The sequence below is a fragment of the Triticum dicoccoides genome, chromosome 1A, assembly GCF_002162155.2.
Source record: "Triticum dicoccoides isolate Atlit2015 ecotype Zavitan chromosome 1A, WEW_v2.0, whole genome shotgun sequence".
In the NCBI taxonomy this organism is placed as follows: domain Eukaryota; kingdom Viridiplantae; phylum Streptophyta; class Magnoliopsida; order Poales; family Poaceae; genus Triticum; species Triticum dicoccoides.
In genome coordinates, this window is record NC_041380.1 from 160,098,856 (window position 1) to 160,170,944 (window position 72,089).

A 72,089-nucleotide genomic window follows, 5' to 3' on the forward strand; every position below is an offset into this window, starting at 1 on the left:
AGCTTAGACCTCGCTTGTCCTCAAGCGAAAAGCCGATAACAATAAATATGTCCTCATGTTTAGAGGCAGAGACGTCGATAAAAATAAAATACGGACATGAAGGCATCATGATTATTCTCATAACAACAACATATATAGATTTTGTCATATGATTACTTATGTTCAAGTGATGATCTATTCACAATGCAAAAGTATAAATCATAAACCTTATTGGGCTCCGACAAACTATAATCTTAGTCATTGAAGCAATTGCAATTTATTATAACATCGGAAAGAGTCTATGTCAGAGCTAAAAAGCAAGTCCACATACTCAACTATCATTTAGTCCTTCATAATTGCTGACACTCACGCGATACTTGTGGTTACGGAGTTTTAATCGGACACAGAGAAAGATAGGAGCTTATAGTTTTGCCCCACAACCTTTTACCTCAAGGGTAATGTCAACAATAATGGTTCATGCTCCCCTACATCCAATTAGATATATATATATATATATATATATATATATATATATATATATATATATATATATATCATGTTCTTTCCAACATGCTGAGCTTGCCAAAGGATAAAATGAAAAAGGAAAGGTGAAGATCACCATGACTCTTGCATAAGGTAGAAGATAATAATAAAGGATAGGCCCTTCGCAGAGGGAAGCAGAGGTTGCCATGCGCTTTTATGGTTGGATGCACAAAATCTCAATGCGAAAGAACGTCACTTTACATTGCCCCTTGTGATATGAACCTTTATTATGCAGTCCGTCGCTTTTATTACTTCCACATCACAAGATCGTATAAAGCTTATTTCTCCCACACCAATCAATCATACATATTTAGAGCAATTTTTATTGCTTTGCACCGATGACAGCTTACTTGAAGGATCTTACTCAATCCATAGGTAGATATGGTGGACTCTCATGGCAAAACTGGTTTAAGGGTATTTGGAAGCACAAGTAGTATTTCTACTTGGTGCTGAGAATTTGGCTAGCATGAGGGGGAAAGGCAAGCTCAACAAGTTAGAGGATCCATGACAACATACTTTATCTCAGATATAAGAAAGACATAACTCATTACGTTGTCTTCCTTGTCCAACATCAACTCTTTAGCATGTCATATTTTAATGAGTGCTCTCAATCATAAAAGATGTCAATGATAATATATCTATATGTGAAACCTCTCTTTCCTTATTACTTCCTATTAATTGCAACAATGACCAAAGCTATGTCTGCCAACTCCCAACAACTTTTAGTCATCATACTCTTTCTATGTGAAGTCATCACTCTCAATAAGATCAATATGAACTTTTTGTTTCTTTTTATTCTTTTCTTTTATTCATCCAAGATCATGGCAAAATAATCAAGCCCTTGACTCAACACTAATCTTTATTATATGTAGCTCACGGACTCGATTACAAAGAGGGATCATAAAGCAAAACTCAAAACTAGATCATGCCACAAACTTTATTCTACTAGATCAAGATACTACTAATAGGATCGAACTAAGAAAAAACAGTAAAGATAGGAGTTGTGATTGTGATACGATACCAGGGCACCTCCCCCAAGCTTGGCAGTTTCCAAGGGGAGTGCCCATACCCATGTGATTATATCTCCTTTGTTGGTGAAGGTGGAGGTGACGGATAATCGCACATCGAGCGTAATAGGTCCTCCAGCTTGCGAATAATGCCCTTGAGCGCAACAATATGCTCCTTCAACAAAATATTCTCTTGTGTGAGATACTTGTTTTGTATACGAGCTAACTTAATCATCTTGAAAGCTTCGATCTCAGTTGGGGTGAGAAGATTATGATCAAGTTGGAGGGTGTCTTTTACTGCTGGAGCTTGATCCTCCGTGGCCTTCTTGATCCTTTCATCCTTGTTGACCCTCGCGGGTTCTTCCCTCTTCAGATCTATCTTCATTAGCCAAGCATCGTTGTCACCATTGTTGGAGGAGGGAGACGACATGATGCCTAACCTGAAAAACCCTGACAGAAAACAACTCGAAACAAGAACAGAGGAGGTTTGCGTGAAACGGGAGTCAAAACTTTCTGGAGAATATATAATGAATTTTTACCGACCAAAATATGTATCGTGCAAGAAAACGGAGTCCGGAGGGCACACGAGGTGCTCACGAGGTAGGGGGGCGCGCCCAGGGGGGTAGTGAAGGAAATATGCCCTAGAGGCAATAATAAAGTTATTATTTATTTCCTTATAATCATGATAAATGTTTATTATTCATGCTAGAATTGTATTTACCGGAAACATAATACATGTGTGAATACATAGACAAACAGAGTGTCACTAGTATGCCTCTACTTGACTAGCTCGTTAATCAAAGATGGTTATGTTTCCTAACCATGAACAATGAGTTGTTATTTGATTAACGAGGTCACATCATTAGTAGAATGATCTGATTGACATGACCCATTCCATTAGCTTAGCACCCGATCGTTTAGTATGTTGCTATTGCTTTCTTCATGACTTATACATGTTCCCTTGACTATGAGATTATGCAACTCCCGTTTACCGGAGGAACACTTTGGGTACTACCAAACGTCACAACGTAACTGGGTGATTATAAAGGAGTACTACAGGTGTCTCCAATGGTCGATGTTGGGTTGGCGTATTTCGAGATTAGGATTTGTCACTCCGATTGTCGGAGAGGTATCTCTGGGCCCTCTCGGTAATACACATCACATAAGCCTTGCAAGCATTACAACTAATATGTTAGTTGTGAGATGATGTATTACGGAACGAGTAAAGAGACTTGCCGGTAACGAGATTGAACTAGGTATTGGATACCGACGATCGAATCTCGGGCAAGTAACGTACCGATGACAAAGGGAACAACGTATGTTGTTATGCGGTCTGACCGATAAAGATCTTCGTAGAATATGTAGGAGCCAATATGGGCATCCAGGTCCCGCTATTGGTTATTGACCAGAGACGTGTCTCGGTCATGTCTACATTGTTCTCGAACCCGTAGGGTCCGCACGCTTAAGGTTACGATGACAGTTATATTATGAGTTTATGCATTTTGATGTACCGAAGGTTGTTCGGAGTCCCGGATGTGATCACGGACATGACGAGGAGTCTCAAAATGGTCGAGACATAAAGATTGATATATTGGAAGTCTATGTTTGGACATCGGAAGTGTTCCGGGTGAAATCGGGATTTTACCGGGTTACCGGGAGGTTACCGGAACCCCCCGGGAGCCATATGGGCCATCATGGGCCTTAGTGGAAAGGAGAAAGGGGCAGCCCAAGGGGGCTGCGCGCCTCCCCCCTTCCCCTAGTCCTAGTAGGACTAGGAGAGGTGGCCGGCCACCCCTCTCCCTCTTTCCCCCTTGGGAATCCTAGTTGGAATAGGATTGGGGGGGGGAGTCCTACTCCCGGTAGGAGTAGGACTCCTCCTGCGCCACCTCCTCCTGGCCGGCGCCTCCTCCCCCCTTGGCTCCTTTATATACGGAGGCAGTGGCACCTCTAAACACACAAGTTGACACAAGTTGATCCATGTGATCGATTCCTTAGCCGTGTGCGGTGCCCCCTGCCACCATATTCCTCGATAATACTGTAGCGGAGTTTAGGCGAAGCCCTGCTGCTGTAGTTCATCAAGATCGTCACCACGCCGTTGTGCTGACGAAACTCTTCCCCGACACTTTGCTGGATCGGAGTCCGGGGATCGTCATTGAGCTGAACGTGTGCTCGAACTCGGAGGTGCCGTAGTTTCAGTGCTTGATCGGTTGGATCGTGAAGACGTACAACTACTTCCTCTACGTCGTGTCATCGCTTCCGCAGTCGGTCTGCGTTGGGTACGTAGACAACACTCTCCTCTCGTTGCTATGCATCACATGATCCTGTGTGCGCGTAGGAAATTTTTTGAAATTACTACGAAACCCAACAGTGGCATCCGAGCCTGGTTATTGATGTTGATGTTATATGCACGAGTAGAACACAAGTGAGTTGTGGACGATACAAGTCATACTGCCTACCAGCATGTCATATTTTGGTTCGGCGGTATTGTTGGACGAGACGACCCAGACCAACCTTACGCGTACGCTTACGCGAGACCGGTTCCCTCGACGTGCTTTGCACAGAGATGGCTTGCGGGCGACTGTCTCTCCAACTTTAGTTGAACCAAGTATGGCTACGCCCGGTCCTTGCGAAGGTTAAAACGGAGTCTATTTGACAAACTATCGTTGTGGTTTTGATGCGTAGGTGAGATTGGTTCTTACTGAAGCCCGTAGCAGCCACGTAAAAAATTGCAACAACAAAGTAGAGGACGTCTAACTTGTTTTTGCAGGGCATGTTGTGATGTGATATGGTCAAGGCATGATGCTGATTTTTATTGTATGAGATGATCATGTTTTGTAACCAAGTTATCGGCAACTGGCAGGAGCCGTATGGTTGTCGCTTTATTGTATGCAATGCAATCGCGATGTAATGCTTAACTTTATTACTAAGCGGTAGTGATAGTCGTGAAAGCATAAGATTGGCGAGACGACAACGATGCTAAGATGGAGATCAAGGTGTCGCGCCGGTGACGATGGTGATCATGACGGTGCTTCGGAGATGGAGATCACAAGCACGAGATGATGATGGCCATATCATATCACTTATATTGATTGCATGTGATGTTTATCTTTTTATGCATCTTATCTTGCTTTGATTAACGGTAGCATTATAAGATGATCTCTCATTAAATTATCAAGAAGTGTTCTCCCTGAGTATGCACCGTTGCCAAAGTTCGTCGTGCCCAGACACCACGTGATGATCGGGTGTGATAAGCTCTACGTCCATCTACAACGGGTGCAAGCCAGTTTTTGCACACGCAGAATACTCAGGTTAAACTTGACGAGCCTAGCATATGCAGATATGGCCTCGGAACACGGAGACCGAAAGGTCGAGCGTGAATCATATAGTAGATATGATCAACATAACGATGTTCACCATTGAAAACTACTCCATCTCACGTGATGATCGGTTATGGTTTAGTTGATTTGGATCACGTAATCACTTAGAGGATTAGAGGGATGTCTATCTAAGTGGGAGTTCTTAAGTAATATGATTAATTGAACTTAAATTTATCATGAACTTAGTACCTGATAGTATCTTGCTTGTTTATGTTGATTGTAGATCGATGGCTCGTGCTGTTGTTCCGTTGAATTTTAATGCATTCCTTGAGAAAGCAAAGTTGAAAGATGATGGTAGCAATTACACGGACTGGGTCCGTAACTTGAGGATTATCCTCATTGCTGCACAGAAGAATTACGTCCTGGAAGCACCGCTGGGTGCCAGGCCTGCTGCTGGAGCAACGCCAGATGTTATGAACGTCTGGCAGAGCAAAGCTGATGACTACTCGATAGTTCAGTGTGCCATGCTTTACGGCTTAGAATCGGGACTTCAACGACGTTTTGAACGTCATGGAGCATATGAGATGTTCCAGGAGTTGAAGTTAATATTTCAAGCAAATGCCCGGATTGAGAGATATGAAGTCTCCAATAAGTTCTATAGCTGCAAGATGGAGGAGAACAGTTCTGTCAGTGAGCATATACTCAAAATGTCTGGGTATAATAATCACTTGATTCAATTGGGAGTTAATCTTCCGGATGATTGCGTCATCGACAGAATTCTCCAATCACTGCCACCAAGCTACAAGAGCTTCGTAATGAACTATAATATGCAAGGGATGAACAAGACTATTCCCGAGCTCTTCGCAATGCTGAAAGCTGCGGAGGTAGAAATCAAGGAGCATCAAGTGTTGATGGTTAACAAGACCACTAGTTTCAAGAAAAAGGGCAAAGGGAAGAAAAAGGGGAACTTCAAGAAGAACGGCAAGCAAGTTGCTGCTCAAGAGAAGAAACCTAAGTCTGGACCTAAGCCTGAAACTGAGTGCTTCTACTGCAAGCAGACTGGTCACTGGAAGCGGAACTGCCCCAAGTATTTGGCGGATAAGAAGGATGGCAAGGTGAACAAAGGTATATGTGATATACATGTTATTGATGTGTACCTTACTAGAGCTCGCAGTAGCACCTGGGTATTTGATACTGGTTCTGTTGCTAATATTTGCAACTCGAAACAGGGACTACAGAATAAGCGGGCACTGGCAAAGGACGAGGTGACGATGCGCGTGGGAAACGGTTCCAAAGTCGATGTGATCGCAGTCGACACGCTACCTCTACATCTACCTTCGGGATTAATATTAGACCTAAGTAATTGTTATTTGGTGCCAGCGTTGAGCATGAACATTATATCTGGATCTTGTTTAATGCGAGACGGTTATTCATTTAAATCAGAGAATAATGGTTGTTCTATTTATATGAGTAATATCTTTTATGGTCATGCACCCTTGAAAAGTGGTCTATTTTTATTGAATCTCGATAGTAGTAATACACATATTCATAATGTTGAAGCCAAAAGATGCAGAGTTGATAATGAAAGTGCAACTTATTTGTGGCACTGTCGTTTAGGTCATATCGGTATAAAGCGCATGAAGAAACTCCATACCAATGGACTTTTGGAACCACTTGATTATGAATCACTTGGTACTTGCGAACCGTGCCTCTTGGGCAAGATGACTAAAACACCGTTCTCCGGTACTATGGAGAGAGCAACAGATTTGTTGGAAATCATACATACCGATGTATGTGGCCCGATGAATATTGAGGCTCGTGGCGGATATTGTTATCTTCTCACCTTCACAGATGATTTAAGCAGATATGGGTATATTTACTTAATGAAACATAAGTCTGAAACATTTGAAAAGTTCAAAGAATTTCAGAGTGAAGTTGAAAATCATCGTAACAAGAAAATAAAGTTTCTACGATCTGATCGTGGAGGAGAATATTTGAGTTACGAGTTTGGTGTACATTTGAAAAACTGTGGAATAGTTTCGCAACTCACGCCACCCGGAACACCACAGCGTAATGGTGTGTCCGAACGTCGTAATCGTACTTTACTAGATATGGTGCGATCTATGATGTCTCTTACTGATTTACCGCTATCATTTTGGGGATATGCTTTAGAGACGGCCGCATTCACGTTAAATAGGGCACCATCAAAATCCGTTGAGACGACGCCTTATGAACTGTGGTTTGGCAAGAAACCAAAGTTGTCGTTTCTTAAAGTTTGGGGCTGTGATGCTTATGTGAAAAAGCTTCAACCTGATAAGCTCGAACCCAAATCGGAAAAATGTGTTTTCATAGGATACCCAAAGGAAACTGTTGGGTACACCTTCTATCACAGATCCGAAGGAAAAACATTCGTTGCTAAGAATGGATCATTTCTAGAGAAGGAGTTTCTCTCGAAAGAAGTGAGTGGGAGGAAAGTAGAACTTGACGAGGTAACTGTACCTGCTCCCTTACTGGAAAGTAGTTCATCACAGAAAACTGTTTCAGTGACACCTACACCAGTTAGTGAGGAAGCCAATGATAATGATCATGAAACTTCAGATCAAGATACTACTGAACCGCGTAGATCAACCAGAGTAAGATCCGCACCAGAGTGGTACGGTAATCCTGTTCTGGAGGTCATGCTACTAGATCATGATGAACCTACGAACTATGAAGAAGCGATGGTGAGCCCAGATTCCGTAAAGTGGCTTGAAGCCATGAAATCTGAGATGGGATCCATGTATGAGAACAAAGTATGGACTTTGGTTGACTTGCCCGATGATCGGCAAGCAACTGAGAATAAATGGATTTTTAAGAAGAAGACTGACGCTGATGGTAATGTTACTGTCTACAAAGCTCGACTTGTCGCAAAAGGTTTTCGGCAAGTTCAAGGAATTGACTACGATGAGACCTTCTCACCCGTAGCGATGCTTAAGTCCGTCCGAATCATGTTAGCAATTGCCGCATTTTATGATTATGAAATTTGGCAAATGGATGTCAAAACTGCATTCCTGAATGGATTTCTGGAAGAAGAGTTGTATATGATGCAACCAGAAGGTTTTGTCGATCCAAAGGGAGCTAACAAAGTGTGCAAGCTCCAGCGATCCATTTATGGACTGGTGCAAGCCTCTCGGAGTTGGAATAAACGTTTTGATAGTGTGATCAAAGCATTTGGTTTTATACAGACTTTCGGAGAAGCCTGTATTTACAAGAAAGTGAGTGGGAGCTCTGTAGCATTTCTGATATTATATGTGGATGACATATTACTGATTGGAAATGATATAGAATTTTTGGATAGCATAAAGGGATACTTGAATAAAAGTTTTTCAATGAAAGACCTCGGTGAAGCTGCTTACATATTAGGCATTAAGATCTATAGAGATAGATCAAGACGCTTAATTGAACTTTCACAAAGCACATACCTTGACAAAATTTTGAAGAAGTTCAAAATGGATCAAGCAAAGAAAGGGTTCTTGCCTGTGTTACAAGGTGTGAAATTGAGTAAGACTCAATGCCCGACCACTGCAGAAGAAAGAGAGAATATGAAAGATGTTCCCTATGCATCAGCCATAGGCTCTATCATGTATGCAATGCTGTGTACCAGACCTGATGTGTGCCTTGCTATAAGTTTAGCAGGGAGGTACCAAAGTAATCCAGGAATGGATCACTGGACAGCGGTCAAAAACATCCTGAAATACCTGAAAAGGACTAAGGATATGTTTCTCGTATATGGAAGTGACAAAGAGCTCATCGTAAAAGGTTACGTTGATGCAAGCTTTGACACTGATCCGGATGATTCTAAATCGCAAACCGGATACGTGTTTACATTAAACGGTGGAGCTGTCAGTTGGTGCAGTTCTAAACAAAGCGTCGTAGCGGGATCTACATGTGAAGCGGAATACATAGCTGCTTCGGAAGCAGCAAATGAAGGAGTCTGGATGAAGGAGTTCATATCCGATCTAGGTGTCATACCTAGTGCATCGGGTCCAATGAAAATCTTTTGTGATAATACTGGTGCAATTGCCTTGGCAAAGGAATCCAGATTTCACAAAAGGACCAAACACATCAAGAGACGCTTCAACTCCATCCGGGATCTAGTCCAGGTGGGAGACATAGAGATTTGCAAGATACATACGGATCTGAATGTTGCAGACCCGTTGACTAAGCCTCTTCCACGAGCAAAACATGATCAGCACCAAAGCTCCATGGGTTTCTAGATTCATTACAGTGTAATCTAGATTATTGACTCTAGTGCAAGTGGGAGACTGAAGGAAATATGCCCTAGAGGCAATAATAAAGTTATTATTTATTTCCTTATAATCATGATAAATGTTTATTATTCATGCTAGAATTGTATTTACCGGAAACATAATACATGTGTGAATACATAGACAAACAGAGTGTCACTAGTATGCCTCTACTTGACTAGCTCGTTAATCAAAGATGGTTATGTTTCCTAACCATGAACAATGAGTTGTTATTTGATTAACGAGGTCACATCATTAGTAGAATGATCTGATTGACATGACCCATTCCATTAGCTTAGCACCCGATCGTTTAGTATGTTGCTATTGCTTTCTTCATGACTTATACATGTTCCCTTGACTATGAGATTATGCAACTCCCGTTTACCGGAGGAACACTTTGGGTACTACCAAACGTCACAACATAACTGGGTGATTATAAAGGAGTACTACAGGTGTCTCCAATGGTCGATGTTGGGTTGGCGTATTTCGAGATTAGGATTTGTCACTCCGATTGTCGGAGAGGTATCTCTGGGCCCTCTCGGTAATACACATCACATAAGCCTTGCAAGCATTACAACTAATATGTTAGTTGTGAGATGATGTATTACGGAACGAGTAAAGAGACTTGCCGGTAACGAGATTGAACTAGGTATTGGATACCGACGATCGAATCTCGGGCAAGTAACATACCGATGACAAAGGGAACAACGTATGTTGTTATGCGGTCTGACCGATAAAGATCTTCGTAGAATATGTAGGAGCCAATATGGGCATCCAGGTCCCGCTATTGGTTATTGACCGGAGACGTGTCTCGGTCATGTCTACATTGTTCTCGAACCCGTAAGGTCCGCACGCTTAAGGTTACGATGACAGTTATATTATGAGTTTATGCATTTTGATGTACCGAAGGTTGTTCGGAGTCCCGGATGTGATCACGGACATGACGAGGAGTCTCGAAATGGTCGAGACATAAAGATTGATATATTGGAAGTCTATGTTTGGACATCGGAAGTGTTCCGGGTGAAATCGGGATTTTACCGGGTTACCGGGAGGTTACCGGAACCCCCCGGGAGCCATATGGGCCATCATGGGCCTTAGTGGAAAGGAGAAAGGGGCAGCCCAAGGGGGCTGCGCGCCTCCCCCCTTCCCCTAGTCCTAGTAGGACTAGGAGAGGTGGCCGGCCACCCCTCTCCCTCTTTCCCCCTTGGGAATCCTAGTTGGAATAGGATTGGGGGGGGAGTCCTACTCCCGGTAGGAGTAGGACTCCTCCTGCGCCACCTCCTCCTGGCCGGCGCCTCCTCCCCCCTTGGCTCCTTTATATACGGAGGCAGTGGCACCTCTAAACACACAAGTTGACACAAGTTGATCCACGTGATCGATTCCTTAGCCGTGTGCGGTGCCCCCTGCCACCATATTCCTTGATAATACTGTAGCGGAGTTTAGGCGAAGCCCTGCTGCTGTAGTTCATCAAGATCGTCACCACGCCGTCGTGCTGACGAAACTCTTCCCCGACACTTTGCTGGATCGGAGTCCGGGGATCGTCATCGAGCTGAACGTGTGCTCGAACTCGGAGGTGCCGTAGTTTCAGTGCTTGATCGGTTGGATCGTGAAGACGTACGACTACTTCCTCTACGTCGTGTCATCGCTTCCGCAGTCGGTCTGCGTTGGGTACGTAGACAACACTCTCCTGTCGTTGCTATGCATCACATGATCCTGTGTGCGCGTAGGAAAATTTTTGAAATTACTTCGAAACCCAACAGGTAGGGCGCGCCCACCACCCTCGTGGGGCCCTTGTGTCCTTCCCGGACTGCTACTTATTTTTCTATTTTTCTAAATATTCCAAAATGGAGAAATATTGCCTTAAAAATTGTTTTGGAGTCGGTTTACTTACCGTACTACATACCTATTCCTTTTCGGGGTCTGAAACGCTCCGGAAAGTGTCCCTTATGTATTCCTCCGGGGTTACGGTTTCGATAATATTGGTTTCAACATTTATGGGATTACCTGAGATATAATGTTTGATTCTTTGATCGTTTACCACCTTCAGATTTGTGCCCTCGAAGTTGTTGATCTTTATGGCACCGGAACGATAGACCTCTTCGATAACATAGGGGCCTTCCCATTTAGAGAGAAGTTTTCCTGCAAAAAATCTTAAATGAGAATTGTATAGCAATACATAATCACCTACATTAAACTCACGCTTTTTTATCCTTTTGTCATGCCATCTTTTAACTTTTTCTTTAAACAACTTGGCATTTTCATAAGCTTGGGCTCTCCATTCATCAAGTGAGCTAATATCAAATAACCTCTTCTCACCGGCAAGTTTAAAATCATAGTTAATCTCTTTAATATCCCAATATGCCTTATGTTCTAGTTCGAGAGGTAAGTGACATGCTTTTCCATAAACCATTTTATACGGAGACATATCCATATGATTTTTGTATGCAGTTCTATAAGCCCACAATGCATCATCAAGTTTCTTGGACCAATTCTTTCTAGAACTATTAACCGTATTTTGAAAAATTAATTTGAGCTCTCTATTGCTCAACTCTACTTGACCACTAGACTGTGGGCGATAAGGAGATGCAATTCTATGATTAACATCATATTTAGCAAGCATTTTACGGAAAGCACCATGAATAAAGTGTGAACCACCATCAATCATTAAATATCTAGGGACTCCAAACCTTGGAAAAATAACTTCTTTAAGCATTTTAATAGAAGTGTTATGATCATCACTACTAGTTGGAATAGCTTCTACCCACTTAGTAACGTAATCAACAGCAACTAGAATATGTGTGTATCCATTAGAGGCAGGAAAAGGTCCCATATAATCAAAGCCCCAAACATCAAACGGTTCAATAACAAGTGAATAATTCATAGTCATTTCTTGACGTCTACTAATATTACCAATTCTTTGACATTCATCACAAGACAAGACAAACTTACGGGCATCCTTGAAGAGAGTAGGCCAATAAAAACCAGATTGCAATACCTTATGTGCAGTTCTATCTCCAGCGTGGTGTCTTCCATAAGCCTCGGAATGACACTTGCGTAGGATCTGTTCCTGTTCATGCTCAGGCACACAACGTCTAATAACACAATTTACTCCTTCTTTATAAAGATGTGGGTCATCCCAAAAGTAATGTCTCAAGTCATAGAAGAACTTTTTCTTTTGTTGGTATGTGAAGCTAGGTGGTATAAATTTAGCAACAATATAATTAGCATAATCAGCATACCATGGAGTACTACGAAGTACTTATAACATTTAATTGTTCATCAGAAAAGCTATCATTAATAGGTAGTGGGTCATCAAGAATATTTTCTAACCTAGACAAGTTGTCTGCAACGGGGTTCTCAGCTCCCTTTCTATCAACAATATGCAAATCAAATTCTTGTAGCAAGAGAACCCATCTAATAAGTCTAGGTTTAGCATCTTTCTTTTCCATAAGATATTTAATAGCAGCATAATCAGTTTGAATAGTTACTTTAGAATCAACAATATAAGATCTGAACTTGTCACAAGCAAATACAACTGCCAAAAGCTCTTTTTCAGTAGTAGCATAATTTCTTTGAGCATTGTCTAGAGTCTTACTAGCATAATGAATAACATTTAATTTCTTATCAACTCTTTGCCCTAGAACAACACCTACAGCATAATCACTAGCATCACACATAATTTCAAAGGGTAAATTCCAATCAGGTGGCTGAACAACAGGTGCAGAGACTAATGCTTTCTTAAGTATTTCAAATGCTTCTACACAATCATCATCAAAGACAAATGGTATATCTTTTTGCAATAAATTAGTCAGAGGCCGAGAAATTTTTGAGAAGTCCTTAATGAACCTCCTGTAAAATCCGGCGTGACCAAGGAAACTTCTTATACCTTTGATGTCCTTGGGACATGGCATCTTTTCAATAGCATCAACCTTGGCTTTATCAACTTCAATACCTCTTTCAGAAACTTTGTGCCCCAAGACAATACCTTCATTAACCATAAAGTGGCACTTTTCCCAATTCAAGACAAGATTAGTTTCTTCACATCTCTGCAAAACTCGATCAAGATTGCTCAAGCAATCATCAAAAGAGGAACCATAGACAAAAAAGTCGTCCATGAAAACCTCACAAATCTTTTCAAAAAAGTCAGAGAATATAGCCATCATGCATCTTTGAAAGGTAGCAGGTGCATTACATAAACCAGAAGGCATACATCTATAAGCAAAAGTACCAAAAGGGCATGTAAAAGTAGTCTTTGATTGATCTCTAGCCGACACAGGTATTTGAGAGAAACCAGAATAACCATCTAGAAAGCAATAGTGTGTATGTTTGCATAATCTTTCTAGCATTTGATCAATAAAAGGCAAGGGGTAATGATCTTTCTTAGTAGCTTTATTTAATTTGCGGAAATCAATTACCATCCTATAACCTGTGATAATTCTTTGTGGAATCAATTCATCTTTATCATTAGGAACAACAGTAATACCTCCCTTCTTAGGGACACAATGGACAGGACTTACCCACTCACTATCAGCAACAGGATAGATTATACCTGCCTCCAGAAGCTTTAGTATTTCTTTTCTTACCACTTCTTTCATTTTAGGATTCAGACGTCGTTGAGGATCATGAACTGGTTTGGCATATGCTTCCAAATTTATTTTATGTTGACATAGAGTGGGACTAATGCCCTTAAGATCATCAAGAGTATATCCAATAGCAGCACGGTGCTTCTTTAGAGTTTTCAATAATCTTTCTTCTTCATGCTCTGAAAGGTTAGCACTAATAATAACAGGATTTATCTTCTTTTCATCAAGATAAGCATATTTAAGATTATCAGGCAACGGTTTAAGCTCAAACACGGGATCACCCTTGGGTGGAGCAGGATCCCCTAAAATTTCAACAGGCAAATTGTGATGCAGAATAGGTTCCTGTTTAAAGAATACTTCATCTATTTCCCTTCTTTCATTCATGAACATATCATTTTCATGGTCTAGCAGATAATGTTCTAAGGGATCACTAGGAGGTACGACAATAGAAGCAAGACCAATAGTTTCATCCTTACTAGGTAATTCTTCCTCACAATGTTGTTTACTAAATTTAGAGAAATTAAACTCATGAACCATATCATCCAAGCCAACAGTAATAACATTCTTTGTGCAATCTATGGTAGCATTGACAGTATTTAAGAAGGGTCTACCAAATATAATGGGATAAAAGCTATCTTGTGGGGAACCAAGAACAAGAAAATCAGCAGGATATTTAGTTTTCCCACACAAGACTTCAACATATCTAACAATTCCCATTGGTGAAATAGTATCTCTATTAGCAAGTTTAATAGTAACATCAATTTCTTCTAACTCAACAGGTGCAATGTCATGCATAATATCTTTGTATAAGTTAATAAGTATTGCACTAGCACTAGCATCCATATCACATAAGCCATGACAACAATGATCTCCTATTTTAACAGAAATAACAGGCACGCCTACCACAGGTCTATATTTATCTTTATCAGAAGGTTTAGCAATTCTAGCAGATTCACCTTCGAACTGAATAACATGCCCATCAATATTATCAGACAAGAGATATTTAACAATAGTAATATTAGGTTCTACTTTAACTTACTCAGGAGGTGTATAAGTTCTAATATTGCTTTTACGAACAACAGTTGAAGCTTTAGCATGATCCTTTATTCTAACAGGGAAAGGTGGTTTCTCATTATAAGAAGTAGGAACAACAGGATCATTATAAGTGACAGTCTTTTCTTCAACTTTAATAGGTGCACCTACTTTTACTTCTATGGGAGGATGATATTTAAACCACTTCTCCTTAGGGAGATCAACATAAGTAGCAAAAGATTCACAGAAAGAAGCTACTATCTCAGAGTCAAGTCCATATTTAGTGCTAAACTTATGGAAAATATCGGTATCCATAAAAGATTTAACACAATCAAACTTAGGTGTCATACCTGACTCCTTACCTTCGTCGAGGTCCCAATCTTCAGAGTTGCGTTTAATTTTATCCAATAAATTCCATCTGAATTCAATAGTCTCCATCATAAACGAGTCAGCACAAGAAGTATCGAGCATGGTGCGATTGTTTTCAGAAAGCCAAGCATAAAAACTTTGCATAATTATTTCTCTCGAGAGCTCATGATTGGGGCATGAATATAACATTGATTTAAGCCTCCTCCAAGCTTGAGCGATGCTTTCTCCTTCGCGAGGCCAGAAATTATATATATAATTGCGATCACGATGAACAAGATGCATAGGGTAATACTTTTGATGAAATTCCAATTTCAATCTTTTATAGTCCCATGATCTCATATCATCACATAGCCTATACCATATCAATGCGTCTCCCTTCAAAGATAAAGGGAAGACCTTCTTCTTAGCAACATCATCGGGTATACCTGCAAGCTTAAATAATCCACAAACTTCATCCACATATATTAAGTGCTCATCAGGATGCTTTGTTCCATCTCATGTAAAAGGGTTAGCTAGCAGTTTTTCCATCATACCCGAAGGAAATTCAAAAGGGGTTTCATTTTCAATAGGTTCAGTAGGTTGAGGAGCAACTCTTTGCTCTACTGGACGGGGTGAAGATACCCCTAACAAGCCCCTCAGAGAATTACTTTCCATAGTAACAAGTGACAGTAAATTTCAGCACACTATATAAATTTTTCCTTACCAAATTCCACCTACCAAAGGCGCTACACTCCCCGGCTACGGCGCCAGAAAAGAGTCTTGATGACCCACAAGTATAGGGGATCTATCGTAGTCCTTTCGATAAGTAAGAGTGTCGAACCCAACGAGGAGCAGAAGGAAATGATAAGCGATTTTCAGCAAGGTATTCTCTGCAAGTACTAAAATAAGTGGTAACAGATAGTTTTCTGATAGGATAAATTGTAACGAGCAACAAGTAACAAAAGTAAATAAAGTGCAGCAAGGTGGCCCAATCCTTTTGTAGCAAAGGACAAGCCGGAACAAACTCTTATAATAGGAAAAACGCTCCCGAGGACACATGGGAATATCGTCAAGCTAGTTTTCATCACGTTCATATGATTCGCGTTCGATACTTTGATAATTTGATATGTGGGTGGACCGGTGCTTGGGTGCTGTTATTACTTGAACAAGCATCCCACTTATGATTAACCTCTATTGCAAGCATCCGCAACTACAACAAAAGTATTAAGGTAAACCTAACCATAACATGAAACATATGGATCCAAATCAGCCCCTTACGAAGCAACGCATAAACTAGGGTTTAAGCTTCTGTCACTCTAGCAACCCATCATCTACTTATTACTTCCCAATGCCTTCCTCTAGGCCCAAATAATGGTGAAGTGTTATGTAGTCGACGTTCACAGAACACCACTAGAGGCTAGACAACATACATCTTATCAAAATATCAAACGAGTACCAAATTCACATGACTACTAATAGCAAGACTTCTCCCTTGTCCTCAGGAACGAACGTAATTACTCACAAAGCATATTCATGTTCATAATCAGAGGGGTAATACTATGCATATAGGATCTGAACATATGATCTTCCACCAAATAAACCAACTAGCATCAACTACAAGGAGTAATCAACACTACCATCAACCTACTAGCACCAATCCCGGACTTTGAGATAAGAATTGGATACAAGAGATGAACTAGGGTTTGGAGATGAGATGGTGCTGGTGAAGATGTTGATGGAGATTGGCTTCTCCCGATGAGAGGAGCATTGATGATGACGATGGTGATGATTTCCCCCTCCCGGAGGGAAGTATCCCCGGCAGAACAGCTCTGCCGGAGCTCTAGATTGGATCCGCCAAGGTTCCGCCTCGTGGCGGCGGAGTCTCATCCCGAAAAGTTCCTTCTGATTTTTTTCTCATCGAAAGACCTCATATAGGAGAAGATGGATGTCGGAGAGCCACCAGGGGGCCCACGAGGTAGGGGGGCACGCCCTAGGGGGGGGGTGCCCCCCACCCTCGTGAGCAGGGTGTGGGTCCCCTGGCCTTCATCTTTGGCGTGGATTTTTCTTTATTTATTTTAAGATGTTCCGTGGAGTTTCAGGACTTTTGGAGTTGCGCAGAATAGGTCTCTAATATTTGCTCCTTTTCCAGCCCAGAATTCTAGCTGCCGACATTCTCCCTCCTTATGTAAACCTTGTAAAATAAGAGAGAATAGCCATAAGTATTGTGACATAAAGTGAAATAACAGTCCATAATACAATAAATATCGATATAAAAGCATGATGCAAAATGGACGTATCAACTACTTATTCTCATAGAAAGGATTAAGATAGGTATAGCGCAACTTGAGAAGGTCTTCAACGAACCGCCCGTAGGATTGAAACAACGAATGAATTGATATGAAAACGAAGGAAGAAGAATCTTGAATAGCCACCGTAAGAATTAGAAATAAATGAAGTGAAGGGATGAATCATCGGTAAGAATTTGAGAACGAATGAAGATACTTGAGATAATTATATACATGCGAATGAAGAGATCACAAGCTAATAAGAGAATACTTGAATGATGCACCGACGTGATTTGGAGGATGAGAGCTGAAATTTGGAATGAATAAATCTTCTAAAATGATAGCCTTAGGAGAATTGAACTGAAAAGACTCTTGAATTGCTCCAGATAGGTGAAAAGGATTCTCGCAATCAAAAACAATTATGAGAGGATGGAACCAAGCTAGAATGACATTTTTTTGAGAGAACGGATAAGATTTGGAGGAAAAACTCTTCTTCGGTCTTCAAATGTTGAGAATGACGACAAGAAAAACCACCATGAGTTATATAGATACTCCGGGAGAATGAATAATGAAGAAGTTGAGCCAACGATGAAAAGAATTGAAAGATCTTGGAGAGACACATATGACTGATGACAAATTCGTTCTTACGTCACACTTTGAAAAGAATTTAGGAATAACGCTGGGATAAGAAGAGTCAGGTAAGATCATGGGAAAAGACCTATGGGTTAGGGCCCACTGAAAAGATACACCGTTGAACGATTTTGAAGAGAGATTGCACCAGTTGATTTAAATGGCTTGAATTAGATAACAACCTCAAAATAGGTTGAACGGATCTTGAATGACAAGACGAGCCTTTTGAGATATCTTGAGCACTCCAGAACAAATGAATAGCGAGAAGTGAATTATTATGAGGTGCACCGGTATGAGAAGGCATGTGAAACAAGGAAAATAGCATGTGATCAACACATAAGGCTTGAATTGAATCCACTGGAGAAGAAAGAGAAGGAATAATGATGAACTTGAAGCTTCCTTAGCAACTGCACGATAAATCACCGGATCAAAATTTGAAAGAAAAGGATGAAGATGCTTCACATGAATAAAATGGATAGTTGATTTAGAAATATGAGTCCACGAAGAATAAGGGTGGGAGGGCGGGAAAAATGAAGACACTTGGAGACAGATGAAGACCAACACCGTTGAGGAAGCTTTTAGTTGATCTTGCAAATGTTGAAAAGATTGGATCCACCTGAAGAGAAAACGCTGGTTGAAAAGGATTGATAAAATGATCTCGATTATCATGAAGGATTGGTATTCACATCGGAGTATGAGAACACCGCTTGGGGAAGGTATGGAATCAACATTTGACTTCAAAGCAACTCGAATACCACAACTCAAAACAAAACCAAGGATTGGCTTGCAAAATAAGCCAGAACAAACATACGATAGAGATTTCGTCCAAAGTTTTTGTGGTGGGGCCTACATGGGCTCGATCATACAACACCATCATGTACAAGGCAGTGCACATGACATACGAAGCGTCCCCGAGTCAGCATAGCCAAGGACTCTTTAAGACACATCGAGACCACTATAAAACCAACCGTGGATAGGCGGACCACTAGACGTCGAACCCCAATTTCGTATCATACATCTGCCGGAAAGATATCCTACGAGCTACTTGAATTCCCACTTATAAACTCCCGAAACTTTCCGGTTATGCAATCAGGTGTTGGGGATACAGGGGAAGCATAATATCTCACCCAAAACTAGAAAATCCTACATCCAGCCGTATCCGTCCTTCAACACATAACCAAGAAACCTTCGGAAATCGTTTACCTCAACCTTCGAAAAGCATCCGTTATACGAGTTATGGCAATACTCCCGAACTCCCGCCCCAGTACTGGGTGGCGTCGAGGTTATCACACCAAGAACTGCATAAAAGAGATTTTCGATGTCGGCGAAACTCAGGTATTCCAGAATTGCAACGATAAAATTGTGACGACAACACCTCGGAGCTCAACTCCCCGGTACACTGCCACAACCCCTAAATGTCAGGAGGCACCAAGAACAATGTTCTCGTCACAAAACCATCGGAACGATTCCAAGATACCTGCGTGATCCTAAATTTTGTTAGTGAAATTTGAGAAGAGAAGAGTCAAAACTCTACGCCAGGATGCCTCACCAAAGTGAGGAAGGGACTGGGGAGTAAAAAGAAGTCCTACTCTCTGATATATATAATTCCTAAATGACTCAAAACATTTTTTTCTAGACTCAACAACGCCAACGATTCGATCAAGCAGGGGGCTCCTAAGGTCGGGGAAGGCTCTGATTACCAACTTGTAACGCCCTCGATGTGGCTATATCTCCCACGTGTCGAAGCACGACTTAGAGGCATAACCGCATTGAAAGCAATGTCGCAAGTGAGGTAATATTCACACAACCCATGTAATACATAAGGGAGAAAGATACATAGTTGGCTTACAATCGCCACTTCACACAATACATGAATTAAGCATTACGTCATCCAGATACAAACAAGGTCCGACTACGGAACCAAAATAAAAGAAGACTACCCCAAATGCTACACAGATCCCCGATAGTCCCGACTGGGCTCCACTACTGATCAACTGGAAACGGAACAACATAATGAACACGATCTTCATTGAGCCCCTCCTTGAGCTCGGTTGCGTTACCTGCACGATATCATCGGCACCTGCAAGCTAGTTTTGGAAGTATCTGTGAGTCACGAGGACTCATCAATCTCACACCCTCGTGATCAAGACTATTTAAGCTTATGGGAAGGGTAAAAGGTATGAGGTGGAGCTGAGGCAAGCACTAGCATATATGGTGGCTAACATATGCAAATGAGAGCAAGAAGAGAAGGCAAAGCATGGTCGAGAAACTATGATCAAGAAGTGATCCTAGAACAACCTATGTCAAGCATAACTCCAACACCGTGTTCACTTCCTGGACTCCACCAGAAAGAGACCATCACGGCTACACATGCGGTTGATGCATTTTAATTAAGATAAACTTTAGGTTTTCTACAACCGGACATTAACAAATTCCCATCTACCCATAACCGCGAGCACGGCTTTCGAAAGATCAAATCCCTGCAGGGGTGTCCCAACTTAGCCCATCACAAGCTCTCATGGTCAACGAAGGATATTCCTTCTCCCAGGAAGACCCGACCAGGCTCAGAATCCCGGTTACAAGACATTTCGACAATGGTAAAACAAGACCAGCAAAGCCACCCAGATGTGCCGACAAATCCCAATAGGAGCTGCACATATCTCGTTCTCAGGGCACACCGAAGGAGAAAGACGTCGGGTAGGCCAGCCCAGAGTTGCCCCTGCGGACATCGCTCAGTTGGACCAACACTTAGAGAAGCACTGGCCCGGGAGGGTTAAATAAAGATGACCCTTGAGCCGGCTGACCCAAGGGAAAGAAAAAGGCTAGGTGGCAAATGGTAAAACCAATGTTGGGCCTTGCTGGAGGAGTTTTATTCAAGGAGAACTGTCAAGGGGTTCCCATTATAACCCAACCGTGTAAGGAACACAAAATCAAGGAACATAACACCAGTATGACGGAAACTAGGGCGGCAAGAGTGGAACAAAACACCAGGCATAAGGCCAAGCCTTCCACCCTTTACCAAGTATATAGATGCATTAATTAAATAAGAGATATTTTGATATCCCAACAAATATCCATGTTCCAAACATGGAACAAGCTCCAATCTTCACCTGCAACTAACAACGCTATAAGAGGGGCTGAGCAAAGCAGTAACATAGCCAAACAACGGTTTGCTAGGACAATGTGAGTTAGAGGTTTGACATGGCAATATGGGAGGCATGGTAAGCATGTGGTAGGTACCGTAGCATAGGCATAGCAAAAGAGCGAGCGTCTAGCAAGCAAAGATAGAAGTGATTTCGAGGGTATGGTCATCTTGCCTGCAAAGTTTTCTGAGTTGACTTGATCCTCATAAGTGTACTCAACGGGCTCCTCGATCACATACTCGTCTCCCAGCTCTACCCAAAGCAAGAAACACAAGCAAAGGGAGAACAATCAACCACGTGCAATGCAAAACATGTCATGAGATGCGGGATGCGATATGCGATGCATATGCATGATTCGGAAAGGAATGATTGAACCTGGCCTCAACTTGGAAAACCAAGAGTGCCACTGGAAAGAGGATGTGATTTCGGTCGAAATCGATATAAAGATCACCGGAATTGGATGCACGGTTTGGAAATGACATGCAAAACAAATATGGCACCGGTCTGCGATTAACAGCACGAGACCATCTAAATGCATCAAGAACAACATGCTACAGCACTCCAACATAGCAACAAAATACATGACAGGAATCCACTCAAGATGCTTGACAGAAGATGAACACTGAGCTACGGCTAATTCACTCAATAGCAAGCTCAAACAAGCATGGCAAAAGTGCAAAAGATATCAGGTTTCACACTTTGTGAAATTAACAGCATGCCAGGAATTTAACATCAGGAAGCAATGTTTAGAGCATGATAACAACATGCTACAGGAACATATCATGGCAAAGCAAAGCACAGAATGAAGCTACTCAAATCATACAACAAAAGTCCCTTACTGACCATAAGCCAAAAGCGATCAGAAAATACAATTGCAGCCCCGTGAATATAGCAATTATCGTTAACAGATTCAGACTTAGTGAAAACCTGGAACATGGCAAAACAGATATCAAGTAGGCATGTTTACGAGCTCGATGCACTCACTACGAGGCAAGACATGACAAGCTAAGCATACACCCAGCAAGTAGACATGGCATAGAAGTTAGACATGGCAAAAACAACAAGATAGCATGCACGGGTCAACTACAACAAGCTCGGCAAAATTGCTAAACATGTTAACAATCTGCCAAGAACATTTTATAGCAAAAGTAGAGCTTGATTGACTCAAGCTAGGATGCTCCATAAATGCAAACAAATACATGGATGGATAGAGCACCACAATATCTAAAAAACATCCTTACTGATCATGCTCAAAAGAGGCACGGATCACTAGGAAACAACATGAACACATGGCATAAAAATTACAGCAGGACAAGGACTTAGAATATTTCTAAGTCCCTGAAATCAGCAACATTAAGTAAGCTACTTTGCATGCTTGTGCTAGTCACCACAGAGATCACAAAAATGCATGACATACACCCCTGTAAACATGGCATGGCATACTTCAAAACACATGTAGGGCTCAAGTTCATAGCATGCACACATTAATCATGACAAAAATGACAAAAGTGCAAAAGCTGAAACAGATCTGAAACTAACATCACATAGACCACTTCCAATAGCATTTCTGGCATCAAGATGAGCTCAAATGAAAATGATGCAATGAGATGAAATGAATTACTCGTGCAGACGAACATTTTGATATGCTACACACACGAATCGGAGCCACGGTTGGTGAGTTATGGCATGCCAAAGTATGCAAAAAGTTAGGGTTTCGGGGAGAAAAAGTCATCCGATCCTCTCAGATCCAGGTCCGCCGGTACTGTAGCAGCTCGAGGTTCAAAGTTCACCATCGAGGAGCTATTGCTCCGGTGAGGTGGCGAGGCGCGGGGACGGCCGAAAGAGGCCGGATCCGCCCGGATCCGGACCGGGACGGCGCGACGGCGAGGTAGGGCACCGGACGGCGGCGACCTCGAGCCGGGGTGGCGGTGACGTGAGCTCGCCGGCGAGGGACAGCTCTGGCCGGCGCGGTGGAGGAGTGGATGCGGCGGCACGGCGACGCTGGGCGGCGGGAAGAAGGCGGCGGGGCGCGGTAGGAGGCGGCGCGGGGTGCGCGGGCCTCGGGGGCTCTCCCCGTACCGAGCGGGCCGGAGGCGGGAGAGACCCAGTGGCGACACTTGGCGGCCTCTGGTTCATCGGAGGCGGCAGCGGACGCGTCTGGTTAGGCTTCGGACATGTCCGGCGCGTGGAAGTGCTGAGGGCTTAGGGGGGAAGAGACCCGGGATTTGCAATGGGGGTTCTATTTATAGAGGTAGAGGGAGCTAGGAAGCTCCAAAAGAGGTGTGGTTTTCGGCCACGCGACCGTGATCGAACGATCTAGATGATGGAGGAGGTTTAGGTGGGTTTGGGGCCACTTTGGAGGGGTGTTGGGCTGCAACACACACGAGGCCTTTTCGGTCCCTCGGTTAACCATTGGAGTATCAAACGAAGTCCAAATGGCACGAAAGTTGACAGGCGGTCTACCGGTAGTAAAACAAGGCCGCATGACAAGTCTCGGTCCCATCCAAGAACATTTAAAACCCGCACACGAAAAGAGGTAGAAAGGGACACCGGAGGACATAGGCGCCGAAATGCAAAACGGACAACGGGGAAAAAGCTCGGATGCATGAGACGAACATGTATGCAAATGCGATGCACATGACGACACGATATGAAATGCATGACACGCAAGCAAAAGACAAGGCATCAACAATGAATAACTGGAAGACACCTGGCACATTGGTCTCGGGGCGTCACATCATCGCATCATATCTTTGCATATGTAGCTCCGTTTTGCGTGTGTAGCATATCAAACTGTTTGTCTGGATGTGCACATCACTTCTTTCCATTGCACCATGTTCATTTGAGTTCATCTTGATGCCCTAAAGGCTGTTGCAAGAGTGCTATGTAATGTTAGTTTCAGATTCTTAACAGATTATGGACATTTGTCATTTTTGCCATGTTTAATGTGTGCCCCCTATGAACTTGAGCCCTACATGTGTTTTGGGCTATGCCATGCCATCTTTATAGGGGTGTATGCCATATATTTTTATGATCATTGTGGTGACTAGCACAAGCATGCAAAGTAGCTCTCGTGTTGTTGCTGATTTCAGGGACTTAGAATTCTTCTAAGTCATTTTCCTGATGATATTTTTTATGCCATGTATTCATGTTGCTACAGAGTGGTCCATGCCTCTTTTGAGCATGTTCAGTAAGGATGATTTTGAGATATTTTTATGTTCTATCCATCCATGTCTTTCTTTGCAATTATGGAGTACCCTAGCATGAATCAACTTGCTCTACTTTTGCTATAAAATGTTCCTGGCAGATTGTTTACGTGTTAATCAATTTTGCCGAGGTTGTAGTAGTTGATCCATGCATGCTATGAGAGTGTTCTTGCCATGGTTAGCTTATTGGTCATGTCTTCCTGCTGGGTTTATGCTTAGTTTGTCATGCAGTTGCTTGTAGTGAGTGCATCGAGCTCACAAACATGCCTACGTAACTCTGTTTCTGCCATGTCCAGTTTTCTGCTAAGTCTGAATCTGTTAACGAAACTTGCTATGTTTACATGGTTGCCATTGTATCTTCTGATCCTTTTTGGCTTATGGTTAGTAAGGGACTTTTGTTATATGATTTGAGGAGTTTCATGCCATGCCTTGCCTTGCCATGATATGTTCCTGTAGCATGTTGTTATCTTGCTGTAAACATTGCTTCCTGATGTTAATTCCTGACATGCTGTTATTTTCACTAAGTCCGTGAACCTGATATCTTCTGCACTTTTGCCATGCTTGTTTGAACCTGCTATTGTGTGATTTAGCCGTAGCTCAGTGTTCATATTTTGTCAAGCATCTTGAGTGGATCACTGCCATGTGCTTTGTTGCTATGTTAGAGTGTAGTAGCTTAGTTTCTTGTTCCATTCTAGATGGCATCATGCTGTTAATCGCAGTTTTGTGCCATTATTGTTTTGCTTGGCATTTGCAAACCGTGCATCCGATTCCGGTGATCTTTATATCGATTTCGACCGAAATCAACTCATCTTTCCAGCGGCACTCTTGGTTTTCCAAGTTGAGGCATGGTTCAATCTTTCTTTTTCTGAAGCATGCATATGCATATGCATTGCATATCACATCCCGCATATCATGTCATGTTTTGCATCATGTTGTTTGCTCATTGCACCGTGGTTGATTGTGTTTACCTTTGCTTGTGTTCTTGCTTTGGGTAGAGCCGGGAGACGAGTACGTGATCGAGGAACCCGTTGAGTACGCTTACGAGGATCAAGCTTATGTCAACTCGGAGAACTTTACAGGCAAGATGACCATACCCTCGAAATCACTTCTATCTTTGCTTGCTAGTTGCTCTCTCTACTGCTATGCCTATGCTTCGATACCTACCACATGCTTATCATGCCTCCCATATTGCCATTTCAAACCTCTAACCCACCTTGTCCTAGCAAACCGTTGTTTGGCTATGTTACCGCTTTGCTCAGCCCCTCTTATAGCGTTGTTAGTTGCAGGTGAAGATTGGAGTTTGTTCCTTGTTGGAACATGATTATTGTTGGGATATCATTATTATATCTTGTTTACTTTAATGCATCTGTATACTTGGTAAAGGGTGGAAGGCTCGGCCTTATGACTGGTGTTTTGTTCCACTCTTGCCGCCCTAGTTTCCGTCATACCGGTGTTATGTTCCTTGATTTTGTGTTCCTTACGCGGTCGGGTTATAATGGGAACCCCTTGATAGTTCGCCTTGAATAAAACTCCTCCAGCAAGGCCCAACCTTGGTTTTACCATTTGCCACCTAGCCTTTTTCCCTTGGGTTTCGTGGACTCAAGGGTCATCTTTATTTTAAACCCCCCGGGCTAGTGCTCCTCTGAGTGTTGGTCCAACCTAGAGCACCGTGCGGGGCCGTCCCTTGGCAACTTGGGTTACGCCGGCTCCTGTACGCTTAGCTTATCCGGTGTGCCCTGAGAACGAGATATGTGGAGCTCCTATCGAGATTTGTCGGCACAACGGGTGGTCTTGCTAGACTTGTTTTACCATTGTTGAGATGTCTTGTAACCGGGATTCCAAGTCTGATCGGGCCGTCCTGGGAGAAGGAATATCCTTCATTGACCGTGAGAGCTTGTGATGGGCTAAGTTGGGACACCCCTGCAGGGTTTTGAACTTTCGAAAGCCGTGCCCGCGGTTATGGGCAGATGGGAATTTGTTAATGTCCGTTTGTAGAAAACTTGAAACTTAAATTAATTAAAATGGATCAACAACGTGTGTAGCCGTGATGGTCTCTTTTCGGTGGAGTCTAGGAAGAGAACACGGTCTCGTGTTATGCTTGAACGTAAGTAGTCTAGGATCACTTCTTGATCATAGATTCTCAAACGTGCTTTGCTTTCTCTTCTCGCTCTCATTTGCGTATGTTAGCCACCATATATGCTAGTGCTTGCTGCAGCTCCACTTCATACCTTTTACCTACCCATAAGCTTAAATAGTCTTGATCGTGAGGGTGTGAGATTGCTGAGTCCCCGTGACTCACAGATTACTTCCAAAACCAGATGCAGGGACCGATGATACCATTCCAGGAGATGCAACTGAGCTCAAGTGGGAGTTCGATGAGGACTTAGGACGATACTACGTTTCCTTTCCAGACGATCAGTAGTGGAGCCCAGTTTGGGCGATCTGGGATCTTATGCATTTGGGGTTGTCTTTATTTTGGTTCCGTAGTCGGACCTTGATTTTATCTGGATGATTGTAATGATATATTTATGTTATTGTGTGAAGTGGCGATTGTAAGCCAACTATGCATCTCTTTCTTACTCAGTACATGGGATGTGTAAAGATTCCCCTCTTATGACATTGCCTACAATGCGGTTATGCCTCTAAGTCGTGCTCCGACACGTGGGAGATATAGCCACATCGTGGGTGTTACAGTTGTGCCTTCTAGTTTCATCCATCTCATGCTCATCAAAAGGAATCCACTAACAAGGTTGATCATGTCTTGTTAACAAACTCATTCCGAATAGCATGGAACCTGAGAAATATCGAATAACACTATGTTTCCTCAACGGGGATATGCACATCCCCAATAATAAGAATATCATATTTATTCTTGACAGTAGGAAGAGGAAATTCAAAACCTCCAAATATAATCGATGGAATTTTTCCAATAGAGTTGATACTATAAACTTGAGGTTGTTTCCTCGGAAAGTGTATCGTATGCTCATTACCATTAACATGAAAAGTGACATTGCCTTTAGTGCAATCAATAACAGCCCCTGCAGTATTCAAAAAGGGTCTTCCAAGAATAAAAGACATACTATCGTCCTCGGGAATATCAAGAATAACAAAGTCCGTTAAAATAGTAACGTTTGCAACTACAACAGGCACGTCCTCACAAATACCGACAGGTATAGCAGTTGATTTATCACCATTTGCAAAGATATTTCAGTAGGTGTCCACTTATTAAAATCAAGTCTACGATATAAAGAGAGAGGCATAACACTAACACCGGCTCCAAGATCACATAAAGCAGTTTTAACATAGTTTCTTTTAATTGAGCATGGTATAGTGGGTACTCCTAGATCTCCAAGTTTCTTAGGTATTCCACCCTTAAAAGTATAATTAGCAAGCATGGTGGAAATTTCAGCTTCCGGTATCTTTCTTTTATTATTAACAATTTCTTTCATGTACTTAGCATAAGGATTCATTTTAAGCATATCAGTTAATCGCATACGCAAAAAGATAGGTCTAATCATTTCAGCAAAGCGCTCAGAATCCTCATCATCCTTTTTCTTGTGGATGGTTTGGGACGAAAAGGCATGGGTTTTTGAACCCATGGTTCTCTTTCTTTACCATGTTTCCTAGCAACAAAGTCTTTCTTATCATAATGTTGATTCTTTGATGTGGGTTATCAAGATCAACAACAGGTTCAATTTCTATATCATTATCATTACTAGGTTGAGCATCATCATGAACATTATCATCAACCTTATCACTAGTTTCAGGTTCATTACCAGATTGTGTTTCAGCATCAGAAATAGAAATATCATTTGGATTCTCAGGTGGTTGAGCAATAGGTTCACAAGAAGCATGCAAAGTCCTATCATTTTTCTTTTTATTCCTTTTAGAAGGACTAGGTGCATCTATATTATTTCCCTGAGAATCTTGCTCAATTATCTTAGGGTGGCCCTCAGGTGTAACGCCATCGATACGGCTATATCTCCCACGTGTCGAAGCACGACTTAGAGGCATAACCGCATTGAAAGCAATGTCGCAAGTGAGGTAATCTTCACACAACCCATGTAATACATAAGGGAAAGAGATACATAGTTGGCTTACAATCGCCACTTCACACAATACATGAATAAAGCATTACATCAACAATTACAATCAAGGTCCGACTACGGAACCGAAATAAAAGAAGACTACCCCAAATGCTACAGATCCCTGATCGACCCCAACTGGGCTCCACTGCTGATCAACTAGAACGACACAACACAAAGGACAAGATCTTCATCAAGCTCCTCCTTGAGATTGGTTGCGTCACCTGCACGATTTCATCGGCACCTGCAAATTGGTTTTGGAAGTATCTGTGAGTCACGGGGACTCAGCAATCTCACACCCTCGCGATCAAGACTATTTAAGCTTATGGGTAAGGTAAAAGGTATGAGGTGGAGCTGCAGCAAGCGACTAGCATATATGGTGGCTAAACATACGCAAATGAGAGCGAGAAGAGAAGGCAAAAGCACAGTCGAACAACTATGATCAAGAAGTGATCCTAGAACAACCTACGTCAAGCATAAATCCAACACCATGTTCACTTCCCGGACACCGCCGAGAAGAGACCATCACGGCTACACACGCAGTTGATGTATTTTAATTAAGATCAACTTCAGGTTTTCTACAACCGGACATTAACAAATCCCATCTTCCCATAACCGCGGGCACGACTTTCGAAAGTTCAATCCCTGCAGGGGTGTCCCAACTTAGCCCATCACAAGCTCTCACGGTCAACAAAGGATATTCCTTCTCCCAAGACAATCCGATCAGACTCGGCATCCCGGTTACAAGACATCCTGACAATGGTAAAACAAGTCCAGCAAAGCCACCCAGATGTGCCGACAAATCCCGATAGGAGCTGCACATATCTCATTCTCAGGGCACACCGGATGAGCAAGACGTCGGGTGGGCCAGCCCAGAGTTGCCCCTGGTAGCTCCGGACATCGCTCAGTTTGGACCAACACTTAGACAAGCACTGGCCCGAGGGGGTTAAAATAAAGATGACCCTTGGGCTAGCCAACCCAATGGAAAGAAAAGGCTAGGTTGCAAATGGTAAAACCAATGTTGGGCCTTGCTGGAGGAGTTTTATTCAAGGCGAACTATCAAGGGGTTCCCATTATAACCCAACCGTGTAAGGAATGCAAAATCTGGGAACATAACACTGATATGACGGAAACTAGGGCGGCAAGAGTGGAACAAAACACCAGGCATAAGGCGGAGCCTTCCACCCTTTACCAAGTGTATAGATGCATTAATTAAATAAGATTTATTGTGATATCCCAACAAAATATCCATGTTCCAACATGGAACAAACTCCAATCTTCACCTACAACTAACAACGCTATAAGAGGGGCTGAGCAAAGCGGTAACACAGGCAAACAACGGTTTGCTAGGACAAGGTGGGTTAGAGGCTTGGCTTAACAATATGGGAGGCATGATAAGCAAGTGGTAGGTATCTCAGCATAGGCATAGCAAAAGAGCGAGCAACTAGCAAGCAAAGATAGAAGTGATTTTGAGGGTATGCTCATCTTGCCTGAAATCCCGCAAGGAAGAAGAACGAGTCCATGAGGAAGACAAATTGACGTAGCCAATGGATCCTCACAAACGCAATGTTACCAGATTACCGAGAAGAAGCAACACCGGAAAGAAGCAAACAATCATGGTAAAAAACCATCACATAAGCATGGCATGATGCACAACCAAGTATGATGCATGTCCGGTTTAAATATGCATGACATGGCAAAGTGCACAAACAAAACTACAATTAAGTGGAGCTCAATATGCAACGAGTTGCATATTGATGGACACAACAATAATTATTTAGTTCGCTCTTGTTTATGTACCCAACAATATTAAATGTTGGTTAGCATGGCATGGGGTGAAGCATAAAAGAAACTATCTAACTAAGCAATTTAAATGGGGCCGGATATAACAAACAACAAATCCGATAAATCCCCATATGCATTAGCAATTTAAAAGCAAACAACAATTTAAGCATTTTAATTGTTGTTATCATGATGCGGATGACATGGACAAGTTTATGCAATTTTTAATAAAAGTTGACAAAAGCATTATGAAGCATTTGTCGCCATGGTGGAAAGAAAAGGGGTGCCACGGCAACGATAAGGAAAATGGTGCCACTGCAACGTTCCGGTTCTGAAAACTCACTGAGACGTCGGTGCAAAAGAAAATGTGATGGGAACATGCAAAAGATGGTGGGGTGATCCCGGTAACCGGGTTCCCACGGGTTAGGGGCATGGAAACGAGTGACAGAATGGACACGGTGCAGACAAAGGGTGCGTCTCAATACAACACAAGCATTCTTTCTCGGACGCCGATCTCGGTGGTTATACCTTTGTAGCGTGCAAAGGGGACGGTTCTCGTTCGTAGAGGGAAGTAGGCGTTCTCGCGATGGCGGTAGTGGAAGTAGTCGATCTCGCATGCTCTAGGGTCGACGGTAGAGGTTCACGTTTCGTAGTCGTTCGGGGTCGCCGATAGTTGTACCCATTCGTGGTTGGACTTGACGGATCCGATACCTTCGGACGTAGTGGTACATGTTTGTTTTTTGGAGAGGTACTTGGCGTACAACGGTCGCCGTGGTACTCGTCGGTCCACGAAGTCGTTCTCGTCGGTCTTTGCGAATCATTCGGTACTTGTTCGGGCATCCGTGTGGTCTTGCCGGTGGGGTACTTGGCGCTTGCGGTCCAACTCCGAGGTCATAGTCGTGTAGTCGAACTTGACAAAAACGGGTCTCGCTGGGGACTTGGTGCATCCATCAGGATCTTGTGGTACTTGGTGAGTTCCACGCTCGGTGACCGTTGGACTTGGCGTCCACTGCAACATGGCGTGATGCAGGGACTTGGCGCGATGCAGGAGCAACGGCCGCGGAACTTGCAGCAGCAGCGGGAACTTGGCACATTGGTCTCACGAGGCATGGGGAGGCTCGAGGCGACAATGTCGAGGAGGAAGACTGGCGGCACAGCTGCGGGCACCGGGAGGCGTGGCTCCGACGGGCAGGGCCGGAGACGAGGTGCAGAAGGGCGGAGAGGGACTCGGCGATGGGGACGGCTTGAAACTGCTGCTGGTGGCGCTCGTGGCCATGGGACGCGAAATCCGAGGTCGAAGGCGAGGCGCGGTGGAGGAGCTTGGCGGCGCGGCGGTCGGACGAAGCAGGGAGGCGCACGAGGAGACACCGGCACGGCAGGGCAGCGGGTGCCAACGACAGCGGCGGCTCGCCGGCCGATGGGGCGCCATGGTCGCCTGAAGAGGCCGCGATAGGGGGGTCGGGCGAGGCCTGGGCGGCGCTCGTGAGAATTGGACGAGGGGAGTGGGGGCGGCCCTGGGGATCAAGAGAGAGATTGAGGAGAGGGAGATGGGATCGGGCAGAGGGCATCGGGCATCGGGCGCGTGCGTCCTCTCCTGGCGGCGCGAGGTGGAGGAAAGGAGGAGAGATCGAGAGGCGGGGTCTGGGCTAGGGTTAACAGGGCAGGATGGGCCTGGGGCGACTGGGCCTTAGAGGCCAGCCCAGTTGCTACTGGTGCTGGGCTGCATTGCTGCCGCTGGAGCTGTGCTCTCTCTTCCCCTCTTACTCCTTCTTTTCACAATTTCCTCAAACAGAGAATAAGTGGGAAAAGCTCAAAGATAAAGTGAAGGCATGAGAGAGATATGAGAATGTATCTGGAGTCCTTGCATTATGCACAATTTGAATAAATGGACTTGGCAAATATTATAGATACAAAAATAATAATTCAAGTTTGAATTAAATTCAAACTTGAGCCATTTTTGAACCCTACCAAAACAAGTTCAAAGGATCTGAAAATTGGAGGAGGTGGTCCTGGCACGGTCTAGAATTTATAGGAAAATAATGGACATAAAAAGAGAAGGGGAAATGGGACTAGCAAAATACAGGAAATAGAAGGAAAAGAGAAGGAGATGATGCATGGGACGAAGGCATGGGGAAATATTTGCAAGTGTGTCAAGGTAATTCCACACGAATGGAATATTTTATATAGCTCCCTACTATCGGGAGGGTATGTTATAAAGAGAAGTCACCAGGTGAATTCCCTCGGTTTAAATGGATCAAAGATCCATGCCATTTATTTAGTTGAGTTGCAAAAGATTTATGAGAAGATGGCATGGTGACATGATGCAATGCAAAAATAAAAGGGCAGGCACAAATGAAACACACGATGAAACCCGGAACATATGGAAGTCTTCTTGAGCATCGGTCTCGGGGCATCACAACACTCCACCACTACGAGAGGATCTCGTCCCGAGATCTAGAATGGCACCGGAGGGAAAAACGGAAGAGAAAGAGAAGAGGTAAAACTAAGTTGCTTCTTGGACAAACGAGTGAAACCAAAGAACCTTGAAAGGTTGAACAAATTGAAATAAAGAAAGCAACAGTGATGAACGAAGTTGAGAACACTCCGTTAGAAAAGAGGAACAAGGAAGAACAAATTCGGACAGCACTCCGGTAGAAAAGAGATGCAAGAATAGATAAGTAGAAAAGAACTTGAGCAGAGTGCACAACACTCCGGATAAATGGATAAGCAAGGGAAAGAAAATGATGTTGACAAAACAAGAAGATGGGTTGAAGAGAGCAACATCACAATGCCTTCGGGATTAATGAAAGAATGGAATGGAATGACGAGGAAACAAGATCTTGGGAGAGCATGCTTACAACATATTCTCGAACGGAGTTGTTGGATTATCAACAGTGAAAGGATAAGCTTGATGTGGGATTATGGAAGACATCTCAAAATTATTTGTTGAAATACTGCCACTAATGGAAAACAATAGATTGGATTGATATCAACAAGGAGACGAGAAACTATTTCACCGGTAGGATAAAAGAAGAAACTTGGGTTATTTATGAGTACCACAATTAGCAACAATCCTTAGGGAAGGCTTTAGGTGAAATATAACCCAGGATAACTCCAATGAAGAGGTTGATGGATTTAAAATACCTCATTCTTAACAACATGTGGATCATGAAACATGAACTCAAATTATCAAGAATGACATAATACCACCTCCAATGACACGGTAGAAAGAATTGCACTCCGGATTGCAAGATGAAGAATGCTTGAGCTCCTCTGGAAAGAATATCGATGAACACTTCGAGAAGGAATTAAATCCTTTATGAACCGTCATGTAGAGCCTCCATGAAGAACTCGGGTAATAAGGAATGATCAAACGAAAGGAAAGAGAAGTTGAAAACACAAAGTGAATCCTTGTAATGATTTAGATGGATCTCCGTGACAATTTGAGCTTGGAACTCCGGGAAAAGAAAAGATGCCTCAAGTGAAACCGAGAATGTGATATGATGAACCACTCCGGAAAGCAAGAAATTAAATCACTTGGATGAAACAATAATAAGAATTACGTTATGCGCATCCTTCACCAATTTAATTGATGACGAGCAAATGGATTTGGCATACTACTTATTCTCGTAGAAAAGATTAAGATAGATATAGTGCAAACTTGGAAAGGTCTTCAGTGAAACACCGGTCGGGTTGGAACAACGAATAAATTGATATGATAACGAATGAAGAGAACTCTTGACCCAACCACCGTAAGAATTGAAAATGAACGAAGAAAAGATAAGGAAACACCGGGAAGAGTTAGAGAATGAATGAAGATACTTCAGGGAATTTGACACATGAGAATGAATAGATCACAAACTGATAAGAGAATACTTTAATGATGCACCGGTAAGATTTAGAGAAAGAGAGCTGAAAGCTGAGAATAAATTCTTCTGAGGAGATGGGCTCTGGAGAGTCAAACTGAAAAGACTCCTGAATTGCTCCGGATGGGTGAAAATAATTCTCACAATCGAAAACAATTATAAGAGGATGGCAACAAGCTAGAATCATGAATCTTGAAGAGAATGGAGCAAGATTTAGAGGAAACAATCTTCTCCGGTCTTCAAAATCTGAGAGTTACGATGAGAAACACCACCATGAATTATTTAGACGCTCCGGAAGAATCAAAAGCGAAGAGATTGAGCCAACAATGAAAAGAATTTAACCGATCTTGGAGAAAGGCATTTGACTGATGATAAATCATTCTTACGTCAAACTTCAAAAAGAAATTTGAGGATAGCTCCGGGAAAAATTAGAAGAGTCCGGTAAGATCCTGGGAAAAGACCTGTGGGTTAGGGCTCACTGAAAAGATACACAGTTGAACAATTTAAAAGAGAGATTGCACTGGTTGAAATAAATGGCTAGAATGAGATGACAATCTCGAAATAGGTTGAACGGACCTTGAATGAAAAGACGAGTCTTCTGAGATATCTTCAACGCTCCGGAACAATTGAATAGCGAGAAATGAATGAATATGAGGTGCACTGTCATGAGAAGGTATTTGAAACAAGGAAAAAGGGGTATGATCAACAAAGCTTGACTTGAATCCACCGAAGAAGAAAAGAACGAAGAATGATGAGCTTGAAGCTCCATTAGAATCTTCATGAGAATCAATGGATAAGAACATTAACGGAAAAGAATGGAGAGACTTCTCATCAATAAGATGATACTTGATTAAGAAATCTGAGTCCTTCAAGAAAAAGGGTGGGTGGGCGGGAAAACAAAAGCAACTTGGAGACAGATGAAACAAACATCGTTGACGAAAAACTGAGATTGGATCTTGCAAATGTTGAAATGATCGGATTCACCTCAAGAGAAACACGCCGGTTTAAAAGGATTGACATGACAATCTCGATGATCAAGAAGGATTAGTATTCACATAGGAATATGAGAACACCACTTAGGAAAGGTATGGAATCAACATTTGACTTTGAAGCAACTCGAATAGCACAACTCAAAACAAAACAAAGGATTGGCTTGCAGAATAAGCCGGAACAAACATATGATAGAGATTTCGTCTAAAGTTTTTGTGGTGGGGCCTACACGGGCTCGATCGTACAGCACCATCATGTACAAGGCAGTGCAAATGACATACGAAGCGTCCCCGAGTCGGCATAGCCAAGGACTCTTTAAGACATAATGAGACCACTGTAAAACCAACCGTGGATAGGCGGACCACTAGACGTCGAACCCCAATTTCATATCATACATCTGTCGGGAAGATATCCTAAGAGCTACTTGAATTCCCACTTGTAAACTCCCGAAATTTTCTGGTTATGCAATCAGGTGTTGGGGATACAGGGGAAGCATAATATCTCACCCAAAACTAGCAAATCCTACATCCAGCTGTATCCATCCTTCAACACATAACCAAGAAACCTTCAGAAATCATTTACCTCAACCTTCGAAAAGCATTCGTTATACGAGTTATGGCAATACTCCTGAACTCCCACCCCGGTACTGGGTGGCGTCGAGGTTATCTCACCAACAACTGCATAAAAGAGATTTTCGATGTCGGCGAAACTCAGGTATTCCAGAACTGCAACGATAAAATGACGACAACACCTCGGAGCTCAACTCCCCGGGACACTGCCACAACCCCTAAATGTCAGGAGGCACCAAGAACAATGTTCTCATCACAAAACCATCGGAACGATTCCAAGATACCCGCGTGATCCTAAAAAAAATTTAGTGAAATTTGAGAAGAGAAGAGTCAAAACTCTACGTCAGGATACCTCACCAGAGCGACGAAGGGACTGAGGAGTAAAAAGAAGTCCTACTCTCCGATATATATAATTCCTAAATGACTCAAAACATTTTTCTAGACTCAACAACGCCAGTGATTCGATCAAGCAGGGGGCTCCTCAGGTCGGGGAAGGCTCTGATTAACAACTTGTAACGCCCTCGATGCGGCTATATCTCCCACGTGTCGAAGCACGACTTAGAGGCATAACCGCATTGAAATCAATGTCGCAAGTGAGGTAATCTTCACACAACCCATGTAATACATAAGGGAAAGAGATACATAGTTGGCTTACAATCGCCACTTCACACAATACATGAATAAAGCATTACATCAACAATTACAATCAAGGTCCGACTACGGAACCGAAATAAAAGAAGACTACCCCAAATGCTACAGATCCCCGATCGACCCCAACTGGGCTCCACTACTGATCAACTAGAACGACACAACACAAAGGACAAGATCTTCATCGATCTCCTCCTTGAGCTTGGTTGCGTCACCTGCACGGTTTCATCGGCACCTGCAAACTGGTTTTGGAAGTATCTGTGAGTCACGGGGACTCAGCAATCTCACACCCTCGCGATCAAGACTATTTAAGCTTATGAGTAAGGTAAAAGGTATGAGGTGGAGCTGCAGCAAGCGACTAGCATATATGGTGGCCAAACATACGCAAATGAGAGCGAGAAGAGAAGGCAAAAGCACGGTCGAACAACTATGATCAAGAAGTGATCCTAGAACAACCTACGTCAAGCATAACTCCAACACCGTGTTCACTTCCCGGACACCGCCGAGAAGAGACCATCACATTTACACACGCGGTTGATGTATTTTAATTAAGATCAACTTCAGGTTTTCTACAACCGGACATTAACAAATTCCCATCTGCCCATAACCGCGGGCACGGCTTTCAAAAGTTCAATCGCTGCAGGGGTGTCCCAACTTAGCCCATCACAAGCTCTCACGGTCAACGAAGGATATTCCTTCTCCCAAGACAATCCGATCAGACTCGGCATCCCGGTTACAAGACATCCCCGAGAATGGTAAAACAAGTCCAGCAAAGCCACCCAGATGTGCCGACAAATCCCGATAGGAGCTGCACATATCTCGTTCTCAGGTCACACCGGATGAGCAAGACATCGGGTGGGCCAGCCCAGAGTTGCCCCTGGTAGCTCCGGACATCGCTCAGTTTGGACCAACACTTAGACAAGCACTGGCCCGGGGGGGTTAAAATAAAGATGACCCTTGGGCTGGCCAACCCAAGGGAAAGAAAAGGCTAGGTGGCAAATGGTAAAACCAATGTTGGGCCTTGCTGGAGGAGTTTTATTCAAAGCGAACTGTCAAGGGGTTCCCATTATAACCCAACCGTGTAAGGAACGCAAAATCCGGGAACATAACACCGATATGACGGAAACTAGGGCGGCAAGAGTGGAACAAAACACCAGGCATAAGGCCGAGCCTTCCACCCTTTACCAAGTGTATAGATGCATTAATTAAATAAGAGATATTGTGATATCCCAACAAAATATACATGTTCCAACACGGAACAAACTCCAATCTTCACCTGCAACTAACAACGCTATAAGAGGGGCTGAGCAAAGTGGTAACATAGCCAAACAACGGTTTGCTACGACAAGGTGTGTTAGAGGCTTGGCTTAACAATATGGGAGGCATGATAAGCAGGTGGTAGGTATCGCAGCACAGGCATAGCAAAAGAGCGAGCAACTAGCAAGCAAAGATAGAAGTGATTTCGAGGATATGGTCATCTTGCCTGAAATCCCGCAAGGAAGAAGAACGAGTCCATGAGGAAGACAAACGGACGTAGCCAACGGATCCTCACAAACGCAACGTTACCGGGTTACCGAGAAGAAGCAACACCGGAAAGAAGCAAACAATCATGGTAAACAACCATCACATAAGCATGGCATGATGCACAACCAAGTATGATGCATGTCCGGTTTAAATATGCATGACATGGCAAAGTGCACAAACAAAATTTAACATTCCAAAATTCTAAATTTTGGAATGTTAAAATAAATAGATAGATTTATTTATTGTTTGATTGTTGTGTGATTGATTGAGTGAAATTCGAAACTTTTTGAAAGTTAAATGAGAGGGAATAAAAGGACTTTCCCAAACTTTCATATTTGCTTTCTGATCTCCATGAATTCAAATTCTTTTCAAATACAAAACCCTTGAGCGAAGATGATATGACTTCTTCCATTTAAATTAAATGAAAGGGTATTTGAAAATAATTGAATTTCATTTGGAAATATTTCAATTCATAAACTTCATGCAGCTCAATGATTTTCATGAGAGTAGATAAAATGACTTCTTCAAATTATATGAAATATGAGTTGGGAGTTTCTAAGAATTAAATTCAAAGTTCTTTTGAATTTATTTTCAATTTGGAGTTATTTGAGTTTTATTCAAATTATTTTTCTCCAAAAATAAAATATATGGAAATTCGGGTAACATGATTCCCTACAATAGAAAATTGGAGAGAAATAAATTTGAAATCATTTTGGTTTTTTAAATGATTTTATTGGATTTTATTAGACCAGTAGCACTCTTTGAATTATCTGTATTTGTGTGGATTTTATTTGAATTTATAAAAGTGTTCACGTTGTAGAAAATCGTTTTCTGAAAATTTTGATATATTATATGCCTATATAATATTAGTATTTATTTTGTTTTTATTTTTGTTTGTTTGCATCTAAAAAAATGTTTTTTTAAAAAACCTCTGGACCGACCGGACCGGGCCGGCCCAGCTAGCCAGGCCATGGCCCAGCCGGCCCGACGCCGCGCCTCGCCCGTCTTCCAGCTCGGGACAGAGTCCCGAGCGAGCATGCATCGCCGCCGCCGTGCTTCGCCCGGCCTCCTCCTGCCCCCTCCTCCAAGCTTCTCGCCGCCCCTTTCCCTCCCTATAAATCCGGAGCCCCGGGACCCCGTGTAACGCCCCGGACACACCCGCTGGTGGTCGTTACTCCTGGCGGGATCTAGACTGGCCCCACAAATTAATACTAGTCTTTTCTGCGCACTTTGTCCTCACTCGTGCGCACCCAGGAGCAACTTCCCGGTCGGTCACCCATCCTGACACTACTCCAAGCTGAGCACGCTTAACTTTGGAGTTCTGTCCGAATGGGCTCCCGAAAAAGAAGGAATTCCTTATTGCTATGAGTAGTCTATCATCCCTAATAAGCCAGGCCATCACACCCCGACCACCTTTTCTCTCCTCCCTAGCCGCCACACTCCGCCGCCGGAGTTGCGAGCTCCGCCGGAGATCCGTCGCCTCGTCCCGCGCTCCACCGCCGCCCTCGACCGACATCGACGCCGTTGTTGGACTCGCCTTGGTGCGCCGACCCTTCCCCGCTACTCCGCCGTCGCCACCGAGCCCCGGAGCCACCGCCTCATCCCCGTCTGAAGCCGCCGCCGCTGTCTTCCCGAACTCCGACGATCGCCGCGGTAACCGCCGCCTTCCTCGTCGTCGGATCTGGATCCAACGATCCACATCGCTTTGTTTTTTTCCACGAAACGTTTTCTTTAATTAGTAAACGTTCGCTATGTTAGCTTCTGCAGTGAACAGGTTCGTTCATTAGCGTTCGGTAGCAAACGTTCGTTATTTAGTTTTTTTCTTTTTCTTTTATTTTCGGCCAGGGACCCGTTTGTGAATAGTTTATTTACAGATTAGTCCCTATATTTCAAACGACCACATCTTTTCGCTCGTTTGTCCAAATCCAACGAAACCGACGCCCACGTCTTCGTTATGATCTCCTCTATCCAGTAAAACAACTTAAACATGTTTTTGAAAAGTTTAAAATTTGAATTAGATCAGATTTGAATTCAAAGTTCGTTTGATCATAACTTGAGTTTCGCAGCTCCGTTTGAGTTGATTCTTTTTGCAAATCGAAGCTCTTGACCTAAACTTTCTGATAAGGCCAAATTCATACAATTTTGGTACTGTTAGAAATTGTTTTATGTTGCAAGAGTTATTTTCTTGGTTTTGATGTTTTCCGAATCGTCTTCTTCGTTCTTTCTGATCTTTTGAGTGATTGCTTATGTGTGGTTACTATTGCTTGCTTACGATGGATTGACCGGAGTGTGACGAGTAGAACTATCAAGAGTTATGAGTGCGAATCATCTTCATCAACATTGCAGGCAAGTTCACACTTTGATCATATTCCTTTCATACCCAGTTTTTATGCATTAGTTTCAACCTCCAACATTGCATGAATAGGATTGATAACATGTGGGTATTGGGAAGTAGTTGATGAGGTAGGAACCTATTGCCCTGCATTCAAACCTTGGGAGTTACTATTACGTTATGCTTATATTGCCATGCTATGCTCGCAGACGTGGATTGGGTTTGAGAGTATTCATGACAGATGTGAGATTGTTAATTAATGGTTTACTTAAGGTGGCAACTTTAACACACATATGGGTGGATTGAGGCACCTAGGTATTCCAGCGATTGCCTGTCTAGGCACCTGTGTATTCCAGGATTGCCTGTTTTTTATGGACCGCCACCCAGGTTCCAAGGGATCATGAGATTATTCATACTAGAAACTTCCGTGTGAACTCTTACAGTGGTAGACTAGCAGATGTAGGGGTTGTAGGTGGTATGGTCTACCCATCGTAAGGTGCAAACGCTTTTGAAAGACTATGTCTCGGTCATCCATTTCTCAAACACCATGTAGTGCGAGAAATCCAACGGAGGAGATCAAGTCTTGTGGGGAAAAGTGCGCAAACCTCTGCAAAGTGTATAAACAAATCATGGTTAGCCGTGTCCCCAGTTATGGACATCTTGAGTATCTAGTACTTGGATTATCATGTGAATCTCATCATGTTACTTTAAATTAAGTTTGTTGGGATTGAGAATGCTGTCAACCATTCTCAATGTTCAACAACCACCATGATAGTTAAATAAAATTTATTCCTTTGCAGTAGCAAAAAGTTGGCTTTTCGCAAAAACATATAACCATAGAGCTTGTCCACCAGCCATATATGCATGTAGTGATAGCCATTGTTCATCATTCTCTATGGTGTGAATTTGCCAGTACATTCAATGTACTGACCCTCTGTGGCTGCAACGTCTCATGTTGTAGGATTTCTCACGACGAGTAAGTGATACGTTAGGGTTATGATTTCTACACTCAACTTTGCCGTTGGTGTTGATGGGAATCCACAACCTTGTTACTTCCGCTATTTTGGATTGAGGTAATAGTATTTGCGTTACTTTTACATGTAATTTACCTCTGTTATAAATCCTCGAGTACTGTGTGTGTCAGCATACCGATCCAAGGATGACACTTAAGGATAGAGACTCGATCCATTCGGGTCAGGTCGCTACAAGATGGTATCAGAGCACATGTTGACTGTAGGATGTGACCCTAGAAACTGGCAAGCCCATAGCAAAGATTTTTTATCTACAACTTTCCCTTACAAAAAGATCTTTTACCTCTCTTATCTTCTGAGCTTATTCAAATATTACCTTTAGTGAGACCATACTCCTTTCCCCTTTTGACCACACGAAGATTCGACTGATGAGACCACTCCACGAAGTACAAGATATCGGATAACTGAGACCATTCGGAATGAAGAGGATTTTACCATACATTACAATAATGGAAACTGCAATGGTTGAAGACTCCAATGACTAGGAGAATTTGAAGGCCCTGTACAATTTCTAGATTTGTATGACCTAGGAAGGCACCCCCTATGGAACTTGGCAGACTATGGAAGCTGTCAATACCCGAGATCAAGATGTATTGGAGAAAGACCGGAACATGGAGCATGGGAACTCAAAGTTTTGTCAAGAAAACCCTAAGGCAGGAGATATCAACTATGGAATGATAGCTCATGGAAATGACAAGTGCAGAAACACAGTTATCCGTGATGTCATCGCCCGCTTATGCTATTTGTCACCGGGCTGAGTTAAGCAGGCATTTCTTCAGAAGGATTGGATGGTAGAAGGCTGATGGGGCACCTATCAGCAAAAGATGAAGTTTTAACCTTAGCCGGTGTATCACCATGATCTGGAGTAGTATATCAAGAAGTTTAAGGAGGAGCTCCATGAAGCCGTATTAGACAAGGAAGCATTCCGTGAAGAACTCAGGAACCAAAAGCTGAAAGTAGCCAAGCTGGAGGAGCTACAACCTCGAGATACCAGAGATTTGTCAGGAACTGAAGGATAATATGACCATGGCTCATGCCAAGGATGTTGAAACCCAGAAGTTTGGAATGCAACTCCAGAATATTCAAGGATGTCACGAGAGACTTTGCTACAACAGAGATGAGCTGGCAAAAGGACTTGAGAAAGACAAGCATGATCGGAAGAAGCCATTGGAGGCATGAACAAGACTTGAAGAGTTAGACGACCTTGAAGATTTATTGACCTTTAGAAGACTAAACCCCTGTCATATACCTACATTAGATGTGGCGATTGTGAGTTGTCATTTGTTTGATGTTTTTCCGACAGCCACAAAATAAAATCTGTCTTTTCAAAACTTTTGTTTGGATTGTGTGTATCCCTCTCCCTCTCCATTATCTCACCCCAAACCCTTGGACCCAATAGAGGATGAATGGAGATGAACTTGTATTTTCTGGACCGATAAGTCAATTGGAGACAGACCAATGGATTCAGAACATGGAGGATCACATGAAGAATAACCCTATAGTCGGAAAGGATGTGACCCAACATGCTCTTCAGTGCTTTGAAAGAGGTGCTGCTACTTGGTGGAGGATGTACCAAACCATGAATGGATGGCAAGGAGTAACCACTTGGAGAGAATTTAAGTTGACTTTGCCAAAGTCTCGGCTTGTGTCCCAGAAGTTGAAGCCTTATGAAAAGGATATGAAGAAACCTTGTGCATGCAAGATTTGTGGACTAATAGGACACACCCATAAAGAACACAAGGATGAATGCCCTAATTGTGAAGGAAGTCACCCAGTTGAAGAATTCCCAATTAAGCAGATTACTTGTTTCTTGTGTGAAGGGACTACCCACTATCCTGCTCAGTGTCACATTTACCCCATGGTACAATGAACCATCCAGCAGAAGAAAGAAGTAATGAAAGGAGCCCTCATGGAAATTTTAGAAGAAGTTGTGATGAAGGAAGAGATGGAGGACACGCCTAAAGAAGACCCGAGTAAACCCTGCACTAAGTCTTGCTATTCATGTGGAGAAGAAGGACACATCTCCCAAAATTGTTTGAATGGGGATCTAGTAGAATTCCCGACAGAGGAAGTAGAGTGTGACCCACAAGAAATAGAAGCCCTGATTGGAATGGAAAAGTCCAGGAAGAGAAACCGATTGGAGCCCAGGAAGGACCTGAGTCATATCACCTGTCACAGGTGCAAGGAGTCAGGGCACTACCTCAGCAGTTGCCCAAAAAGGAAACCTCGAGACTTGTCAAAAGTAATATGCTTTAGTTGTAATGGATCAGGGCACTTTGCCAGAGAATGCCCCAAGGAGAAGGAAACTTGTGCTAGATAGTTGAGTTTGTAACAAAAGAAATGGAGTAGTAGAAGTGAGAACATTTTCTTTTATATTGAGGTGTTGAGTTGAGACATGTAATGGAAAAGCGAGAGATAGTAATCATTTGAGAATGAATAAAGTAGCATCGTTGGTACTGATATGGATTTTATGAGTTGTTACCCTATGAAGAAGAATTTTGACCATTTTTTAGGATATGAGAAATATGGTCTATGGAAGATTTGTGCATTTTAAGGGTGGTAGTACCCTGTAAGAACCTTGACCCCTGGAAAAGATAAGGATACTCCACTGAGTGGATTTCGGACAAAATGAATACGAGTTTTGTCTCGATATGTGTGATGCCCCAAGAGTATGTGGGATGAAGTTGGAGACCGTCAGTTGTTGGACCAAATGTGATCAAGGAGTCAGAAGAGAATGTTAAGTTGATTCGAGATAGACTGAAGGTAGCTCAGTCCAGGCAGAAGAGTTATGCAGACTCAAAAACTCAAGGAGGTAGTCTATGAAATTGGAGACAGAGCATGTCTTCGTGTGCCCCACTCTGCGAGGAGTTAAACAAATTGGAGTTAAGGGAAAGTTAGCCCCGAGATTTGTAGGACCATACCGAGTTTTGGAGCATATGGGAGAAGTGGCCAACAATTTGGAGTCACCCGAAGGACTGTTAGGAGTCCATGATGTGTTTCACGTTTCCCAGTTGAAGAAGTGCCATGCAGAGGTGGCCAGTATTCCCCTGTAAGGACGCTTGACCCTAGAAAGGATAATGATGTTCCACGAAGTGGAATATGGACTTCATAAGTATAAGTTTTTATCTCGGTATGGGAGATATCCCACGAGGATGAAGAGATAAATTACTATTGGATATAAAGGAGGTATGATGTTGGAAATATGGATCAATGGAAACTCCATGATGAGTCTGAGTAATCACGTCTTAGTTTGGTGCCAATAGAAGGAAGGAAGACAGTACAATTGGATGGATTTAAGAATACTAGGAAGTTGGAAGATGGAATAATGATCAGTTGCCCGATGATAAGTTCAAGGACTACAAGTGATGAGATGGGCCATAACCCACAGGCCCCAGGACCTTCCAAGAAGCAAGCATATTCTTGCTGAAGGAAAAACCCTGGATGAGGATATGCCCTTATCAATAGACGATCTTATGGGAGTAACACAAAACCTGAGAGTTGTGAAGGAACGATAGATGGTTGTTTGGCTTGCAGAATCTATGGATTTATCCGAAATTGGTTCATCGACAAGAGAAATTCTGCAATGCTTGTGAGGATGACCGAGTGTTAGAATGCGAGATTCGCTAAACCGTATACAAGGTAATGATTTGGGTGTGGGATGGATTGATCACCATACCGACTTACTCTTATTGTTCGCCTTGATATATGGGATGGTAAATCTGAGTGACTTACCTATAGTAGAGAGACGACGATCAAAACCCTGTTTAAACCTTAGAATGGTATAAGAAAATTTTCCCTTGTACAAGGCAGCTTTTGCCAACCGTAGGTTATACGGTGAGGATCAACGAGACCCATTTCCTGCAGAAGGGACCATAAATTGTTGACCACCATGAGATATCGATAGTTGTTTAGTATTGGCGCCAGACCTGTCAGCTAAGAAGAGCCAATCTCGGAATAACCTTACCAAGAGGAAAGGACAGAAGAATTGAGGAAAAGGTTATGCCACTATCGGAAGAGCCCAGAGATGGAATCATCCTTACGATCTGAGAAGACCGACACTGTCAAGAATAAGGATAGATTATATGAGTTTTGATGGAATAGTAACCATGCTTTTAAAGGTGGTAGCACCCCAGACCCCTGTGATGATCTATGGGTTTTGAGAAGACCCCCAACCCTAACCTTTTCTTGCTAGCCTCTCCGAATCTCGAGGACGAGATTCATTTTAAGGGTGGTAGGTTTGTAAGATTCCAAAATTCTAAATTTTGGAATGTTAAAATAAATAGATAGATTGATTTATTGTTTGATTGTTGTGTGATTGATTGAGTGAAATTCGAAACTTTTTGAAAGTTAAATGAGAGGGAATAAAAGGACTTTCCCAAACTTTCATATTTGCTTTCTGATCTCCATGAATTCAATTTTTTTTCAAATACAAAACCCTTGAGCGAAGATGATATGACTTCTTCCATTTAAATTAAATGAAAGGGTACTTGAAAATAATTGAATTTCATTTGGAAATATTTCAATTCATAAACTTCATGCAGCTCAATGATTTTCATGAGAGAAGATAAAATGACTTCTTCAAATTATATGAAATATGAGTTGGGAGTTTCAAAGAATTAAATTCAAAGTTCTTTTGAATTTATTTTCAATTTGGAGTTATTTGAGTTTTATTCAAATTATTTTTCTCCAGAAATAAAATATATGGAAATTAGGGTAACATGATTCCCTACAACAGAAAATTGGAGAGAAATAAATTTGAAATCATTTTGGTTTTTTTCAAATGATTTTATTGGATTATATTAGACCGGTAGCAATCTTTGAATTATCTGTATTTGTATGGATTTTATTTGAATTTATAAAAGTGTTCACGTTGTAGAAAATCTTTTTCTGAAAATTTTGATATATTATATGCCTATATAATATTAGTATTTATTTTGTTTTTATTTTTGTTTGTTTGCGTCTAAAAAATGTTTTTTTTTAACTTCTGGACCGACTGGACCGGGCCGGCCCAGCTAGCCAGGCCATGGCCCAGCCGGCCCGACGCCGCGCCTCGCCCGTCTTCCAGCTCGGGAAAGAGTCCCGAGCGAGCACGCATCGCCGCCATCATGCTTCGCCCGGCCTCCTCCTGCCCCCTCCTCCAAGCTTCTCGCCGCCCCTTCCCCCCTATAAATCCGGAGCCCCGGGATCCCGACCTCCTTTTCTCTCCTCCTCCCTAGCCGCCGCACTCCGCCACCGGAGTTGCGAGCTCCGCTGGAGATCCGTCGCCTCGTCCCGCGCTCCACCGCCGCTGTTGGACTCGCCTCGGTGCGCCGCCCCTTCCCCGCTACTCTGCCATCGCCACCGAGCCCCGGAGCCACCTGTCTGAAGCCGCCGCCGCCGTCTTCCCGAACTCCGGCGATCGCCGCGGTAACCGCCGCCTCCCTCGTCGGATCTGGATCCAACGATCCAGATCACTTTGTTTTTTTTCCATGAAACATTTTCTTTAATTAGTAAACGTTCGCTATGTTAGCTTCTGCAGTGAACAGGTTCGTTCATTAGTGTTCGGTAGCAAATGTTCGTTATTTAGTTTTTTTCTTTTTCTTTTATTTTCGTCCAGGGACCCGTTTGTGAATAGTTTATTTATAGATTAGTCCCTGTATTTCAAACGACCACATCTTTTCGCTCGTTTGTCCAAATCCAACGAAACCAATGCCCACGTCTTCGTTATGATCTCCTCTATCCAGTAAAACAACTTAAACATGTTTTTGAAAAGTTTAAAATTTGAATTAGATCAGATTTGAATTCAAACTTTGTTTGATCATAACTTGAGTTTCGTAGCTCCGTTTGAGTTGATTCTTTTTGCAAATCGAAGCTCTTGACCTAAACTTTCTGATAAGGCCAAATTCATACAATTTTGGTACTGTTAGAAATTGTTTTATGTTGAAAGAGTTATTTTCTTGGTTTTGATGTTTTCCGAATCGTCTTCTTCGTTCTTTCTGATCTTTTGAGTGATTGCTTATGTGTGGTTACTATTGCTTGCTTAAGATAGATTGACCGGAGTGTGACGAGTAGAACTATCAAGAGTTATGAGTGCGAATCATCTTCATCAACATTGCAGGCAAGTTCACACTTTGATCATATTCCTTTCATACCCAGTTTTTATGCATTAGTTTCAACCTCCAACATTGCATGAATAGGATTGATAACATGTGGGTATTGGGAAGTAGTTGATGAGGTAGGAACCTATTGCCCTGCATTCAAACCTTGGGAGTTACTATTACGTTATGCTTATATTGCCATGCTATGCTCGTAGACGTGGATTGGGTTTGAGAGTATTCATGACAGATGTGAGATTGTTAATTAATGGTTTAGTTAAGGTGGCAACTTTAACACACATCTGGGTGGATTGAGGCACCTGGGTATTCTAGCGATTGCTTGTCTAGGCACCTGGGTATTCCAGGATTGCCTGTTTTTTATGGACCGCCACCCCGGTTCAAAGGGATCATGAGATTATCCATACTAGAAACTTTCGTGTGCAGCCACAAGCTATTATGGGCTCTAGCATAGTTGATTAAGTCGTGTGAACTCTTACAGTGGTAGACTAGCAGATGTAGGGGTTGTAGGTGGTACGGTCTACCCATCGTAAGGTGCAAACGCTTCTGAAAGACTATGTCTCGGTCATCCGTTTCTCAAACACCATGTAGTGCAAGAAATCCAACAGAGGAGATCGAGTCTTGTGGGGAAAAGTGTGCAAACCTCTGCAGAGTGTATAAACTAATCATGGTTAGCCGTGTCCCTGGTTATGGACATCTTGAGTATCTAGTACTTGGATTATCATGTGAATCTCATCATGTTACTTTAAATTAAGTTTGTTGGGTTTAATGATGTTATTTAATTGGGATTGAGAATGCTGTCAACCATTCTCAATGTTCAACAACCACCATGATAGTTAAATAAAATTTATTCCTTTGCAGTAGGGAAAAATTGGCTTTTCGCAAAAACATATAACCATAGAGCTTTTCCACCAGCCATATATGCATGTAGTGATAGCCATTGTTCATCATTCTCTATGGTGTGAATTTGCCAGTACATTCAATGTACTGACCCTCTGTGGCTGCAACATCTCATGTTGCAGGATTTCTTACAACGAGTAAGTGATATGTTAGGGTTACGATTTCTACACTCAACTTTGCCGTTGGTGTTGATGGGAATCATCAACCTTGTTACTTCCGCTATTTTGGATTGAGGTAATACTATTTCCGCTACTTTTACATGTGATTTACCTCTATTATAAATCCTCGAGTACTGTGTGTGTCAGCATACCGATCCAGGGATGACACTTAAGCACAGAGACTCGATCCATTCGGGTCGGGTCGCTACACAAAACTACAAATTAAGTGGAGCTCAATATGCAACGAGTTGCATATTGATGGACACCACAATAATTATTTAGTTCGCTCTTGTTTATGTACCCAACAATATTAAATGTTGGTTAGCATGGCATGGGGTGAAGCATAAAAGAAACTATCTAACTAAGCAATTTAAATGGGGCCGGATATAACAAACAACAAATCTGGTAAATCCCCATATGCATTAGCAATTTAAAAGCAAACAAAAATTTAAGCATTTTAATTGTTGTTATCGTGATGCGGATGACATGGACAAGTTTATGCAATTTTTAATAAAAGTTGACAAGAGCATTATGAAGCATTTGTCATCGTGGTGGAAAGAAAAGGGGTGCCACGGCAACGATAATGAAAATGGTGCCACTGCAATGTTCCAGTTCCGACAACTCATTGAGACGTCAGTGCAAAAGAAAATGTGACGGGAGCGTGTAAAAGATGGTGGGGTGATCCCGGTAATCGGGTTCCCACGGGTTAGGGGCATGGAAACGAGTGACAAAACGGACACGGTGCAGACAAAGGGTGAGTCTCAATACAACACAAGCATTCATTCTCGGACGCCAATCTCGGTGGTTATACCTTTGTAGCATGCAAAGGGTACGGTTCTCGTTCGTAGAGGGAAGTAGGCGTTCTCGCGACGGCGGTAGTGGAAGTAGTGGATCTCGCATGCTCTAGGGTCGACAGTAGAGGTTCACGTTTCATAGTCGTTCGGGGTCGCCGATAGTTGTACCCATTCGTGGTTGGACTTGACGGATCCGATACCTCCGGACGTAGTGGTACATGTTCGTTTTTCGGAGAGGTACTTGGCGTACAAGGGTCGCTATGGTACTCGTCGGTCCACGAAGTCGTTCTCGTCGGTCTTTGCGAATCGTTCGGTACTCGTTCGGGCATCCGTGTGGTCTTGCCGGTGGGGTACTTGGCGCTTGCGGTCCAACTCCGAGGTCATAGCCGTGTAGTCGAACTTGACGAAAACGGGTCTCGCTGGGGACTTGGTGCATCCATCAGGATCTTGTGGTACTGGCGAGTTCCATGCTCGGTGACCGTTGGACTTGGCGTCCACTGCAACATGGCGTGATGCAGGGACTTGGCGCGATGCAGGAGCAACGGCCGCGGTACTTGGAACAGCAGCGGCAGCGGCGGGAACTTGGCACATTGGTCTCGCGAGGCATGGGGAGGCTCGAGGCGACAACGTCGAGGAGGAAGACTGGGGACGCAGCTGCAGGCACCGGGAGGCGTGGCTCCGACGGTCAGGGCCGGAGACGAGGTGCAGAAGGGCGGAGAGGGACTCGGCGATGGGGACGGCTTGAAACTGCTGCTGGTGGCGCTCGTGGCCATGGGACACGAAATCCGAGGTCAAAGGCAAGGTGCGGTGGAGGAGCTTGGCAGTGCGGCAGCTGGATGAAGCAGGGAGGCACACGAGGAGACTCCGGCGTGGCAGGGCAGCGGGTGCCAACGGTAGCGGTGGCTCGCCGGCTGACGGGGCGCCATGGTCGCCTGAAGAGGCCGCGACAGGGGGGTCGAGCGAGGCCTGGGTGTTGGAAATATGCCCTAGAGGCAATAATAAAATGGTTATTATTATATTTCTTTGTTCATGGTAATTGTCTATTGTTCATGCTATAATTGTGTTATCCGGAAATCGTAATACATGTGTGAATACATAGACCACAACATGTCCCTAGTGAGCCTCTAGTTGACTAGCTCGTTGATCAAAAGATAGTCATGGTTTCCTGACTATGGACATTGGATGTCATTGATAACGGGATCACATCATTAGGAGAATGATGTGATGGACAAGACCCAATCCTAAGCTTAGCTCAAAGATCGTGTAGTTCGTTTGCTATAGCTTTTCTGAATGTCAAGTATCATTTCCTTAGACCATGAGATTGTGCAACTCCCGGATACCGTAGGAGTGCCTTGGGTGTGCCAAACGTCACAACGTAACTGGGTGACTATAAAGGTACATTACTGGTATCTTCGAAAGTGTCTGTTGGGTTGGCACGAATCGAGACTGGGATTTGTCACTCCGTATGACGGAGAGGTATCTCTGGGCCCACTCGGTAATGCATCATCATAATGAGCTCAATGTGATCAAGTTTGGATCATGCATTACGGTACGAGTGAAGTGACTTCCCGGTAACGAGACTGAACAAGGTATTGGGATACCGACGATCGAGTCTCGGGCAAGTAACATACCGATTGACAAAGGGAATTGTATATGGATTGATTGAATCCTCGACATCGTGGTTCATCTGATGAGATCATCGTGGAGAATGTGGGAGCCAACATGGGTATCCAGATCCCGCTGTTGGTTATTGACCGGAGAGTCGTCTCGGTCATGTCTGCATGTCTCCCGAACCCGTAGGGTCTACACACTTAAGGTTCGGTGACGCTAGGGTTGTTAGGAAGACTTGTATGTGATTACCGAATGTTGTTCGGAGTCCCGGATGAGATCTCGGACGTCACGAGGAGTTCCGGAATGGTCCGGAGGTAAATATTTATATATGGGAAGTTGTCATACGGTCGCCGGAAAGGTTCGGGGGCATGTCGGTATTGTACCGGGGCCACCGGAGGGGTTCCGGGGGTCCACCGGGAGGGGCCACCTCTTCCGGAGGGCCTTATGGGCTGTATGGAGAAGGGAACCAGCCCAAGTGGGCTGGGGCGCCACACCCCCTAGGGCCCATGCGCCTAAGGTTGGGGAAACCCTAAAGGGGGCGCCCCCTTGCTTGGGGGGCAAGCCCCCCTCCCCTTGGTCGCCGCCCCCCCTCTAGATCTCATCTAGAGGGGGCCGGCCCCCTTCCCCCTTCCCCTATAAATAGATGGGTGAGGGCAGGGCTGCATACAACATCCAAGGCGCAGCCCCTCCCCTCCCCAACACCTCTGCTCCTCCATAAGAGCTTGGCGAAGCCCTGCCGGAGTACTGCAGCTTCATCACCACCACGCTGTCGTGCTGCTATTGGAGCCCTCTTCCTCAACCTCTCCCTCCTCCTTCCTGGATCAAGGCGCGGGAGACGTCCTCGCTCCGTACGTGTGTTGAACGCGGAGGTGCCATCCGTTCGGCGCTAGGATCTTCGGTGATTTGGATCACGTCGAGTACGACTCCATCAACCCCGTTCTCTTGAACGCTTCCGCTCGTGATCTACAAGGGTATGTAGATGCACTCCTCTCTCCCTCGTTGCTAGATGACTCCATAGATTGATCTTGGTGATGCGTAGAAAATTTTAAAATTCTGCTACGTTCCCCTACAGTGGCATCACGAGCTTGGTCTATGCGTAGTTACTATGCACGAGTAGAACACAAAGTAGTTGTGGGCGTCGATATTGTCAATTTGCTTGCCGTTACTAGTCTTATCTTGATTCGGCGACATCGTGGGATGAAGCGTCCCAGACCAACCTTACACATACGCTTACGTGAGACCGGTTCCACCGACTGACATGCACTAGTTGCATAAGGTGGCTGGCGGGTGTTTGTCTCTCCCACTTTAGTCGGATCGGATTCGATGAACAGGGTCCTTATGAAGGGTAAATAGAAATTGGAAATTCATGTTGTGGTTTTGGCGTAGGTAAGAAACGTTCTTGCTAGAAACCTATAGCAGCCATGTAAAAACTTGCAACAACAATTAGAGGACGTCTAACTTGTTTTTGCAGCAAGTGTTTTGTGATGTGATATGGCCAAAGGATGTGATGAATGATATATGTGATGTATGAGATGATCATGTTCTTGTAATAGGAATCATGACTTGCATGTCGATGAGTATGACAACCGGCAGGAGCCATAGGAGTTGTCTTTATTTATTTATGACCTGCATGTCAACATAAACATCATGTAATTACTTTACTTTATTGCTAAAGCGTTAGCCATAGTAGTAGAAGTAATAGATGACGAGACAACTTCAAGAAGACATGATGATGGAGATCATGATGATGGAGATCATGGTGTCATGCCGGTGACAACGATGATCATGGAGCCCCGAAGATGGAGATCAAAGGAGCAAATGATATTGGCCATATCATGTCACTATTTGATTGCATGTGATGTTTATCATGTTTTACATCTTATTTGCTTAGAACGACGGTAGCTTAAATAAGATGATCCCTCGTAATAATTTCAAGAAAGTGTTCCCCCTAACTGTGCACCGTTGCGAAGGTTCGTTGTTTCGAAGCACCACATGATGATCGGGTGTGATAGATTCTAACGTTCGAATACAACGGGTGTAAGCCAGATTTACACACGCAATACACTTTGGTTGACTTGATGAGCCTAGCATGTACAGACATGGCCTCGGAACACAGAAGACCGAAAGGTCGAGCATGAGTCGTATAGAAGATACGATCAACATGAAGATGTTCACCGATGTTGACTAGTCCGTCTCACGTGATGATCGGACACAGCCTAGTTAACTCGGATCATGTTATACTTAGATGACTGGAGGGATGTCTATCTGAGTGGGAGTTCATTGAATAATTTGATTAGATGAACTTAATTATCATGAACTTAGTCTAAAATCTTTACAATATGTCTTGTAGATCAAATGGCCCACGTTGTCCTCAACTTCAACGCGTTCCTAGAGAAAACCAAGCTGAAAGACGATGGCAGCAACTATACGGACTAGGTCCAGAACCTGAGGATCATCCTCATAGCTGCCAAGAAAGATTATGTCCTAGAAGCACTGCTAGGTGATGCACCCGTCCCACAGAACCAAGACGTTATGAACGCTTGGCAGACACGTGTTGATGATTACTCCCTCGTTCAGTGCGGCATGCTTTACAGCTTAGAACCAGGGCTCCAAAAGCGTTTTGAGAGACACGGAGCATATGAGATGTTCGAAGAGCTGAAAATGGTTTTTCAAGCTCATGCCCGGGTCGAGAGATATGAAGTCTTCGACAAGTTCTTCAGCTGTAAGATGGAGGAAAATAGTTCTGTCAGTGAGTACATACTCAAAATGTCTGGGTTGCATAACCGCTTGACTCAGCTGGGAGTTAATCTCCCGGATGACGCGGTTATTGACAGAATCCTTCAGTCGCTTCCACCGAGCTACAAGAGCTTTGTGATGAACTTCAATATGCAGGGGATGGAAAAGACCATTCCTGAGGTATATTCAATGCTGAAATCAGCAGAGGTAGAAGTCAAAAAGGAACATCAAGTGTTGATGGTGAATAAAACCACTAAGTTCAAGAAAGGCAAGGGTAAGAAGAACTTCAAGAAGGACGGCAAGGGAGTTGCCGCGCCCGGTAAGCAAGCTGCCGGGAAGAAGCCAAAGAATGGACCCAAGCCCGAGACTGAGTGCTTTTATTGCAAGGGAAGTGGTCACTGGAAGTGGAACTACCCCAAATACTTAGCGGACAAGAAGGCCAGCATCACGAAAGGTATATGTGATATACATGTAATTGATGTGTACCTTACCAGTACTCGTAGTAGCTCCTGGGTATTTGATACCGGTGCGGTTGCTCACATTTGTAACTCAAAGCAGGAGTTGTGGAATAAGCGGAGACTGGCGAAGGACGAGGTGACGATGCGCGTCGAGAATGGTTCCAAGGTCGATGTGATCGCCGTCGGCACGCTACCTCTACATTTACCCATGGGATTAGTTTTAAACCTCAATAATTGTTATTTAGTGGCAGCTTTGAGCATGAACATTGTGTCAGGATCTCATTTAATACGAGATGGCTACTCATTTAAATCCGAGAATAATGGTTGTTCTATTTATATGAGAAATATGTTTTATGGTCATGCTCCGATGGTGAATGGTTTATTCTTAATGAATCTCGAGCGTAATGCTACACATATTCATAGTGTGAATACCAAAAGATGTAAGGTTGATAATGATAGTCCCACATACTTGTGGCACTGCCACCTTGGTCACATAGGTGTCAAACGCATGAAGAAGCTCCATGTAGATGGACTTTTAGAGTCTCTTGATTACGAATCATTTGACACATGCGAACCATGCCTCATGGGTAAAATGACCAAGACTCCGTTCTCAGGAACAATGGAGCGAGCAACCAACTTATTGGAAATCATACATACTGATGTGTGTGGTCCAATGAGTGTTAAGGCTCGCCGTGGCTATCGTTATGTTCTCACCCTCACTGATGACTTGAGTAGATATGGGTATGTCTACTTAATGAAACACAAGTCTGAGACATTTGAAAAGTTCAAGGAATTTCAGAGTGAGGTTGAGAATCAACGTGATAGGGAAATCAAGTTCTTGCAATCAGATCGTGGGGGAGAATACTTGAGTCACGAATTTGGCACACACTTAAGAAAATGTGGAATAGTTTCACAACTCACGCCGCCTGGAACACCTTAGCGTAATGGTGTGTCCGAACATCGTAATCGCACTCTATTAGATATGGTGCGATCTATGATGTCTCTTACCGATTTACCGCTATCATTTTGGGGCTATGCTTTAGAGACTGCTGCATTCACTTTAAATAGGGCTCCGTCGAAATCCGTTGAGACGACACCGTATGAATTATGGTTTGGGAAGAAACCTAAGCTGTCGTTTCTAAAAGTTTGGGGATGCGATGCTTATGTCAAGAAACTTCAACCTGAAAAGCTTGAACCCAAATCGGAAAAATGCGTCTTCATAGGATACCCTAAAGAAACTGTTGGGTATACCTTCTACCTCAGATCCGAGGGAAAGATCTTTGTTGCCAAGAATGGGTCCTTTCTAGAGAAAGAGTTTCTCTCGAAAGAAATAAGTGGGAGGAAGGTAGAACTTGATGAAGTATTACCTCTTCAACCGGTAAGTGGTGCAGCTCAAGAAAATGTTCCTGAGGTGCCTGCACCGATTAGAGAGGAAGTTGATGATGATGATCATGAAACTTCAGATCAAGTTGCTACTGAACTTCGTAGGTCCACAAGGACACGTTCCGCACCAGAGTGGTACGGCAACCCTGTCTTGGAAATCATGTTGTTAGACAACGGTGAACCTTCGAACTATGAAGAAGCGATGGCGGGCCCGGATTCTGACAAATGGCTGGAAGCCATGAAATCCGAGATAGGATCCATGTATGAAAACGAAGTATGGACTTTGACTGACTTGCCTGTTGATCGGCGAGCCATAGAAAATAAATGGATCTTTAAGAAGAAGACAGACGCGGATGGTAATGTGACCATCTATAAAGCTCGGCTTGTCGCTAAGGGTTATCGACAAGTTCAAGGGGTTGACTACGATGAGACTTTCTCACTCGTAGCGAAGCTGAAGTCCGTCCGAATCATGTTAGCAATTGCCGCATTCTATGATTATGAGATATGGCAAATGGACGTCAAAACGGCATTCCTTAATGGTTTCCTTAAGGAAGAATTGTATATGATGCAGCCGGAAGGTTTTGTCGATCCTAAGAATGCTGACAAGGTGTGCAAGCTCCAACGCTCGATTTATGGGCTGGTGCAAGCATCCCGGAGTTGGAACATTCGTTTTGATGAGATGATCAAAGCGTTTGGGTTTATGCAGACTTATGGAGAAGCCTGCATTTACAAGAAAGTGAGTGGGAGCTCTGTAGCATTTCTCATATTGTATGACATACTGTTGATGGGAAATGATATAGAATTCTTGGAAAGCATAAAGGCCTACTTGAACAAGTGTTTTTCAATGAAGGACCTTGGAGAAGCTACTTATATATTAGGCATCAAGATCTATAGAGATAGATCGAGACGCCTCATTGGTCTTTCACAGAGTACGTACCTTGACAAGATATTGAAGAAGTTCAAAATGGATCAGTCAAAGAAGGGGTTCTTGCCTATATTGCAAGGTACGAGATTGAGCATGGCTCAATGCCCGACCACGGCAGAAGATAGAGAAAAGATGAGTGTCGTCCCCTATGCCTCGGCCATAGGGTCTATCATGTATGCTATGCTGTGTACCAGACCTGATGTAAACCTTGTCGTAAGTTTGGTAGGAAGGTACCAAAGTAATCCCGGCATGGAACACTGGACAGCGGTCAAGAATATCCTGAAGTACCTGAAAAAGGACCAATGAAATGTTTCTCGTTTATGGAGGTGACGAAGAGCTCGTCGTAAAGGGTTACGTCGATGCTAGCTTAGACACAGATCTGGATGACTCTAAGTCACAAACCGGATACGTGTATACTTTGAATGGTGGGGCAGTAAGCTGGTGCAGTTGCAAGCAAAGCGTTGTGGTGGGATCTACATGTGAAGCGGAGTACATGGCAGCCTCGGAGGCAGCACAAGAAGCAGTATGGGTGAAGGAGTTCATTACCGACCTAGGAGTCATTGTCGGTGTTTTGGGAACGGGGGTCCCCAGACTTGCCTGCCTGTGGCCTACGGCGTGGCTCAAAGGGGGGCCCAGCACGGCCCATCTTCACCAACTCAAACTCAAGACCCTCGCGAGGGGCCAAGCCTCGCGGGGCGGACGACGCGGAGCCTCCTCAGGCAGGCTCATGAGGAGGCGGAGAGATCAAGGCGGGGTACCTCACGAGGTGCCCATGACGCAAGCCATGACAACTCAGGGCGCCAGGCGGGTGACAACCCGCGCAGCGTCCTCCTTTCCTCTTTGGTGCAAGGGGGCAAGCGCAGCCGCGCAGTATCGAGGCATCAGGCAAAGGTTGCCATTCCGGTGCAACGAGACCAAGACCAGGAGGACTACGAGACGGAGGTCACCGTGGAGCCCAAGACGGCGTCATCACCAGAGCTTTGTGCAGGCGAAGACTACTTTTGTCAGGATAACTGATGCTTGCTGTCCCCCTTCAAATTAGCCAGCCATTGTTGGCTCCCTTCCCGCTCAATATTTGGGAAGAGGACCAGGGCCTCTATAAATAGGACCAGCCACCCACATGGCAAGGGGTCGGCCGGTTGGAAGCAGAGAGAGAGAGAGAAAGGTGACTGAACTCCTCCCAGTAGTTCATCGCCCCAGCCAAGAACAGAACCTCGCGAGGCTATTCTTCCTTGTATTGTTCATCATCATCAGCCCAAGAGGCAATCCACACACCACACACTGGAGTAGGGTATACACCACAATGGTGGCCCGAACCAGTATAAACCCTGTGTCTCTTGTGTTGTTATTTCGATAGTTTTGATCCTAGCACGGCAGAGGGGTGCAGGTAGGTAGGAGGCGAAATCTCCGCGCGCACCCCAGTGTTCGAACCTCAAGGGTCTGCCAGAACCCGAAACCCGACATTTGGCACGCCAGGTAGGGGTGCGCCGGAATTCATCTTCCACCGCTCCGTGCCCCGTCGCGTTGTCATCACCATGCCCGGCGACCAGGAGGGCAACTAAAACCCATGGGCGGCGCGGCCCGCCCGCGCAGAGCCACTCGCCTCGGGCGACCCCGTGCCCCAGGTAGTTCGCGGTCCGCAGGGCGCTGCGGGCCGCGGGCGACGCGGACAGGCTTCGACAGCTCTCACACTGTGGTAGGCGCGGTCGGCAGCAAGGGCCTCCAATCATGCCGCGACCACGACACCGTACACCCGCCGGGAGCAGGCGAACTCGAGGGCCGCGCTCACGGTGGCCCGAGAGCTGCTGCAGTGCAGACTGCTGGAGGGCGGCCACGACGTGCTTCTGGAGCGAGTGGCAGAGCTCCTGGGCTTCGCCGCTTCGGGGGCTCACCCCTTCTCCACACAGCTCCCATCTCAAGCCCAGGGCGACCCGCGCGGGGGCTCCGCGCGCGCCCGCGGGCTCCAAGGCTACCCCGACGCCAGCGAAGCTATCAGCGCCGGACCGGCGGCGGCGCTACCCCCGCCCCCGGTCCGCGAAGAAGAAGGACTCAACGCGACCCGCGGCCCCAGTGGGCGGCCGCGCTGCCACCCCATGGTAGGCGCGTCAGGCAGGACCGCGTGGCACGCGGGGCATTACGGCGTGGCATTCGGAATGACGGCGCCGGAGGAATACGTGCCCCTCATGATGGACCAAGGACACCCTCACGAGAACGGACAAGGCTCGCTCCTCAGCCCAAGCTGGGGGGATGAAGCACTAGAAGCTGAGCCTTTCCAGGAGCCCCGGGACTGTCCCACTGGCACGCTGCAGGCAACAATTATCGGGTACCGCTAATTCTTCAGGGGCAGGTATACGCTAACCATGGATCGCAGGAGGTGCAGGTTGCCACAGCGAGCAGCTGCCCCGCTCCTACAGTCTCCTAACCCTCGGGAGGAGGGTGCAGGGGGCTGCAGGAGAGGGGCAGGGATCCGACATCACCACCGCGGCGTTCGGAGCAAGGTGTTCTCAGGAGGTAGGCCCTCCGCTGGGGAGGTGCCCCAGGGCCTGCCCCCGGCGGAGGACCCGTGGTCGTCGGGGGAACAGCTGGCGACCGCTCTACCCCATCGGGCGGCGTCCTGGTTTCCGGTCGTTTCTAATGGCACTAGAGTGTGGCGCAGGGAGGGGCCCTCATCTGGCGATATGAAGCAAGGCCAGTACCTGTGAAGAAGGCCCAGTGCCTGTGAAGCTCGCCGCCCTGTGACACTCTCACGTAATAATGAGTGGGGCTGTACATGCCCTGGAGTCTCAGGGGTGCCGGCCTCAGGCCCTGGGGCTCCCTTCCATGCCCAGTGGCAGCACTTAGCTCCGCGTTGGTGAGAAGACGTCCAAGACTAGACTAGGTGCCGGACGCGGCCTTTTGTTTGCTTTCGTTGCTCTTCCCTTTGGTTGTCGCTTTCCCCCGCTGGATTCAAGTTGGATTCGAATTTGAGATTTGCGTGTGTTCGGGGAAGGGGTGCTTAGTCTCGTTCGAGCAACTTCTCGTGTTTCGGTTACCACCTCGCCTCAGCTGCCTCCCCTCGTGAGCCCCTCGCGAGCCAGGTCAGGCCTAGCTTGCGCGCAGCCCAGACTGCCGCCGCAGCGTCCTCTCAGGAGGGCGTCTTACTGCAGGTCCAACGGATTCAATCAGGAAACACTCAGGGCACCACAACCTCCTACGGGCTGCCCCAGGGCCAGCACGGGGCAAAGGTAAATTAGCCGACCAGCGCGTCGCTTAAGCCAACCACTTGGCGCGGGCGCATGGGCAATGTAGCTCCTACTGATACGATAAACACAAGTTTTACATGAGGGGCTCCCCCTCCAAAATGCTCTCATAGCTATCAGGCCAAAACCTGAGTTCTATTCATGCAGGGTAAGCAGGAACGATGCACAATCAGTCGGATGAATCTCCCAATGCGTCCTCAGGAGCGCCATCGGGGCCGTTGCTGGCGTCGCTGAACTCGCCATCGCTGCCCGCGTTGCCACCAGCGGCGTCAGGGCCTCCCATCACGCCGCCCTCGTCGGCCGCCACGATCGCGTTGTCGTTATCCGAGGCGAAGGCCCTGATAAGAGCCTCCACATTGTCTTCCACCCAGTGCGCCAGCTCACCTCGGACGGCCTGGGGGACTGGGGCGATGGCGACGTCGAAATCGAAGTGGGGATCCATGCTCCGGAGATGGCTGAAGACGCGAGAAAATGCACGCCTGAGCAAGGCGCGGCTCCTCTCCTCCACCAACCTGTCAGCCCTGATCGACCGCGCCTCTAGCTGCGTCACCACGTCAGTGAAGAATTGAAGATTGCCCGCGTAGTTGACCGCGTGCGGCTCGCCGAAGATCTCCTCGCAGATGTTGCCCAAGGCCGCGTTGGCCCTCTCCCGGAGCGTGGTGAGCATGGGGCCGTGCTCATGCTCTAGGATCCGCCGCTGACGTATCTCGTCCGCGTTCTGGCGCGCGACGGCCTCAGCCTCCTCCACCCGCTGGCGAAGAAGGAGCACCTCAGCCTGGGAGGTGGTTAGCTCACCTTGCGCCACCTCAAGGGCGGCCCGGGAAGCATCGGCCCGCCGCGTCACCTCCTCCAGCTTGGCCCTCAGGGCAGCAGTCTTGCCTTCGGCTTCGGCCCGGATCAACCCCAACTTCTCCTCGAACTCGTGCTCGAGGTTCAAATGCGCCATCACCACCCGACGTCCGACCTCCTCCAGGACACGGGCTTCCTGTGCAGCGACATCGTCCTCCGCCTGCGTCACCAAGCGCTCCCTCGTCTCCAGACGCTCGTACTCGCGGGTACGTTCGGCGGCTTCCAGCGTCAGCGCCTCCTCATGCTTCTGGAGCTCCGCCGAGTCACCTGAGGCCACCTTCATCGACGCGAGGGCTGCCTCGCGCAGCTCCACCTGCTCCTCCATCGAGTGGCACCAGGCCAGGAGCTCCCAAGCCCGCTCCTCCACAGCCGTTCGCCGCCGGTCAGCTTTTCGAGCTTCCTCGGCAGCCCGAGACCGGGCCTCCCGAGAGGCCACCAACGACGCCTTGGCCTCTGCTTCATCAAGGTCGCGTTGACGGCGCGCAAGGGCGATGGCGCCCTCCAGCTCGCGCCTCTCTGCAGCCAGGCGTAGGCCCTCGGCCTCGAGGCGCGCGTCTCCATCAGCAAGCTCCTCACCAAGCAGGCTCACTGTGTCAGTCGCCCTTCGAAGGAATCCTTGGCGGAGAGCGCAATGCTCCCGAGCGCGCTCAAGCACGTCTTCCACACCATCATCTGCCCCAAGCAAGCGGCGGGGGCTGCAAGTCAGCACTCCCCCTCCGGGCTGGGGGCTGGGGGTTGGCACCCTCGCGACGGTCGGGCACGCCGCGTCAGAAGCCCGGCCTGGGGCCAGCCCGACCTCAGGAGAAGAGCGCAGGAAGCGCCTCGGCCAATCACAGTCCACGACCAGGCGAGAAGCCCATGGTAGGTTGGCTATGCCACGGGAAGGCTCGCGAAGGAGGATCGCGAGGTGCGCGGGGCCATGATATGCCTCGGGATGGCTCGCCTCTCTGATCGCCCTCACCACAAGGGCTCCGCTGCTCGGGGCGCTCAAGGATGGTGGAGGGGGCGAAGCCAAAAGGGACGGCTCCTCAGCCGTCTCAGCAAGCTCGGCTGGAAGGGGCCTGCGGAGCAAGGGTCGGTAAGAGCAACAGAAGGATCAGGAGCAGGGAAAGGAGAAGGCTTACTCATCAGTGGCGAAGTACTTTCTGCGCTTCAGCAGGCGACAAGGGTAACCGTCGCCCAGGGCCTCCCTTCTCTTCCGGAGGGCCCCAAAGTCCACGCGGAGGCGGCCTAAGAGTCGAGCGCAGGGATTGACCTGCGACGAAGATGGAGCGTCAAGACGATCAGTGTCAGGGGCGCCTGCCTGATGTGCGCCGCCAATCGCCTCCCCAAGAGAAGCAGTTGGAGCCTTAGGGGCCCCAGTCGCAGGCACAGAGGGCAGCTGTTTGTCACCCTCAGCCTTAGCGGTGCGGGCCCCGATAACTACTTCCTCATGAGCCTCGCCCGGTGCCGTCACCATGCCGGGAGCCCCCTCGGCCTCTGGCGCCTCGTGCCTCCCTGCTTCGCCACTTGAGGAAGAGTCGCCTTGGCCGATTGGAAGGGAAGTCACCACCACTGGATTCTCGCGAGGTCCCTGGAGGCCGGTAGGGCGCAGTCCCCACTCATCAAAGACGGGCATCTGCTTCACGAAGTTAACCCTGCTCTGGAAGAGGTACAGCAAGGCCCCTCCCTGCCGGACGCTGCCGGGGTTGGGGTCTGTCGGTGTCAAAACCGGCGGATCTTGGGTAGGGGGTCCCGAACTGTGCGTCTAGGCCAAATGGTAACAGGAGGCAGGGAACACGATGTTTTACCCAGGTTCGGGCCCTCTTGATGGAGGTAAAACCCTACATCCTTCTTGATTAATATTGATGATATGGGTAGTACAAGAGTAGATCTACCACGAGATCAAGGAGGCTAAACCCTAGAAGCTAGCCTACAGTATGATTGTTGTATATGGAGTTGATTGCCTACGGACTACAACCCTCCGGTTTGTATAGACGCCGGATAGGGTTAGGGTTACATAAAGTCGGTTACAATAATAGGAGATCTTGAATATCCGCATCGCCAAGCTTGCCATCCACGCCAAGGAAAGTCCCATCCGGACACGGGACGAAGTCTTCAATCTTGTATCTTCATAGTCCTGGAGTCCGGCTGAAGGTATAGTCCGGCTACCCGAACACCCCCTAATCCAGGATTCCCTTAGTAGCCCCTGAACCAGGCTTCAATGACGACGAGTCCATCATGCAAATTGTCTTCGGCATTGCAAGGCGGGTTCCTCCTCCAAGTCCTTCATAGAAGATTGTAAACACCAAGAGTAGTGTCCGGCTCTACAAAATAAGCTTCCACATATTTCCATAGAGAGAATAATATTAACACAAATCAAATCTGCTGATGTATTCCGCAGTGCGTCATCACACTACAGCCAAGTCCTTCACTCGAATCGTTTTCACTTTTCCACCTCAGCGTGTTTTGCGAGGCGGTTTCCTTGGCACGTCTTGTCAAATCAGAGATCGTGTGCCCGCCTTTTACGGGATTCTCATCAATACGGACGTGGGTAACCCAATCGTGCCCGTTAGCATGTTTTCTCGATTAAAGGCGAGTCCCAAACGGTTACGGGGAGGGCTCCTGGTATTCAACCTCTTATAAAGAGACCAGGGCCTTACTCCTTTTCTCCAATCCCAAAACAAGTTCGCCCGTCGCCTCGAGTTCCAACACCCCAGGCTCCAGATTCCGGGCGCCTCAGACCTTCGACAATGTCCGATTCCGACCTTCAAGGCCGATGGATGCCCTCCTCCGTCATGGAGGAGGACATGCTAAAGTTGAGAGAGGCTAAGTTCTTGACCACCGAAATTTCGCACAGGTTGCCTGCTCAAAGGCAGGCTATCCCCAGTCCCCAGCCCAGTGAGAGCGTAGTGTTCGTGTCTCACTTCCTTCGGGGGTTAGGCTTCCCGATGGACCCCTTTGTGAGGGGACTGTTGTTTTATTACGGGCTGGAATTCCACGACTTAGCCCCGGAGTCCATCCTCCATATCTCCTCCTTTATCATTGTATGCGAAGCGTTCCTCCATGTTACCCCTCACTTCGGATTATGGATCAAGACTTTCAAAGTGGAGCCGAAGATGATCAAGGGACGGCACGCAGAGTGCGGAGGTGCTGTTATAAGAAAAAATGATGATGCTCCATGGCCCGAGGGCTCTTTTCAAGAGGAGCTAGGCTTGTGGCAACGAGAGTGGTTTTATATCACCGCTTCCCGGAGCACCAAGTGGGTGGCGCTTCCTGCCTTTCGCTCGGGTCCCCCACCACGGCTAGCGTCATGGGTTAACAGAGGGTTAGATTGGGGTTTGCCCAAAGACGTGCCCCTGTTGCAGGGCCGAATTAAGGATCTCTTGGAAGGAGGCCTCAGCTTGGTCAAGGTGATGCAGGTCATGCTGATTCGCCGAATATTTCCCGGCAAACGTCGCCCCCTTCACCTGTGGGAGTTTAATCCAGAGGGACCGCGAGCTCTCCAGAACTTTATGGGCGCAACGCCCGCGGAGATGTATAGACTGTTCTTCGGATCATAAGAGATGTGTCCGGATTTAACCGAGGACGCAGGCCTAAGCTGCAATCGCCCGGATACTCAAGTAAGCAACCTTGTGCCCGGACCTTCTATCCGTATATTTGTCATAAACTTGCCCCTAAAAGAGCCGTCCTTTTAAACAGGAGTGGATAGCAAAGGCAAAGCTGATCAGGTGTCCGGCTCCCCTTCCTAAAACCAGGCCGGATCCTGTGCTGGTCAGGATGCTGGAGATAATGCCTTTGGAGGGGGAGGACAAAGAAGCTATGGCCTCCTCGAAGGAGGCAGCTCCGAAGGGAGGAACCGACAATTCCTCTCCTAAGGGGAAGAAGAGAGCCGCCTCTGATGACCCGGAAACCATGGCCTCGAAACGGGGGAGAAAATCCTCGTCAGAGGGTCCGACACCGGGGAGTTCCTCGGCCGGACTACGCCCTCAAGGAGATCAGCCCTCTAGCGAGCCGTAAGTGGAGAAAAGATTTTCCTTTTGAGGGATGAGGGAAGTCCTTGATTTATATCTGAGAAGATTTAACCAAACCTTTATATTGTAGCTCGGACCTCAGCCCTTCTCAGCAGAGCTCGTCTTCGGGGGATCTCCTTCCGGAGATGATGGAGAGCGGGACGCCTCCCCCTGCCGTGCCGCCTAGCGAGGCGGGCGACCCTGAGGTGTCGTCGCGGAGGGTTTATCCAAATCCGGCAGGGGCGGAAGGTGGCTATGCGGCCCCCCAAGGTTCTCCACGTCCGGCCTTCGAAAGAGGTCATGGGACGAGCCCGGCACTGTCTGGTGCTCGGCCGGAGGAGCTAAAGATTCTGCTGGGGCGAGCTTCTATCTCAGAGGAGCACCACGCATTGATGGGCACGGTGATTGAAAGGATTTCATCCGTAGAGAGCGGATTGTATGAGGCCGTCAAAAGTTTACTGACGGGTTTCGAGGTACATTAGATAATGTATACTTTTGTCAGTTGCGCATGAATAAGATGCGCCCTGTGTAGATAGTAGCCCCTAAGACTCTGCGCGTCGTCAAGAAATGACGGCACGCAGAGGATCATAATCCCAGGTCTAAGATGTCGCCTTTGAATGTAGGCGGCAGGGTGTCTGGAATCGAGCCGAACTGACGATTTTGCCGAACTAAAGCGGCAACTGGAAGTGGCAGATGCCGACATCACGCTTGTCGATAAGCGGCTTGATGAGGCTCAAGGTATGTAATTCCTCGGGCGGCATTAGGTAAGAACAGTTTTATGCCTGTGTCTTACGATGTGTGTGCTTGACGCAGATGGTGCGGCCGCCATGGAGAGTCTTAGGGCAGAACTTGCCCGAGCTAAAGAACAAGCCAGCAAAAGTGATGCGGCCACCAGGAAAGCCCTTGAAGAGCTAAGAGCCGAACAGGCTGCTCATTGCGGAAGCAAAGAAGAGATGGCCGAGATGGCCGAAAAGTTAAAAAGCGCTACAGACCATTGCAGACTTCTTGAAAAAGAAGACCAGGCGAAACAGACGGACTTAGAGAAGGCCGTTGCCAATGCCAAGGACGCACGCTCTGCGATGAGAGCTGCAAAGGAGGAGCCGCGTCAGGCCAAACAAATTGCGGCTGGAAAGCCCTTTATGTTGCGAAGGAAATTTTTTGATCCGAAGGATGCTCCGTTGGACTGGATGTGGAGTGTGGAGGATACCTATCTGGACTTGGGAGCGAGTGCTGCTGATGCGACCGAACACTTTTGAGATCAGAAAGATCACAAAGTGGAAAAGCTTTTCTGGTCGCAGTTTCACAATCCAGAGCATCCACTAGCAGTGGATGATCGTTTGGCTCAATGGGCCGAACTGAATAGGTTTTCTGGACTCTCCATGAAGTACGTCATGGGTCACCTGTGGCCGGGGAGATCGGAGCCGGAGAGTTATTTCAGCTTGGTGCAGCAATTCCTTGATGCGGTGCCGCGTATAAATGCAATGAAGAGGTCAGCATGCATAGAGGGCGCTAGGATGGCTCTTGCCTGTGTTAAGACATACTGGGTAGAGATGGAGACCACCGTTGTTGCGTCCCGAGATTCGGACAAAAGCCGAGTACCCTCCAAGCACTATTTTCAGGAAGTTCTTGAAGGCGCTCGTGTAATAGAGACGCAGTGCCCGAAAGATGCTATGTTATGATAGCATATGTAATTATAAAGTAATATTTTGATAAACTGTAGTGGCCTTTTTTATACTTGTGCCTCCAAGTACTGGGAACACCTCCTGTGCGGCCGTTTTAAGATATATATATATATATATATATATATATATATATATATATATATATATATATATATATATATATATATATATATATACAGAATCTGAAAGATGGCAGTCGTTGGCTTCAGCCCCCACGCACATAGTGCGGGGGTGCTCGCAGAAGACGCATTTTCACACTTAACCCAACGTCTTGGTCCTACAAAGGAGGTGATAGCGCAGCGGGCCAGGCGACCGGACTATAATGCTTTAACACTTTCACTTAGCCATAGGAGTTTGACAGTGAGACTATTTAGGTAGCCCCTTGGTGGCAACTGCGCTCATCCGAGTTCGGGGCGCGTATGTGCCTGACCGGGAAGCGGCCCTTCGTTAAAGCGGAGGAATCCGATAGATTCCGATAGGTCATCGAGTGGCTGACCAGTCTCACGCTACGTCATGACAGTCAGTTTTCGGCTTTCTCTACTGAGGTGCTCGCCCGGCCGAACCGGGGCACAATCGCAGTAGTTCTCCTGGTGCTACCTTAGTCGATAGAGCGGAACGTAAGGTAGCCGAACTCAGGAGCCGGGAAACCCAACATTTGACCAAAGACATGATTCAGAGCTGATGCATATAATGCCAAAACTCGCGACGCCGAACACTCCCTAAGGTGTTCGGTCTTTATGAGTGCGGGCGAAACAACACTCTTTATTAAAAAAGCCCCTAGTGTCCAGGTACGTGCAAAATTTTTGACGGGGCCACATGCCAAGACGCCAGCCTCCTCCTTGGTTATATCAGAAAGAAAAAACCAGGGGATGTGTAGCAACAAGAGACAGTAAAAAAGGTTTACGCAGGGTCTTAATCTGAAAAGAATCCTTTAGGACGGGTCCCTACTGCACGTCTGCGTCTGTGTCTCCTTTGTGCCGTATCCTGGATGGGCGCCGCACGACGTTCATCTGTAAAAGAGAGGAACTGAGTTGAAAACGGGTCGTGCCGAAAAAGTTTAAAATAAGCAAAGTATAAAGTAAGATATATAAGATTGAGCTTTATTGTCTCTTATTGTATATGCGTGGAGCCCCTAGTGCGGGGGTATATGGCTTCTAGGCCTGCATCAATGATGATTTTGCACCGAACTCGTCTATCCGTGTTCGTGGTCTTGAATGACCTATTTCGAAGTTTTTTTGGCCGGTGAGGCCATTTTGCTGTGGGGCTGTCAAAGCGGCCGCACAGTCCTCCGCTTGGGGAGGTGCACTTTAGTGCTTTCCCTTCAAAGAGATGATGCCTCGTGGACCGGGCATCTTAAGCGTAAGAGATGCATAATAAGGTATTGCGTTAAAGCGAGCGAAAGCTTCGCGTCCCAGTAGTTCTTGATAGCGACTTGAGAACGGGACGATATGGAAGGTCAGCTTTTCGCGGCGGAGGTTATCGGCAGAGGCGAATATGACTTCGAGCCAGAGAAAACCCATACAATGGGTGTCCGGACTAGGTATTACCCCTTGAAAGGAGGTTTTGTTGCGGCGGATTCTTGCTGGGTTTATCCCCATGTGCTGGATTGTATCCTGATATATCAGGTTTAGTCCACTGCCGCCGTCCATAAGGACATTTGAAAACTGGAGTCCGCCAATTATTGGATCGAGTATCAAGGCAGTCCAGCCTACATTCTTGATATTCCTAGAATAATCTAGCTGATCGAAGATGATCGGTTTTGACAACCAGTGGCAGGACCCTTTGGGGATGGGTCATCTGGTGCGTACCTTTACGGGCGCCGCACGTTTTGTTATATGAAGTGAGTTCACTGCTTTTACTTCTTGTGGGAAGTTGTTTTGTGTCCTGGTGCTCTGCTTTTGGGGTTCGTCCTCGTATTCGCTTGGTGTGTCGAGCCCCTTGTGTTCGGCATTGAGTCTGCCGGATTGTTTGAAAACCCAACAGTCTCTATGGGTATGGTTAGCAGGCTTCCCTGGAGTATTGTGTATCTGACATATCTTGTCCAGGACTTTATTTAGGTTGGATGGATCGTCCCTGTTATCCTGGGGGGCGATTTTTCCTGATTTTGTCGTGAGCCTTTGAATCCGGCATTGACTGCCGTGCTCTTCGGACTTTTGTCCTTAGTCCAGCGACGATCCTTGTTGCGTCGTGGTTTTCCGTTTCCATCCCTAGTTTCGGATGTACTTGGGTTGCTGGGTTGCACCTTGCCAACCAGCTGTCCTCCCCTACACAAAAGCGGGTCATGAGGCTTGTTAGTGTGGCCATTGTTCTTGGCTTTTGTTGGCCGAGGTGTCTGGCGAGCCATTCATCTTGGACGTTATGCCTGAAAGCTGCTAAGGCTTCAGCCTCCGGATGGTCGACTATCTGATTCTTTTTAGTGAGGAATCTATTCCAGAACTGCCGAGCTGATTCTCCGGGTTGTTGAGTTATGTGACTAAGATCGTCTACATCCGGAGGGCGGACATAGGTACCTTGAAAGTTTGCTCGGAAAGCATCCTCGAGCTCTTCCCAGCTTCCAATTGTGTTTTCGGGAAGGCTTTTAAGCCAATGCCGGGCTGGCCCTTTAAGCTTAAGGGGTAGATATTTTATGGCGTGGAGATCATCTCCTCTAGCCATGTGTATGTGGAGGATATAATCCTCGATCCAAACTCCAGGGTCTGTTGTTCCATCATATGCCTCTATGTTTACGGGTTTGAATCCCTCTGGGAATTCATAGTCTAGGACCTCATCGGTGAAACATAGGGGGTGTGCGGCGCCCCTGTATTTGGGTGTGCCGGATTCTGATGATGGCTTCATAGCGTTGCTTACGAGAGCTTGCTTTCTTGGCCCATAAATGGACCTGACTGGGCCATGATGCGAGTCCTTAAGTGGGTCGCATGCCGATTTAGGTGCGGCGCCGCTTGCCGCTTTATGGGGTCGTCTATCCGACCGTGTGGCTTTTTCATTTTTTGAATGCGAGGGCTCTAGGGCCTCTTCGTCGAATTCAGGCAGTAGCCTTCTTTTCGGATAGCTTTTAGTGCGGCGACTGTCGCTGTACTTATCTGTGGTATTGATTACTTTGCTCCATCTAATCCGGAGTGCATCTTCCGCTGTTTTTAGCTTCCGCTTCTGCTTTTTTAGGCTGCGTGCAGTTGCAACGAGCCTCTCGTGGAGATTCTTCTGCTCCATAGGTTTATTCGGCGTGAGGTCGTCCGGAATGCCGTTTTCGCCGGAGGAGGGATGTTCGGTCTCTCTATCCGTGTTTCCCTGTTCGAACGGTTGCTCTAAGGCCTGTTCGTCGTCTACCGGCTCATCCTGCTCTATGGCTGGGTTTTTGTCGAGGCGGGGCTTGGGTCGGCGTTTATGCCGACGCTTTGATTGCTTTTCGGGGGGTCGATCTCCCGTCCCATCCCCTTTTTCCTCGTTGTCGCTTCCTTTAGGGGTATCCACCATGTACACATCGTGAGATGAGGTGGCTGTCCAATGCCCTATGGGCGTTGGTTCGTCGGTATCTCCTGCATCGTCATCCATGCTGTCGATGTCTCCGGAGTCGAAGTTGAGCATGTTGTTTAAATTGTTGACAATGGCTACCAAGTGGGTGGCGGGTGGGCTTTGAATTTCTTTATCATCCATATCCCATCCTCGCTGACCGTAGTCCGGCCAGGGCTCTCCTGATAAAGATAGAGGCTTAAGAGAATTCAGGATGTCGCCAAAAGGCGAATGCTGAAAGATGTCTGCGGCGGTGAACTCCATTATCGGCGCCCGATCGGATTCGATTGGCAGGGGCGCGTGGGGTTCGGAGTCCGGGGAGGAGTCCGGATCCTCGGAGTCACGGGTCGTGTAGAGTGCGGGGCTAACGTTCGGCTTGATCGCTTTCGGGATCGCAGCCCCCGAGGTGATGTCCAACCGCTCATCCTCGATTGGCGCAATAGGCTCCGAGTTAGGGGTCGGAACCGATGCGTGTGCGGCCTCAGGACATTGTCCGGGGGTAGAGCTAGATCATGCCCCTCGAGATAGTGCGGCGCGCTTGGCCGTGGCTCGAGCCCGTCGAAGATCAAGTCTCCACGGATGTCAGCCGTGTAGTTTAAGCTTCCAAACCTGACTTGATGGCCAGGGGCGTAGCTTTCGATCTGCTCCAGGTGGCCGAGCGAATTGGCCCGCAGAGCGAAGCCGCCGAAGACGAAGATCTGTCCGGGGAGAAAAGTCTCACCCTGGACCGTATCGTTGTTGATGATCAAAGGAGCCATCGGGCCTAAAGGCGACGACACAGAGGAACTCTCAATGAAAGCACCAATGTCGGTGTCAAAACCGGCGGATCTCGGGTAGGGGGTCCCGAACTATGCATCTAGGCCAGATGGTAACAGGAGGCAGGGAACACGATGTTTTACCCAGGTTCGGGCCCTCTTGATGGAGGTAAAACCCTACATCCTTCTTGATTAATATTGATGATATGGGTAGTACAAGAGTAGATCTACCACGAGATCAAGGAGGCTAAACCCTAGAAGCTAGCCTACGGTATGATTGTTGTATATGGAGTTGATTGCCTATGGACTACAACCCTTTGGTTTATATAGATGCCGGATAGGGTTAGGGTTACATAGAGTCGGCTACAATGATAGGAGATCTTGAATATCCACATCGCCAAGCTTGCCTTCCACGCCAAGGAAAGTCCCATCCGAACACGGGACGAAGTGTTCAATCTTGTATCTTCATAGTCCTGGAGTCCGGCTGAAGGTATAGTCCGGCTACCCGGACACCCCCTAATCCAGGACTCCCTCAGGGTCCCCGGCCAAGGTCAAGAGCGCCGTCTTCAGCACCTCAGGAGCCAGGTCCTCTTCCTGGAGCCTCATACTACCCTCGCGCCCATGGAAGGCCCACATCCGGCGAGAGTGGCGTTGAAGAGGAGCAACACAGCATAGCAGAAACTCCTTCACCACCTTGGGCACTGTCACGCCAAGCGACCTCAAGAGCACGAAGCGGCGCCAAACGAAGACGATCCGGGGGCTCTCGAGCGTCTCCTGGCCCCAGCCCGAATTGGGGATGGCAGGCGAGGTCGGCTCCGATAGCAGGGGGCTGCGCACCCCTGCGTCCACATACAGCCACCGCTCGCGGAACCCAACCGCGGGCAGGGGGAGCTTGAAGTCAATCCCAGAGGCCGCAGTCTCAGACGCGGCAACGAAGCTCACGCACGCCCAACATTGGGTAGGGTCGATAAGATGCAGCGAGAAGAAGTGGCGCAGCAAGGCAACCGAAGGAGGGATGCCCACCATGGCTTCGCAAACAAAGGCGAAGACCGAAAGGAGGGTGATGGACTCAGGACTTAGATGCATCATGTGGATCTGATAGTGGGAGAGCACGGCATTGAAGAAATTAGAAAAGGGGGGAACCAGACCCGCCCACAGGGCGTCGGCAAAATACGGGACCTCAGTGACTATCCTGTCGATAGAGAAGTGGGACGCGGGCCAGGCTGTCGTTCTCCCGCATTCATTGAAGATGGTGGCCAGAGCCAAGCTGACCTTACCCAAGCCCTCGGCGGGGGCCGCCAACGGCGGCGGGCGAGGCAGAGACATGGGATTCTTCCCTCTTCCCTTCTTCATCGGGGCCATGGCAATAGGAAAGGGGGGAGGAAGGATTCGAGATTGAATTGAAAACAGAAACCAGGGTTCGAGCGGAGGAAGGACAGGAAGCGCTCGAGCGATAAAAGGGGAACAGCTGTGTACAGCTACGGGTCCGCCTAGCAAGGCGCAAAATAAGGAGGGCGTGGGGGAGCAGTGCCGCCCACGTCCAATCAACTGCCGCGCGGCGCCTAAGGCCGCAAGCTGTTAGGGCCCGTGGCGCTTCGCTCTTGCCCTTCTGCCTCCCTGCATGGCCAAGTCCGGGCGCGCCTTGGGCCCGGGGGCTACTGTCGGTGTTCTGGGAACGGGGGTCCCCAGACTTGCCTGCGTGCGGCCTGCGGCGTGGCTCAAAGGGGGGCCCAGCACGGCCCATCTTCACCAACTCAAACTCAAGACCCTCGCGAGGGGCCAAGCCTCACGGGGCGGACGACGCGGAGCCTCCTCAGGCACG